At 34.8% G+C, this 72,089-nt stretch overlaps 2 protein-coding genes across 2 annotated transcripts; both read left to right on the top strand.

Annotated features, from left to right (window-relative positions):
* Positions 1-5,988: 5,988 nt before the first annotated feature.
* LOC100925879 (olfactory receptor 10K1-like) lies at positions 5,989-6,933 on the top strand. The gene has a single exon (XM_012548026.1). The coding sequence runs from the start codon at positions 5,989-5,991 to the stop codon at positions 6,931-6,933; it is 945 nt and encodes a 314-aa protein (XP_012403480.1).
* Positions 6,934-41,092: 34,159 nt separating this feature from the next.
* Positions 41,093-43,232, top strand: LOC100927938 (olfactory receptor 10T2). Its single transcript, XM_003767906.3, has one exon. It carries the CDS (start codon positions 41,209-41,211, stop codon positions 42,154-42,156), a length of 948 nt encoding a protein of 315 aa, XP_003767954.1. The 5' UTR covers positions 41,093-41,208; the 3' UTR covers positions 42,157-43,232.
* The last annotated feature ends 28,857 nt before the right edge of the window (positions 43,233-72,089 follow it).

The following is a 72,089-nucleotide window of genomic DNA, read 5'->3' as shown; positions in this document are numbered from 1 at the left end:
AGCAATTGAGGGGCATATGATCCCAGTTCCTCTGAAAGAATGTAGAAGGGAGAAATTTTCTTTTTTCTGTCATCCAACTAACTATGATATACAAAAGTAGAGCTACTTTCCCAGACGAACTACATCCAGCAGGAAGTAGTTTATTAAATCAAACAGTTTAAGGCAGGAAGCAGAAACATACTATCCAGAAAAAATGGTTACAGAAAAATGAGATTTAAGGCAGAAAGTGGATTCAAGGAATGAGACCCCTAGCAGCAGAAAAGAGAGCTGACTATAACTTCAAGAAAGATCTAATCCAAGCAGTAGAATATATACCTGGGAAAGGAGCATTAAAAACTAAAGAAGTTTATACTGCATCCTAGAATAGAGAGCTTCTGGAATTCACTGAATAGAAGAATTACATGGTCCAATATCTGTATGCACTTCAGGAAAATCACTTTGGCAGACATATATAGAATGGATTGTAGTGGGGAAAGATTTGGCAACTAATTAAGAGACTGTTACAATAGTCCTGATGAGAGGTGATGAGGGCCTGCACTAGGCAGATGGCTGAATGATTAGAGAGGACAGAATAGATGCAAAAGCTTAAAACAGCTTCCCAAAACAAATAGAAATATATTTTTTCCTAGATTACCTAATCTATTTCAGTTTCCCTTTTGCCCACCCATCATCATAGATAATTGAACATTGCACAGCCCTAGACAAATTGATTTTGTTATGTCATTCTAGGAACTATTTTCAGTCTCCTGCTCCCTAGACCTAATGTTTGATGACTTTCCTCTATTTTCCATAACAAACTTGTCTGTTAATTATACCCAGTGTGTCATCTCCATGGCAAATGCTGCCATGGGAGACCAATGAAAGTGCTACCAGCTACAGATCAATAATAATAAAAGCTTAGGCCCCAACGGTCATTGTCAGCCCCAAGGCTTGGTGGGGGTCTTTGGCCAGAGGGAATGAGGTGCCAGATGGAGGGAGGAGACTGGGTAAACTAATGCCCAGGTTATTGCCTTATTTCTCCCTGTGGGCCAATGCTGGTTCCCTCTGCCCCACCCTTGATGTTCACAATCATTTTATTAACTTGAATTCCATTCTTTTGCTACTCTCAGCAAAGATCTCTGTAGCCCATCACTTTGGTGAAACAAGGAAGGGGAAAATGGCCCAGAAACCAACTCAGGCAGTGAAGAAATCAGCCCTAAACAGGACATCTACAAAATCCAAAGTATGAATGATGGACATTAGCTTAAGGTGGTATCATTCAGCCTACGGAGGAACCAGTCTTTTCAACTCTAAGTAAAGTAAGAGGTAAGCTTGAAGGAGCTAACATACATAATTGTGAAGTGCTAAGAAAGGGGTAATTATACCAGTCAAGCTCTCAGTTCTCAGGATCTAACTAGTCTGTATCCAAATAAATTCAAAAGTGTGGGGGATTTTGCCCAGATTACACAAATAAATTCTTTCTATGTCTTAAATCAGCTTAATCATTATCTGCTTCATGTAATTTTGTGTAGACACATCCTATGTCTAGGTTAATCCACTGCAACTTTTTCCCTGATAAGATTCAACTAGTCCCTCAATACTACCATTATTATGAATAAATAAATAAATAAAACTCCACAATTAAGCACATATCTTCACAAAGAGATTTATTAATTGGACTCTCATTTTAGTTACACTTGACACTTGCCTGGATTTTTTGTACATGCTCAGAACTGCTAGCCAGTTAACTGATTACATGGACATGATCCCTGACCTTTATAAGATCCCAGTCTTAAGTGACACATGGAGAGACATAGACATATAGGAGGAAAACAGGATCAAAACAAGAACATAGACAACAAGTCCACAGACAAAGTGTTATATAATATTGATACCATACATTTGTTAAAACTGTTGTCATAACTTCTTCCAAATGACTAGTAATACAGAGAGTGATATGAAAGTTCATCTGCATGTGGAAAGGACAAACAGCACTCCTTGTCAAGGGAAAAAGGAGAATTTCTCCTCCTGTCTTCATGGATTTTCTATAAATCACTTTCCTTCTCTGAGACTCAATTTCTTCATCTAAAAAGTTTCTATTTCTATTGACTCAAAATTTTATATTATATGTAAATGTGTAAAAGATCCTTGATTTGTGAGCTTAGGACCTCCCTCCAAATTTCAATCTTTCTAGTGGCTTCACTAAGTTTTAAGAAGTTGCCTTAAACTTCTTAGTTTAGGCAGTTAGGCTTAGATGATTAGATGGTTAGATGGTTAGATGACTTAACCAGGGTCACACAATTAGTGATTATTAGGGGCAACACTTGAATCTAGATTTTTTTTTGGACTCCATATACAGCAATCAAAGCTTTTGCTAAATTTGCTTTCTATATACTATTAATAATCATACTAATAACTTCACTTCTTATTATAAGTGAAAATGGCAAAGAGCTCTGTCTATATAATCCCTAAGCTGTTTTTCACTTTCAGTATTCAATGATTCTGTTAAACCCTTCATGTAGGAGGGAAAAAATCGAGAATTATGTATAGCTATTAGCTTTATCAATAATAGTTTCAATCTAGTCCCATTTTAGAAGTATAAATTGGGGCTAATCTTCCCTCTGGTTTATCCATGTTGAAAGCAATGATTCTCTACTGCTCTGGCAGTCCATTCACCCACATGGAGAGCTAAGTTCAGGAAGAGACCTCAGAAAAATTCTCCATTCCTACCCGCTAGCTGATACAAAAGTATTTTCCAAAAGTTACTTGTTTTTCGAGGAAAATTCATTGACAGAAAAAAATGTGAGATTTCCTCTTTCATGCTGCACTAGGATACAGACATATGATACACTGATGAATGAAAATTCAATTTCTTTAAGAAAGTGATTGAGTTTTAGAGTTTATGACCAAAAAAAAAAATGATTCCATGCATGTGTAGAGCAGTTTAGAGTCTGCAAGATGAATTCAAAGAAAGATAATTTGCTCCTCATAGTCCTGAGGTAGCCAAGGACAGAGAAAAAAAGTTACAAAGGGGGAAAAATTAGTGAGTAAAATTTGGTTATGCATTAGTAAGTGTATGAGTGTACATGTTTATGCATGCTTTTTTATATTTGTTACTTCTATAGGTACACAAGAACAATAGAACAATTCTCTTATGTTAGGTCGATATGATGTAAGATAGTGAAAAAAGAGGCCTGGAATTAAGAGACTTGGCTTTAAGTTGAGCTCTGAGCTCTCTTCTCTATTGTCTTAAGTGTATTTATTTGTTTGTTTGTTTATAAGATCTTTGATGGCAGGAATTGTTTTTGCTTTTTCTCTGCTTTCCTAGTGCTTAGCCTAGGGTCTATCACATCGTAAACCCTTAATAAATATATGTTAATTGACTGACTGATTAAACATTTGTCTAATTTGAATAAAAGACAAGCGGATCATACTAGGTTGCCCTAGAAACAGTGCCTAGTAGCTTGGCATTTTTTCCCAGAACAATTTAGGGAGGTTACCCAGTCTGGCAAAGAACAAAAACATAAGAGGAAAATTCAAGTAGTTACAATATCAAACATGCAAATATACAGCTGGGAAAGGAAATTCTCAGCAGGCTCATAGAACTACCATTATTCCCATTATCCAATTATCCATTGTCCAAACACTCCAAATTACCCATTATTTTCAATTTCCAGATGCCTGACTATGAATGGGACTTCAATTTCAAAAAACTGTTTAGGAATCATGTTATCAGATCCAAGTTTCATTTGGGGAGTCTCACAGAAATTGATTTGAAATTAGGCCTGTGATGTCTATTCCCTGTTAATACACAGATTCACAGCTTCTCAAGCATCAGCAAAGCTCCTAGGATAGACAGAGACAAATTGAATCATGGCAATACTACAAAGGAATTTCCAGATGAGCACATGCACACAAACACACACACACACACACACACACACACACACACACTGAGGAAGTAGCTTGTTATCTTCAGCCAAAGATTATAGGGTATCTTGGCATCTTGGTGATCAGAATGAAATGACCACAATTAATCCCAGGAAAAATTTTCCTAGATGGTGAATGGAACTATGAATGGAATCATATAACTATGATTATACTCATGAAAAAAATTTGATTGGATTTTTTAAAACTAGATCTTCTTTTCTACCTATGCCCAGGACTGATGAAAACGGTGCAATAGCACAGATTGATATTTTCTTCCTTTGAGGAGTGAATTCCAGACAATTAACCAAGCAATCAACCAACAAGTATCTATTAAGTACTTATTATGTGCCAAGCACTAAGCCAGGCTTTAGGGATACAAAAAAGGCAAAAGTAATCCTTGTCTTTGAGAAGGCAAAATCTGTTGAAAGTTTATATTTATATTTACATATAAATATGTGTGTGTACATATAATATGGAATCCTTGTAGTGGACGCTTTTATGGACAGTTTGATACATTTTGTCCTTTAAAAAGTGTGGGCTGCTTAGTAAGTTCTGACAATATTTGGTTTAATATTCAACAGCACGATTCTCCAATGAGGATAAACTTTGATGTCACCAAACCCAAACTGTGGAAATCGTTTATATATGTATATTCCATATACATATATATGTGTGTGTGTAACATATGCAAAGGACAATATACAAACACGATAAGTATAGGAAAAATTGGAGGTAATTTCAGTGGGAAGACATTAAGGGGAAGTCCAGGAAAGGCTTATTGCACTAGAGATTTTAGTTAAGACTTGAAGGAGTTTACATTGTATCAAGAGAGACAATACATGTGTATATTTATAAATATCTTGTATCTACACATCAATATATCATATATATAACATACATATATGTACACACATACACACACACAAGATACTTACAAAACAAATACTGATCAGTAAAAGAGAATCTATTAAGATTGTAAAGGTAGGAAGGACTTTAAAAGCCCACCAAATTTGTATGTGATCCTAGATCTTAACCTGAAATCTGTGAATTTAAGCTTGGTCTTAGAGGAAAAGTCTTAAATTCCAAAACTGGAAAGTATTGCCACCAGAGGTGATGGATCTTCTTCCTTGGAAGTCTCTCAGAGGCTGGACAACCAATTGTCAGTTGTGTTTAGGAAGACTGGACTAAATGAAGAGAAAGCCTTTGAGCTGTATCCCAAAGGAGGATTAAGAGGAAAGGCTTTATAACCTGGAGAAATAGCATGGGCAAAGGATCAACAAGAGGAGGGAGAAAGATGTCTGTAGGTGACCCACAAAGATTGTCCAGTTTAGAGTCCAATTAGGATAGTAGGGAGATTAAATTTGGAAGAAATAGCAGAAGCATTATGGCATAGAAGGAGAAACGTTGGATTTGGAGACAGAACAACTGGATTTATCATTTATGCAACTTAGTACTTGTATGACCTTAGTCACTTCCCATCTGTGTGTCTCAGTTTCCTTATAAGCAAAATAAAGGGTCATATTTAAAGAGCTAGAGACTTCATAAATGCTTGTCATATTTCCCCTTTAAGGTTCTTTTCAGCTCTCTAGCTATGAACCTAAGAGTACTAAAACCTCATAAAATTGAAATTAGGGATTTGTAAATTTTTTAGCATGGAAGTTACATACTGAAATTGGTGTTTAAATTTATTCTGGTAGCAGTGTCATGATAGCTTGCAAAGTAATGGAAGTTCATGATTCCTGGACTGAGAGAGTAAAATGCTAAGTCAGATTCAGACAGCATCATCTTGGATGATTGGATAGGATAAATACTAAAGAGGAAACAAGGTTTTGGGACTAAGTGTCTGGTAGCACCTGACTTCTTCAGACTCATCCCTTATTCTGCTGAAGGAAATTCTGTTTAATCCAGTTCAACAAAATTTTATTTCTAACTTTGCTTCCCAAGCACTTGGCACTATGCCTTTCACATAGCAGGTGCTTAATAAATGTTTGTGGAAATTCCACTAATCTCTTTCCATGGCTTTTCATTGCAGGTTGTTTCTTGTTCTTTTCCTGACCCTTGCAGACAGATCTTTCCTCTATGGAGAGGATCAATGAGACAGCTGTGACTGAGTTTGTCTTTCTTGGTTTCTCATCTCTATTTGAGCTACAACAGCTTCTGTTTGTGGTGTTCTTGCTTCTCTACCTATTCACCCTGGGCACCAATGCTGTGATCCTGTTCACCATTCTTCTGGATCGAGCCCTCCACACTCCTATGTACTTTTTCCTTGCTGTTCTCTCCTGTTCTGAGACCTGCTACACCTTTGTCATTGTGCCTAAGATGCTGGTGGATCTCCTGTCCCAGAAGAAGACCATCTCCTTTGTGGGCTGTGCCATCCAGATGTTCACCTTCCTCTTTCTCGGCTGTTCTCACTCCTTCCTGCTGGCAGCCATGGGTTATGACCGCTATGTTGCCATTTGCAATCCTCTTCGTTACACAACGCTGATGAGCCCTGGGGTGTGTCTATGTCTGGTAGCCATGGCTTGTGCCTGTGGCTTCACTATTTCCATCATCATCACCTCTCTTGTGTTCCATCTGCCCTTTCACTCTTCCAACAAGCTGCTCCATTTCTTTTGTGATATCTCCCCTGTCCTCAAGGTGGCCTCCTACCACACCCATCTCAGTCAAATGGTCATCTTTATGCTCTGTGCATTGGTCCTAGTCATTCCACTGCTATTAATCCTGATCTCCTACATCCATATCATCTTTGCCATCCTCCAATTTTCTTCTTCTGTAGGCAGATACAAGGCCTTCTCCACCTGTGCTTCCCATCTCATTGTTGTCACTGTCCACTATGGTTGTGCCTCCTTCATATATTTACGGCCTAAGAACAACTATACCTCAAGCCAGGACACCCTGATATCTGTTTCCTACACCATCCTTACCCCATTGTTTAATCCCATGATCTATAGCTTGAGAAACAAAGAATTCAAATCAGCACTTAGAAGAATCTTAGGGAGAACATTTTTTTCCATACAACAATGATATTAAACCTTCTGTCCAACCCCATAAAGACTGAAGAGGGAATGAGGGTGAAATAATTTCCCCATTGCAGGTTGGTCAATTTTCCAGAATGTTTGATTGTCTGAAAGAATTTCTAAGACTCTAAGCTATTTCTCCTTTCTCCCCTAGTGAGAAAATATGGGAACTGCAATGTCTCATACTCATCACATTCCCATTGAAAGTGTCTCATTCTTACGTGTATTTTATTTCTTCCTTCCACAATATAAAACAGTAAGAATTCAAGTTTTCCTCTGCCTCTCAAACTTTCTCATCAAATGGAGATTACACTGCTAAGAACAAAGAATTACTCAGCCTGATATGATCACTTCTGAACATCTAATAAGGACAGATATTCTTCCATTCCCCCTGCTACTTCTAATATAGTTTCCTTCAACCAATATTGGAAATTTCTTCTTTCAGACTAGTCAATTCCCCTTCTGGATTTTTCCCCATATTCTTTTTTCTTAATTTTTTGTGAAAATAAACTGTTAAGTTATCAATGTTACCCTTGTAATCACCTGTGTTCGATATAAAAAGAGAAATATTCACCCTTAACCTACTTTTTCTTGGGGCTAAATGCCTATTATCTTTCTTTTCCTATTTCCCCTACCTTTAGGTATTTCAACGCTTTTGCTCTCATCTCTCGGTATCCCCTTGCTCTTGTGCAAAGACAAAAATTCTGTCCTCCAAAAACCTAAGGATGATCAATAGCCTAAAAGTTAATAAGCTGATATATCTGTCTCTCTTCATCAAAAATCAGTTCACTTAAATGGGATTTCTGGGACTGAGGTCAGAATTTTTCTCTGTTCCTATCCCTATGTCATGTGTAAAAATCTACATGATGTTCTGTCGATCTAGCCACATCTTTGCCTTGTGCTGTCCATATACACACTACTCAAACCCTCCTTTTCCCTAGGCCAAGCGCTGTCCAAAATAATATAGCACTATCACTAACTCTACTGAATCCAGATGTGTAAAAAGCTGTGGAATTCTCCTATTCAAAGCAGCTTCAATCCAGTGTGAATTTAAACTAATGTCACCACCCATTTTTCTCCAAACTTGGTTTCAGAAGTGTTTTTATATAGATGTCTGTAGGGCTTTCATCCAAAAGGTGAGCTTCCTCCAAAGGAACTTAAAGGACAAGCACAGAAAAGAAGTGATTTCTACATTACCTCCAGGGAGAAAGAAGTGGAAGAGTTTAGTCACAGACTTCCGTTTATTCTGAATAGCTAAGGATAGATGCTATTCCTTTCAAATCTATAGCCAAGTATCCCTCTCCCATCGTGTCTGGTCTTGTCCTCCTTGCTGATGGCAGGTTTTAGAGTTCAAAAATAGAAGGACACACAGTCTATACTGTTGTGAGAGCTTCATCCCAGATGAAGGAACCAGGACATTTTGTTATTTTTTAAGTTGTGTCTGACTCTATATGACCCCATTCAGAATTATCTTGACAAACATAAAATATTGAAATGGTTTACCATTTCCTTCTTCATCTCATTTTATGGATAAGGAAACTGAGGAAAACAGGGTTAAGTGGCTTGCCCAGGGTCCCACAACTAAGAAGTATCTGAGGACAGATTTGAACTCTGATCTTCCTGACTTCAAGATTGGTGTTCTATCCACTGCTCCACCTAGCTGCATGAATATGCACAAAACATATTAATGTTAAATTGATGGTGGGGAGAACAGCTACCAAGCTCAGTAGATAGAACATCAACTCTAGAATCTGGAGGAATTCCATTCAATTCAGCCTCAAACACTTAATACTTACAAATTGTGTGATCCTGGGCAAGTAACTTAACCCCAATTGACATGTACATGGGCATGTGCATACACACATACACACACACACACACACACACACAATTGATTTGGAGAAATTGGGGAGGAAAAGAGCAATGGGATCATGCTAGGAAAGCTTCCTAAAAACAAATTAAAGTTGATTATGAAGCACGACTTGGAGAATAGAAATGAATCTTAATGGAATAAAGCATCATAGGATTTAGAACTATAAGAATCAGTTGACTAGCACTTATTAAGGCATCTTTATGTGCCAAGTACCGTGACAAGCTCTATAGTTACAAAGAAAGGTTTAAAAAATGTCTCTTCCCTCAAGAAGCTCACAGTCTAATGGGAGGGAGAGGGAAACAACATGCAAACAACTATGTGCAAAAGAGATTTGTACAAGAGTGGGAAGTCTCAGAGGGAAGGCACTAAGATTAAGGAGAACTAGGAAAAGCACCTTTTTAAAAGGTAGGATTTTATCTGAGACTTGAAAGAAGCCAGGGAAGGTAAAAGGTAAAAATAAGGAAGAAGAGTTCCAGGCATGGGACACAGCCAGTGAAAATACTTGGAGTCTGTTGATGGATTATCATGTGTGAAGAATAACAAGGATACCCATGTCACTGGATCACAGAATATGAAAAAATATCTATGTCTTTTGTAGATTTCCAAAGGTGATTAAATCAAACTAGATCATTTTCCTTTTGAGAAGAAGACTGGAAAGGTAAGATGGAGCCAGATAATGAAGAACTTTAAATGCCAAACAAAAGATTTTGTACTTAATGCTAGAGGCAATAGGGAGCCACTGGGAGTTATTAGATGGAGAAAGGGGGTAATCTTAAAGATCCAAACATCCTGAGGCAGAGCTAAGATAGTAGACAGTAAACAGTCTGAGCTCTTCCTGGCTTCCCTCAGATCAACACCAAGACCAAGCCTCTGAATCGATTTTAGAGTGACAGAACCACAAATAATTGGAGGGTAACAAATTTCCAGCAGAAGATATTTTGGAAGAACTTCAGGAAAGGTCTATCTCAATCAGTCAGGGGTTGGGGTGGGGGTGGGATTATAGCCCAGAACAGGTACAAGGAGACTAAAGGTAAAGGAGGCTTCCATAGACTGGGGTAATCTAATGGGTGGCTTATAGCTAAAATGCAGTAGTCTTTGCTATTTTTTCCTAGTTCAGAAGTCAGTGGATCAGCAGACTAACTGTGATACCTCCAACACAACTACAGAAGGCAAATAATGAGCCCCTGAAGCCCAGAATAACAAGTGGGATTTGGCCACACCCACCCAGCACAAGAAGAAAGCTGGCAGCACTGACTCCAGGCGTGAAGCCGCTGTCACTTGTAGAAAAAGTTGGAGACAATCTTCCCTTTGCCCTTTAAAAATAAACAAAACTCAACATTTAAAAATTAGCAAAATAGCAAAAAGAGCTCTGACCATAGGCAGCTTTTATGGAGACAGGGAAAAACAAATCTTAAAATCCTGAGGACCCTAAAGGCAAAACATTTCCAGATGAAGCCTTAAAGGTTGATATAAGTTGATCTCCATCTCACAAGGCTCTCTTGGAAGAACTAAAAAAATATCCAAACAGCTAACCATCTGAATCCTCCAATTAAACCATCTAAAGGGTACACAAAGAAAACATATATTCCCTCAAATCCAAAACTTGTTGGGGAGAAAAAATAGGGTATATTGTGTAAAGGTAAAAAGAAAAAAAGTAAAAGTAAAAACCCAGAATAATAAATTATTTGACCATGGTTACATAGGTGTTAAATGATAAAGCTAGGATTTTAACCCAGATTGTCTGACTCTAAATCTACAGTAGCTCTATCCACTATCCCATACTTCCTGAACAGTCTACATGAAGCCGAGAGACAGAGTAAAGAAAGTCAGGAAGATGTACTTGTCAAACTGTAGCAGAATCAAAACTGAAAATCCAGAAGGATAAACATTAGTCACTGATGGAGGAGGAAAAAGGAAATGAGTTTTAGTGAAAACCTCTATGTCAGAGGTTTCTTGCTGACTTGAAAAAGACTTTAGGGCAAGAGGGAATAAATGAGAGAGATAGCTATTACAAATTTCTCAGTCTAGTCAGACCTCACCCAGATAAAACAAGAACCTCAATGTATGGCATCCTTCAAAATAGTAGCCACCAACGGCCTTATAAGCACTCAGGATCATAAAACATAATACAAGTATTCCCAAAATCTATTATATTTACCAATTTTTTTAAACTTTTATCAATTAAATTTCCAAGTATCTACCTATTACATACTATACTTACCAATAGGAGATATTTACAAATAGCTATTATATGCCAGGCATTATGATAGGTACTGGTGATACAAAGAACACAGGGAAGACATCTATCTGACATTATAGAATGTCTTGACTCTTTCCAATAGTACTCCTCCCCACAGTTTCCTCAACCCAGAAAGACATATAGAATCCCTGGCACTCATAGTATTGCCCTAAGTAAGGTCTCCATTGAGGTGGGAGCTCCATTAAGGAAAAAAATTGTTATTCCCCATTACTCAATACTGTATGTACTTGGTCCAGCCTCTAAGGTTTGGCTATATCCACAATAGAAAGGTAGTTCAATAGATAGAGTGCTAGGCTTAAGTTTGAATATTGTCTTGAACACTTATCAGCTGTGTGATCTCTAAAATGAAAATAATAGCATCTACCTCCATGGGTTGTTGATGAGAATCAAATGAGATAATTCATTTTACAAACCATAAAGTGTTATATAAATATTGGTTATTGTAATTCTTTAGGTTTTATGTTATTTCATTGAAGCTGTTATTCATTCCTAACATTGTAATTCTTCCCAATGATTTTTCAAAAAAAAATGGATCCATTTCAATATTGCTCACTAAAAGTCATCAATCATCAATGTTTATTAGGCACCTACTATGTGCCAGATACTGTGCTAAACACTGAGGAGAAAAATAAGACCAAAAACCCTTGCCCTTAAGGAACTTACAATGTAATGAAGGAGATAATATACAAATATATACAAAGCAAATTGTATACAGGATATATAGGAAATAATTAATAGAGGGAAGACACTAGAATTGAAAAATAGGGGAAGGTGGGATTTTATTTGGGACTTGAAGTCAGGGAATTCAGTTTCAGAGTAAAGGACGGAACAAGGGAAAATGCCAATGTTTGAGAGATGGAGCATTTTGTTTGTGGAACAGCCTGGAAGCCAGTGTAACTGAATCGAAGAGGACATGGTGGGGAATAAGGTGCAAGAAGACTAAAAAGATAGGAGGGGATATTCATGAAGGATTTTGAATGCCAGACGAAGTACTTTGTATTTTAATCTGGATGCAATAGGGAGCCAGTGGAGTTTATAGAATAAGGGAGAGTGACATGATCGGATCTTAAAATATATTTTTTTTAATTACTTTAGTCACCACACTTTAGCAATAACACTGACAGTGAAGCCTTTGGTTTGCACACTTGCCTCACCTGTTCCCACATGACTCATGGCTTCTTTCCAGTATTCTCCCTTCCCAACAGCCTTTACAACCTCTCCCACCACAAAGTTCAAGTGAACCCAACTCTAATCACACCTTCTAGTTTTAGTTTCTGTACAAAGAGGGCAAGGTAGAGCTAATGGGAATCTCCTCTACAATGAAAACATTGAGCCTGTCTTAAACCATACAAATCAAAATCACTTAAAAAACCGAGTACTAAAAGCTCAAGACAGAAGTGGTGAAAGCATCCTCATCTGGGGAGTCCAGAAACCTGCTTGTTCTCCTTCTATGATCTTGGGGGCCTTTTTCAGTTATAAATCCAAAAATCCCCTTCTCTATGATTCTCTCCCTATGCTCTGTGTGACCTTAAATTAAAGTATACTCTCCATGAGATTTCAGTTTCCTCTTCTGTAAAATTTAGGGAACTGGTAAGTTCTTTCCAGTTTTGGCATTCTATAATCCTAGACCTTGGGTATTATTACATTTCCATTACATGAAGAATTGTAAAGAGAGTTGCTTCAGCATTGCCTTCCACTTTCTCAGGAGTCCTGTCAGTCAGCCCCTAGTGAAGGTCCCCCATAAGAATGATTATAGGATGAATGGTAACATGGTTACTCTGCACCAAGACTGTCAAACTGAAAGGAGAATACACATAGAAACAACCATGAAAGTCAGTAGAATGGATAGAAAGAGCATCAGAACCAGAAATTGTGGATTCTACTTAAGGAAATGTGGTAGCCAGACAAACCAACTCAGGAGAGCTGATTGTTAAATTTTCAGCAAGAACATCTGTACCTTCGAAATAGACAAATACTATAAATTGGGGTTTAATTTATTGCTTTGTTGATTATCTGGATTTACGGAGGTGATGGAGAAAATAATTATGTTAATACTACAGATTAAACTTAAAAAACATATTATATAGGAGGCAGCTAGATGGTACAGTGAATAGAGCACTGGCTCTGGAATCTAGAGGACCTGAATTCCAATCTGGCTTCAAACAGTTAACACTTATGAGTTGTGTGACCCTAGGCAAGTCATTAAATATATCAATTGCCTCCAAAAAAAAGTGTATTGTATACATATCATTTTCATCTTCCCTTTTGTCCTGCCACTAAACTTAGTTGACTCTGGAAGAGAGAGTGAAGTTAATGACTTTGCAAAATTCTGCCATACTTAAATACAATTCATACACAAGTCAAGATATCACAGATGATGTCATTGATCCTCTTCAGAAATGAAGCATGAACATTAATATTTTTTCAGAGATACAGTTGATAAATACTAGCACACCTCAAGCTCTACTATTTACTAGGTGGGTGATGTTAAGCAAATCACTTCAATTTACTGAGTCTCAGTTCCTTCATCTTCAGAATAGGCTATTGATTAGATTGGCCTCTAAAGTCAGTTCTAAAGTTGAATGAGGTTATTGTAGATCTCCTCCGTATTCTTTGGGCCGAACCTAAAAAGAGATGAATAGAGCAGAACGAGATCCAAAGGAAATTAAACACAGAATAGAGACTAAAGCCTGGAATTCAGAGAACAGACTTGGTTCCCTGGGGTTTAAAAATGGGAATTGGCACATATCTCAGAAACCACATACTCCTCAACCTCAGAGAGCGGTCCTGTGGGCAATCAGTGGCCTTGTAGGTTGAAGATGTGGAGATTGAGGACCATGTGACCCTAGGATAGGAAAAAGCTACATAGTAAGAGATAGTGTTAGTCAAGAGTAAGCAATAAAATGATGAAACATTCTTAATCCAGAACCTTTGAAAAAGACAAAGATATTGGAGCAGTGGTAGAACCTTGAAGAGAAGAACAAACATGGTCCTGAACATAAGAAAACTGAGCAAAAGTGGAGAGAGCAAACCCAGCCCTTCTCTACTAGCACAAGTTACTAGAATCATGCATGTCTAATGGAGAGAAGATTGCTTTTCTGAAAACCTGAAATGATAAATATAGAAGGAAGGAAATAAAAAAGCATTAAAGTAGTAACTATATGCCAAGCACTGTGCTAAGCTCTTCATGATAATATCTCATTTGATCCTCACAACAACTCTGAGAGGTAGAGAAAATGTGACAGATGGAGGTGAAATGAACCTGTTTTAGGTCACACAGTAAATGTCTGAGGTCAAATTTGAACTCAATGCAGTAACATCAACATTGTTAGATGCTTAATTGTGATTGACTTAGCTCTTCTCAGCAATGCAATAATCCAACACAATTCCAAAAGATTCAAAGTAGACAATGCTATCCATATGCAGAAAAAAAACACTATGGAGTCTGAATGAAGACTGAAATATACTATTTTCATTTTTTGTTATTGTTTTTCTTTATGGTTTTCCCTTTCTGTTCTGTTTCTTCTTTTACAACATGACTAATGTGAAAATATGTTTAACATGATTGCACATATGTGCAATTGCTTGCCAGCTTAAGGAAGGGATAGTGGAGGGAAGGGAAAAAAATTAGAACTCAAAATCTTATAAAAAACAAATGTTGAAAATTACCCTTAAATGTAATTGGAAAAAATAAAATTCTAATTTTAGAAAGGATAGAATAGGCTTTTGAGACAGACCCCTGCAGATAAGAAGTGTAGAGAAACTGGTTGTTATGGATTTCTGAGAGAAGTTCTGAATAGTCATTTTCTTCCTGTTCTGGGATGGACTGAAACTGTTACAATCTCTGAAGTAGGTTTGACTGCAGGATAAGGGATGAGATGGACTACTGCTGCTTCTGGAAGTCTTTGAACAGACCCTATAGCAAAGGGAGGAGCAACTCCTTGTGATAGCAGATGTGGAACTATGTAAATTGAGCAAAGAAGGAAATAAAATGGCATCTGAGTGAGATGCTAGACAAGGAAGCCAAACATAAGGGCACAGCAAGTTATTGAGGGCACTACCCTCAGATGCTACCGTAGTCTCATGTCTCAGTGGCCAGAGTGAGGTTATTGCTGCTGACTTTCAAATTGGGGGATTGGGTGCCTGAGTAGGGAAGAAGCCAGTCCTAAGGTTTATACTGTTCTGAAAAGTCATCTTCCTCACAACTTTGAAATACTTAAGCACTCTGATCACTGCAATGCCCAACCATAATTCCAGAGGAACAGTGATAAAGCAAGCCACCAACCCCCTCACCAAAAGAGGATAGACTCAATGTATAAAATTCAACCTACATTTTCAGACACGGATAATGTCATAATTTGATCTTTTTGTGCGTATTGTTATAAGGACTTCATTTTTCTTTTTTTTTTTCCAGTGTTGATGGGTGAGAGAAAAAAAGCGGTCAAGAGTAACCTACCTAAGAATAAATAAATAAATAAAAGAAAGAAGTGTCACTGAGACATTTTTAGTGCTTAGAAAGGAACAGAAAGAAGACTAGGAGGAAACATGGACAAACAGAATCACTTTGAAAATAAAATATTGGATATATTATGTACTTAAATGAAAAATTAGGTTCTATGTAAAAGAAATTCACAAAATTATGTAAATTTTTTGCCCTACTCTGCATACAAAATATTCTTTTTACTTCATTTTTATTAAATTTTCAAAATTTTAAATAATTACTTTTTTAATTTCTGCTGAAACATTCTTAATTTATTTTGCTGGCTAAAATAAATCTTATCAATCTATCTGCTATCGATCTATGTATTGAATTATTTGTAAACTAGATGATGTGGGGAATAGTTAGATATTATTATATAGAAATACAAAAAGGAGCAGGATTTGAGCTAGAAATAAACAGTGTTAGGACTTATTTCAATTTCTCCTGCTTGGGTATTGAGCTAACTTAAAATAGAGAATCATATGGTTTTAATTTAGTTATTGTTTTACTCTCTCAGAAGACAGAATTAACCCCAATCTGTGGATGTCCTAAATTAGAAATTAGTCAAAGTATTATTTTTGTTGTCTTAGACAATGCTGGACTGTCAAGACATATAATCTTATTTATTCCTTTTATTATTCCCATCCCCCAAGAATGAAAGAAAAAGTCTCTCTAAAGGGGTAGAATTAAGGGCAATGACTAGTAAAGTTTTCATTCCAAAGATGAAATCAGAGAAGAAAGCAGTACTTTTCCCCTTCCAATCCACTTTTCTTTCAAGTCTATATCCAGATTAGCACAGATACATAAGTATCAGGAGAGGCTGTACCTAAGCTATACTTTGAAGCATGAAAACGATTTCAAAAGATAACACTACAAAATCACACAATTAGTGTGTGATTTCCATTGAAGAACCTGAGCAACACTTTCACAGTTCTGTTTGGTTCTGCTAAAAAGAAGACAAAAAGTCTTGTTAGCAGTGTCCATTGAATGTCTGTTGAATAACTGGAACAGCCACATTCCGCAGAGTATTTAAAATAGGTAATTTACATGAACTCAGGAAGACCTGAATTCAAATCCAGCTCCAGATGCATACTAACCATCCAATCCTAGAGAATCATTTAACTCTATTTGCCTCCATTTCCTCATCTCTAAAATGAACGAGGAGAATGGAGAAATGGCAGAGCACTTCAGCATCTTTGCCAAGAGAACCCCAAATGAGGTCACAAAGAGTCAGACATGACTGAACAATAATTACAATAATGTAAGAAAAAGTAACATTAGAAAATGAACTGGAGAATGAAAAAATACACATTCTCTCTTTCCCTTAAGAGATAGGGGTCTTTAGAAGTGACATACTGAAAATTCTGGCAGATAAAATTATGATGTGGTTTAATTTTGCTTCAATTTTTCTTTGTTTATTTGTTATAACCCAGTGTTGTAACCCAAGATTCAACCTTGAATATTTGCATAAGTATCTCCTTATTGGTGGAAAGAATGTTTACTTGACACTGTGTGCTTGCATAAGGAGCAGAGTTGGGAAGAGTTTGGGAGGAGAAAGGAATAACCATCTAAACCTTTTCCCTTGGATTGTAGGTATCTTTCCATTGAGCAGTCAGAGCATCAGAAAAAATTTGGACAACTCTGAAAAGAATTTAGGCTCAGTGGATCTTCCTATCTCATTCCCTGACACTTAAAATCTGACTATGACTGGCCATAGTCCTGCAAAAGGGCTTTCGGGATTATTGCAAGGAAAATATATTAAGTTTTATAGATTGGAAGGGCATGATTAGCAATGAGTCTACTAAGTTGAAAATCTCAGTTGTAAGAAGCCTTATCAGATTATCATTTTTATTCTTTATTTTAACATATATAAAATGCTTTCCTTCCAATATATATTGTGAGATAGAAAAAGTAGGATAGAAAACTCCTTTTTTTCAGATAAGTAAACTGAGGCTTGGAATGGTTAAGTGACCTACCCAAACTCATACATCAGGTAGGTATTACAGGCAAAATGTTAATCTAAGTTTTCTGATTCCCAGTATAGGACTCTTTATATACTACCTCTGCCTAAGCACTTGAACTAGTAGTTCATCCATGAACTACAGAATCTCAGATTTGGAAAGGATCTCATAGATCCTTTAGTCCAACTTGAGCAAGAATTCTCTTTAATAGCTTCTCTGGCAAGTGATCATCTAGTTTCTGCTTGAAACACTCTGGTAGGTCAGAAATTTTCCTCCATGGTCCACTCACTAGGATTTTGTTTAATTTGAAATTGCTTCATGTGCTCTTGATCTCTTATGAGGTTTGATTTTTTTCCCATTCTCCATCTTAATTTGACCTCCTTTTGCTCTGGGGAAACTTCTTAGGGAAAGATTCTTAATTGCTTTTTTATATCTCACATTTTAGGCTAGAAAGTTTTTCTTTGTCCCCCAAGAATCCTAATTAGTGGTTGTGAGAAGGTTATTTGTCAAAACATACTGCCATAATCACTCTCTGGGGACATGGTTAACACAATTATTGGCAAAGATTCTGGGGTTGCAATGAGTAACAGAAACCAGAAAAAACTTCCCTTGGTTATGAACATCAGGTCAACAGCTCAGAAAAACTTCTAGAGGAGACAGAAAAATAGAGCCCCTATTTTAAAAGTAGAAGCTACCAGATCTAGACAGAAAAGGCAGTGTAATGTCAAAAAATATGAAGAAAGATAAGTGAAAACCACCCACACCCCCCCAGAAGAGCTTAGGAGAGGAGATGGCTACAATCATTCCTTTGAGGAATGAGAGCAGAAATTAGAAGACAGGGTATCTGGGTTTTATTGGAATTCTAGCAATTATGTGCAACTGCGTTTTAATCAGTTTCAATTTTTTCTCTGCCAAGAATAAAGTCTCCACACCTACTTGTGCTTCTTCCTGCATGTTCCTCTAAATCTGTTGTGTCTTCCCTATCTTGACCAAAAAGTTTCCCCAACTGCACTCCATATGCATTATCATTTTTGCCATCTGTGCCCCCAGATGTTCTTCCTTGACATCATCATATCCAAATGTTCACTGATGGGTTATGAATGCTCTCACCATCTGCCAACCGCTCTGTGAATGGCATCGTTTTCTTTCATGCTGATGAGCATGTGAATAGCTGGAAGCTGCATAAGGATAGCCTCAACTAAGGAGAAAGGGAATTTATTCCAAAGATGATTGTGATTTCCTAAAGTGGAGATAATTTTAGTCTTGGCTGCTTCTTACTCTTTCTTGCCCCTAAAATTAATAAAACTCCAGCAGAAGAAAGACAAATATATGGAGGAAAACAGATTTTTTTTCTGGGTTAATACACATAGGTTTTTCAAATAGTAAAGAAACCATGAATTTGCCATATAAATACAAAGATGGCTATTTTGTCCATATCTTAGAAAACCACATATTAAAAGATAATAATACTGATAACTCCATCCAATATAGCATATTCCAGAGGTAAAGGTACTGGACACCTCAACTCTGGGCTATCATAGAATCTGAGCAGACCAAAATTGGAGGAGAGTTTAGAATATCTAGTCCAACCAGCAGGATGATTTCAGAAAGGACTGGAGAGACTTACATGAACTGATGATGAGTGAAATGAGCAGGTATCATTATATACTTCGACAACAGTACTATATGATGATCAATTCTGATGGATGTGGCCATCTACAACAATGAGATGAACCAAATCACTTCCAATAGAGCAGTAATGAATTGAACCAGCTACACCCAGCGAAAGAACTCTGGGAGATGACTATGAACCACTACATACAATTCCCAATCCCTCTTTTTGTCCACCTGCATTTTTGATTTCCTTCACAAGCTAATTGTACAATATTTCAAAGTCCAATTCTTTTTGTACAGCAAAATAACTGTTTGGACATGTATACTTATATTGTATTTAATTTATACTTTAACATATTTAACATGTATTGGTCAACCTGCCATCTGGGGGAAGGGGTGGGGGTAAAGAGGGGAAAAATTGGAACAAAAGGTTTTGCAATTGTCAATGCTAAAAAATTACCCATGCATATATCTTGTAAATAAAAAGCTATATAAAAAAAGAATATCTAGTCCAACACCAACCTGAACAGTAATAGCCTCTGGGACACTCCCAATGATGTTTATCCGGGCTATGTTAAAAGACCAGCTATAATAGAACACTCATTAGCTACAGAGGATGTTTTATTAGAAAGTTTTCCTTTAAAACAATTCAATACCTACCTTCCTCCATTATACTTCCTTCTGCCCTGTGAGTCAACATAAAAGAACTTTAATATTTTTTCCACATGATTGTACTTTTAATACTTAATAACAACTATAACAATAATAATAATTAATAATAATAATACATAATAGTTATCTACTACCTACCAGGCACTATGCTAAGTCCTTTAGAAATATTATTCATATGATCTTTAAATAATACTGAGATAGGTACTATTATTACCTTCATTTATAGATGACAAAACTGAGGCAAACAGAGATAAAGTGATGGTCAAGGCCATGCAACTAGCAAGTATCCAAGGTAAGGTCTTCCTGACTCTAAGTCCATGACTCCATCCAAGTACAACATAGCCATCACTAGAAGGATAAAGTTTCTCTTAAGGCGTTTCTATTTCAAGGATAATTTTCTTCAGTTAATGCTCACAATATCTTTTTCAGTCTTCTCACTATGCTTTAAATGCATTCTAGTTTATTTTTTTAATATGGTGGCCAGAGCAGAATTCAGTTCTTGAGAGGTAGTCTGATCATGGTAAAATACAGTGGGGTTATTATCTCCTTCTCTCTGCATCCTACACTTCTATAAATGCACTTAAAATCTTAGGTTCCTCAGACACTTAACACTTCCTAGCTGTGTGAGCCTGGGCAAGTCACTTAACCCTAATTGCCTCAGCAATATATATATATATATATATATATAATCTTAGGTTCTACCAGTTAATGAACTATGTCTGCTACCCCTTGAATCTTTTTTTACATACACTGTCATCTAACAATGCCTGAATTGATTGCTCATTCAAAAAAATCCTAAAACCCTTAACTAAGCATAATATTTGTGTACAAAAGTCAAGAATATCCATATTGCTTGTTCAGCTTAGCAGAGCAACCACAAACATCTCTTTAGGGTAGCAAGCACAAGAAGATATAACGGGATAATAGTGGATGGAAAGCCAGCCTTAGATCCTGGAAAACCCAGTTTCAAATTCTGCCTATGATATTATCTCCATAATAATCATTCTAATTTTAAAGTGCCCTATATGAGTGGTTCTCAAAGTATGGTCCAGAGAATCCTGGAGTTCCTGAAATCCTTTCAGAGCACCTACAAATTCAAAATGACTTTTTTTTCTAATATGATAATTATCTATAAATATAATCCACATAAACAAAAACTCAATAATGGACAGATCCTCAATAGTTTTTAATACTAAAGAGATACTAAGAACAAATTTGAGAACCACTCTCTTACACAACCATTCAATACTATATCTTATGTACAAGCTATCAGTCTGTATTAGGAAAGAGTTTCCTCCTCCAGGACCTCCACCTACCAATAAAATCACAGGTTCAATCCTTATCTTCTAATGCAGTGTAATAGATAGATGAGTTAATTAGGCTTCTATGGGCAGCCAGTTCAAACATAAGTAAGCCTGGAAAAGCGAATGCTTAGAAGGAGACATTATATTTGCAGGAAACATTATCTCCAGGAAACTCGTTTCTTAATATTTTGATAAATAGATTTCAATGTAATTGGTTTATTTGTTCATCTGCATTTTATTTTATAGATTTCACCAGACACCAGATGTTCTTCTGTTGAACAATGCCAGATGCTGCTCTGGTTTCCATCATCTGATGCTCTAACGAACACTGCTTCACTGCTTGACTTTAGGTAATATTGCCTTTACTTATACCTCATCTGAAAGTCCCAATGGCTTTTGTCTTCCATGAGGAGCTAGGCAGAACCAAGTAAGCATAAGGTCTTATTTCTCCTAAGAGTAGAACACACCAGGTAATCTCTCTCTAGAAGAACCAGAGCATAATACTTTTGAATTCAGGAATTCTTGAACTGGGAATTTCCCATATGGCAACTCTCAATGTTGATGCTGATCCAATAATTTAATCTTTCTCAACCAAAAGTCTAGATTTAGGGATCATACTATTCAGGGAATAAAGATGAGGGGGGGGGAGAGAGAGAGAGAGACTGAAATTCAAAGAAAAATATCTTTGAATGACTTAAGGTGCCATGAAAGCAGATCTTCTATAATTACTTGTTTCTGCTGCAAGGCTCCATTGTAGATGAGGAAAGGGAGGAGAGAGAAATTCTCTTCTCCTACAACCTCTAAGAAGAACAGGAGAAAGAATAAAAAGTAAACTCTTTCCTCAGAACTGCCTCTTACTTTCTAAGACCATGAGAGAGATCCTTCAGCCAATCAATCCTCTCAATTGTCTGTATACAGTGACCAATACCCTATAATTTCATCATATTAACTGAGGAGTTTCTTGAATTTCATCAGTGAATACCTGTGATGCCTAACAGTCTAATATATATAAGAGGCACTGCCTGCAATGTATTCACACCACAGCTGGGCCTTTGGGATAATTCTTTTATAATCTCTTATTAGATTGTTTAGTAAAACGCCTAAATACCTTCTTTGCATATGTTGGTTATGAAGGGCTTTAGGGTTATGTTCAGTCACTCAGACAAATATTACCATCAAAATAAGCTTCTACTGATGATTTATTTGAGGAGATATCTATTTGTACAGCCCAGTAAATCCTGAAAGCATAGTCCTACAACTTCTTGCAAAAGTAGAAAAGGGTAATGAAAGGGAAAGGGAACTAATAGAGAATTGTATCTCTTACATATGTCCCAAACACACACACACACACACACACACACACACACACACACATCTCAATACCACCAGGATACAAGTATTAAAATTAGACCAGAGTTACTCCCTTTTGAAAAATCTGATTCATCTTGAATCCCTTACTTAAGAATATCTCTAATCAGATTACCTAATTCCATTCCCACATTTAAATTTCTTCCCTGACCATGATCCCACTATTTGGAATGCTAGCTCGTCCAGATTCTCATATTTCTAGTAAGGTTTCAGTATCTCAGCTCCATTCTTCATCAACTTTATGATAGTCATTTACAACATCATTGGTTTCCTGATTTCCCTGAAAATTATGAATTGGTCTTTAGACTCTCTAACAAGAAACAGAGTAGCATAGTAGAAAGGGCAATGGTCTTGGAAATAGAAAAAAATCTAGCTTTAAATCCCACTTTGAACCTTTATTAGCTGTGTAAAAGTAGATAAATTTCCCCAGTTTCTGTGCCTCAGTTCCTCCATATATAAAATAAGGAACTTAGGCTTAATAGCTTCCCTTCCAGCTCTAAATCTGTGATCCTATGATAACTGTGAACTATGCAAATCAATCAACCTCTCTAAACATCAGTTTCTTCATCTGAAAAACTGAGGTAATTGTTACAATCCATCATAGCCTGATTCCTAACAGCCTGTTAGATTGTCACCATTTTCATAAGGTAGATTCAGTCATTCACAATGAAAAATAAATTTTAAAAATAAAAAAAGAGGAAAGAAGTGGGCAAAGAATAGCAGGGAGTAAAAAACTAGGTCAATAGAAAAAGAAGAGGAGAACCACAGAAAGGACAAATTGGGAATTATTCTATACTGTAAGGGTTTGGATTCATGCTAAAAATTCAGAGTTGTTACATTATTAATGAAACTATGTATCATATGTTATATTAATAAAAACTGCAATAAAATACATGATTATATCAATAAATGTAGGAATGGCTTTTGAAAAAGTACAACTCCCATTTTTCTTTACTTGTTTTTCAAAAGAACATAAAAGACCTATGGTGTTGAGATTGCAAGGGAGGAATTTATGATGGAGGCAAAATAGCAGAGAATAATTGGGAACATGAAGAGAAGCAAAAAGTCAACAAAGGGCATCAGAGAGCATCCATGATGGACAAAAGTGGGAGAGGAGCAGAGAAGGGTACAGAACAGTTGATGGCAGCAAGAAGCAACACAAATGAAGTGCCCTCAGTACTACAGGAAAGAAAAACTATGAAAACCAAGTAGGAAGGTTTCAGGAGGCAGCCTAAGACAATTACACCAGTCTAGTCTATGCAGAAAGATTTGGTATTGGAAAGTAGACAAAAATTACATGTTCTACTCCACCCCTGCCAGTCTTGGTAAGTGAAAAATCCTTCCAAAGTTCCCTAACAGGGTCATTATGGGAGTTGAAAGGAATTTACTCATCACAGAAAAAATACCAGTCAGGACTTAAGGGAAACAACATTGAAGGGGAAACAAAAAGTGAAAAACAACTTTAGTCCAAGTGCCTAGATAATAATAGTCCAGTGACTAATAATAATGCATTGAAATCTCACACTGCCCATAAAGATTAGTTCAACTTCTCAGTGAGCAAGAAAATAAAAAATATGGGGAGAGTTGGCCCAGTAAGTTCTCAAGTGGACCCAACAGTTGTTCAAAATCAATTAAACTACAAATTAACTACAATAAATTAATTACTATGAAACTATGTAACTAATAAGTAATGATTGCCTTTAGTTCCTCTTATGTTATTCATCCTTTGTTCTCAAAGAGAACTAATGACATCTGGAAGGTGATGTTTTAGCAAATTGAATTTAAGCGAGTCAGAGCTGTTTAAAGTCATCTGGTACACTCTCTCCTCCAGTCATCTGAGTTGAGTGACAAGACATAAAACAAAATGACTGGCATTGGCCAAGGATACAATGGGATCCTTAGCCTTTTTAAGCTAACGTCTTTTCCCAGGTCTCAATTTGTCTGAGGCAACAGCTATTTAGTAGTTAAAGGATAGATAAAAATTGAGCCCCCACCCCAGAAAAGAATTGACCTAATTTGCCTTCACAAAAGAATCAATCAAAAGAGGAAAACCTTCTGGTTTTTGGCAAAACAGAAATAATTGCTATTTATACTAATTCTGAACTATCAAACCCCAAACAATGACCAAGAGAGGCTTGGGCTGGGAACTATTTTTGGCCAGTCAGTCAGAGCCAGTATGTACTAGGAGTCAAACCTACCTTTGCTAGATACTCTATAAATAACAAAATAAAACAGTCCCTCCCCTCTAGGAACTTACACTATATTAGTGAAGATAATGCATATATATTTAAGAACAAGAAAAAGGTACAAAATAAAATAAGATAATAGCAAATTTTATGTTAGATAGTATGGAGAATATCAGAATCATGATTTGTGTTAAGAAAAAATTCAGAGGCTTCACGCTGCCTGACTAGTATACCAGCTATGGAGATCCTTGGGAAACTGATAACATACATAAAAACTGGCAATAAAAGTAGTCCAGTCTGATTTAGGAGTTATGCTCAAGTTCAGAAGAGGAGGATAAGGTGTCTAAAAACACCAAATGAAGAGAATGAACAAGAGAGAGGCAAGGAAGGAGGAAAGGAAAGAAAGAAGAAAGGAAGGAAAGAAGGAAGGAAGGAAGGAAGGAAGGAAGGAAGGAAGGAAGGAAGGGAAGGAAGGAAGGAAGGAAGGAAGGAAGGAGGGAGGGAGGGAGGGAGGGAGGAAAGGAAGGAAGGAAGGAAGGAAGGGAGGGAGGAAAGGAAGGAAGGAAGGAAGGAAGGAAGGAAGGAAGGAAGGAGGAAAGGAAAGAAAGAAGAAAGGAAGGAAAGAAGGAAGGAAGGAAGGAAGGAAGGAAGGAAGGAAGGAAGGAAGGGAAGGAAGGAAGGAAGGAAGGAAGGAAGGAGGGAAAAGATGGAAACACAACAAAAAAAAATAAAAATGTCACTAAGTTAGTCCATAGTCAGAATTTAGTTTTTAATAATATCTTTTTATCTTCAAAATATATACAAAGATAGCTTTCAACATTTACTCTTGCAAAATCTTATGTTCCACATTTTTCTCCCTCCTTTCCCCCACCCTCTTTCCTAGACAACAAGTAATGCAATATATGTTAATGTTCAATTGTTCTGTACTTATTTCCACATTTATCCTGCTGCACAGGAAAAGTCAGATCAAAAAATAAAAAATAATCAGAAAGAAAAATAAAGCAAGCAAACAACAAAAAAGGTGAAAATACTATGTTATGATCCATAATCAGTCCCCACAGTCCTCTTTATGGATGCAGATGGCTCTCTCCATCACAAGTCTATTGGCCTGAATCATTTCCTTGTTGAAAACAGCCAAGTCCATTATAGTTGATCATCACATAATCATGTTGTTGCTATATTACAATGTTCTTTTGGTTTTCCTCACTTCAGTTAGCATCAATTCATATAAGTCTATCCAGGAGTTTCTGAAATCACCCTGCTGATCATTTCTTATAGAACAATAGTATTCCATAACATTCATATACCATAACTTATTTGGTCATCCCCCAACTGATGGGCATCCACTCAGTTTCCAGTCCCTTGCCACCACAAAATGGGTTGCCACAAACATTTTTGCACATGGTGTTCTCTTTTTTTGTATAATATGATCCTTGGTTCCAAGAGCTCTTGCAGCTTGTCTGCCAGCTTAAGCCTCCAGCTCTCTCTGAATCTTGGTTCTACTCTTCCCAACTGACTCCAGGAGCTCCTTATATATGATCTCTTAAAGGTGTGAACCCAAAGGTTGACTCCTCCTCCGAGAGTGGGATTGTGGGTTTCTGACTTGTGAATCTCCCAAACTTGTGAACTCTAATGTGTGAGCTAATGTGTGAACTCTCAAAGGTGTAAACTTAAGCATTGTTTATATCAATTCCAGCGAGTTATCACCTTGTTTCAAGTTCTGGCCCATAACACATGTGAGTCCCTTTCTCTTTGTTATGATGTCTTTAGGTTATAGACCCAGTAGAGACACTACTAGATCAAAGTTTTCACAATTTGATTGTCTGTGGGGTTCTAAATTCCTTTCCAGAATGGTTGGATCAGTTCACAACTCCACCAACAATGTATTAATGCCCCAGTTTTCCCACATCCTCTCCAACATTTATCATTATCTTTTCCTATCATCTTAACCAATATGAAAGGTGTGTAGTGGTACCTTAGAGTTGTCTTAATTTGCATTTCTCTGTCAATAGTGATTTAGATTTTAATTTATTATTCTGAAAATTGTCTCTTCATATCCTTTGACCATTTATCAATTGAAGAATGGCTTGTATTCTTATAAATTTCAGTGAATTCTTTATATATTTTATAAATGAGACCATTATCAGAACCCTTGGATAAAAAAAATTTTCCAACTTTTCCTTTTCCCTTCTAATCTTGTCTGCATTGGTTTTGTTTATACAAATTTTTTTAATTAAATATAATCAAAATTGTCAATTTTGCATTTCATAATGTTCTCTAGTTCTTCTTTGACATGACAAATTTATAACTTACCTCTAAAGTCTCTGAAGACTCAGTCCCCAGTCTTTAAAACATGTCATATAGGTGCAATAAATAAATTAATATCACAAAGTTCAGTAATTTACATATATCAAGGTGTCTTGCATCTGTGAATTTCGCTTTGTTCTTTCATTCACAAAAAAATAATTTTCCTATCCTTTTTAGAAACCAAACTGTTCAAATGTGATAGAAACTACATTTTATCCTCTCTCTATCAATGAACTTTTAAAATTCTCTGAAAACTGAAAATTTAAAATAGGAGGGGATGTCAAAATATCATGTAAACTCTAAAATGTCAAATATTTTACATAAATAAAATTTTATTTTAGATCCATATGAAAATAAGATTTTTTCATTCAAGATCATCAATAGTCAAAAGTAAACATTGTCATTCATGATGATCATCATCATAGTTACAAAACACATAAGCAATCAAATGTATAATTCACTTCTAAAATCTTGTACATGTAAATATTAATGAGGATACACATTACCAAGAAATATTGAAGACTATACATGATAACATACATAGAAATATTTTATAAACACTAAATTGTATAAAACACAAATCAAGGTACAATTGTATACAAACACATATTACAAATTTATCACTAAAACTTTTTGTTATTGAATAAATGATTTATCTCTCTGGCTTTATCTGGAGCATCATTTGTGAGTCTAACCATTGGTTCAATCATTTTAATACTATTACTATTATTTTCTAAATCTCTCAGTGTTTGATTCTCTATATCATACAAGGGTACCTGAACTCAGATATGGTTCATGTAGCTTATCAGAATTCCTAATTGGTACCCTCTGTTTTCTTTCAATAATTATTCTATTACAATAAAAGTGAATTTCTTTGGATTTCAATTCTACCTTACTCGTTGAGTTTTTATTCACCTTTGCTTATATCCTCATGGTTGAACCAACTGGAATCTTGAAGTAATCTTGCTAAGTGAAGATACAAGGTAATGTGTCTGGTCCTAGTTAAATTGCCAGAGATTTCATGGTATGAAAGGAATTTGATTATCACAATTCAAATATCAAGTTGGTCTGAAGTTGGTATCAAGGAAAAAAGAGTTCAAAATTACTTTTATCTGAAGGACTTGGCTAAGCTGACTGGATTCTATTAATTTTCCTTGAAGCTATGAACTATATTCACAAAAAGAAGTAATATTCCTCTATGGAAAAATGGCAGTGTGGTATTTGCAAATCATTTGAGGACCAGAAGAGAGATAGCAGAGTAGCACCAAAAGCAGCCAAGCATTGACTTCATTTGCTCACATATCATATGAAAAGGCAGCTCAACAGGTAATATCAAAGACTTTATTTTATTTATTTAATATTTTATTTTTCATTGTGTATACATAATTATACATAATTTACAATTATACATAAAATTATACATAATTATACATAAAAACAATTAACTTTTTTTTAATTTGAGTTTTAAATTTTTTTACCTCTTTCCCTTATTTATTCATTGAGGTACAGTTAGTATAACTTACACAAGTATAATTATGCAAAATCTCCTGAAGGATTATACTCAGTTTTGCTGGGTAGGTGATTCTTGATTATAACTCTAGTTCCTTTGACCTCTGAAATATCATATCCCTAGTCCTCTGATTCTTTGATGTAGAAACTGCTAAATCTTGTGTTATCCTGACTGTGGCTCCACTATATTTGAACTGTTTCTTTATAGATGCTTGCAGTGTTTCCTGGATCTGGGAGTTCCAGAATGTGGCTATAATATTCTTGGGAGCTTTCCTTTTGGGATCTCTTTCAAGAGGTGATTGGTGGATTCTTTCAATGAGTGTATTACCCTCTACTTCTAGAATACCAGGAAAGTTGTCCTTGATAATTTTTTGAAAGATAATATATAATTTTGTTTTGTCTTTTATCATGGAGTTCAGATTATCCAATAAATCTTAAATTAGCTCTCCTCTATCTATTTTTCCCTATTTCTTCATTCCTTTGATTTTGTTTTATTGTTTCTTGATGTCATATGGAGTCATTGGCTTATTCATGAATAACTCTAATTTTTAAGGTATTATTTTCTTCATGAACTTTTTTTTCAGTGAACTTTTTTTTTCAGTGAACATCTTTTCCATTTTGCCAATTCTACTTTTTAAAAAATTCTTTTTTTCAGTGAATTTTTATATTCTCCTTTCCATTTGGCCTGTTCTGATTTTTAAGGAATTCTTCTCTTCAGTGGATTTTTGTGTCTCCTTTGACATGTGACCTATTCTGTTTTATAAGGTATTTTCTTCAGTATTTTTGGCCTCCTTTACCAAGCTGTTGACCTTTTTCATTATTTTCTTCTTTCATTCTCATTTCTTTTCCCTTTTTTCCTCTCTGTCTCTCTTATTTGAGTTTCAAAATTTTTGTTGAGCACTTCCAGGAATTCTTTTGGGGACTGAAATCAATTCACATTTTTCTTTGAGGCTTTAAATATAGCTGCTTAGACTTTGTTTCCTTCTTCTGAATATGTGTTTTGATTTTCCCTGTCACCATAGCAACTTTCTATGATCATATTCTTTTGTTGTTTTCTCATTTTTCTTAACTTTGAACTTTATGTTAAAGTTGTACTTTACTCACAGAGTGAAGAAAGCACGGTTCCAAGCTTTAGAGTTTTGGGGCTGTTCTTTTCAGACCTAGTTCTGGGGTTTATATATTTTCAATTCTTCCAAAGCAGCATTATCTGAAGAGATATGTGATCACTGCTTTCCTAGACTGTTCTGTGCTCTGTGAATAATCAAAATTAATGTTTTCCATTTTGAAACTGTGATCAGGATTCCCATTCCCCTGTAGCCATAAGGTCTAATGTGCTAGCAATCATCCTCACCATGGGATTAAGCCCTAGGACTACAACCCAGATCTGAATTTGGCAATGCAACAGAGTCCTGCACTCAGTGCCAGCAAAGGGACCCCTGTCATCTCCTTGTGGCCAGTTGTCCAATCCCTTTATCATTTATGGGATGAGAGCTCCAGAAGTTATCATTAATTCAGTCACCCCTAAACCTTGTTGATGGTTTGCTGGGCTGCAGCCTGCATTGGACTGTGTACCACTTTCAACCTGATGTGACTTTCCTATTGCCCTTCTTGAGAGGGAAAAGTGTGTCACTCTGTCATTATGTGGGTTCTTCCACTCCAGAATTCACTTTGAGATGTTATTTAAAGTTGCTTGGAGGAGAATTTGAAATAGTTTAGGTGAGTTGTTGCCTTTTCTCTACTACCATGTTCCCAGCGATTTTCCAATAATATCAAGCTCTACAGAATAGCAGAAATGGGAAAGAAATTTTAGAGGGAAAAAGCATGCTCTAGCTTGGTTACAGATAAACCTAATCAAATAAATTTCAAGGATATATGTGATGCATGTTTAAGCTATATTGGATTATTTGCTGTCTAGGGAAGGGAACTGTGGGAAGGGAGGGAGAAAATTTTGGAACACAAGGTTTTGCAAAGATGAATGTTGAAAACTATATTTGCAGGCATTTTGAAAAATAAAAAGCTGATTTAGATTTAGATTTTTCAGATTTAAATTTTTTAGATTTACATTTACATTTACATTTTTTAAAAGGACATGTGTAATCTTTCCCCCATCAATAATGTGGGAATTTGTGAAATAATATGGACTTTACATGAGAGGGATATGGATACAGTAAAAAAAAATTTCCCTGTCATTAATCTTGCTCTTTTATTTAGCTAAATGCATTTGTTTTATGTTAATGTGCTAGATTTTTTTGAGGAGAAGGAAGGAAAGAAGGAGAAAGAGAAGAAGAAAGAGAAGCAGATAAGAAAAAGGAAATTAAAGGGGGAAGTGTCAATATTGGATAAAAATTCATAAGCTTTAGAATTGAATAGATGGTGATCAAAATTATGTCATCATTCCTTGAAGCTTGGAAAAGCTTTCAGGGGTCCATGTTTGTGGGGGAGAATCAAAATACACTTCTGAGTAACTTTAGGACTATGGGAGGTAATAGTGTGGGGCATAATTAAATTGTCACCAAAAAATGCAAAAAGTTTTAATACTAACAATTCCGTAATTATATATGTGTGCATTTGTATATGCATATATACATATATGTGTATATTGTATATATATGTGTATATATATTTATCTATATTGTATATGTATATGTGTGTATATATTCACATTTATATATACACATACCCATACATACTTCAGGCTCAGTACTTGCAAATGTACCAAATTGTCTTAATGGGAGAAATCCCCACCCCTACCCCCCCAAAAAAAATCAGAAGGAAAAGATAGAAAGAAACAGGAAACACAACTTTTTCATGGTACATTTTCTTGACCGACTCTTAAGATTTGAGTTTCCATCAGCCTTTTTTCTGCCAACATAGCATTCATTATTCAGGGATCTCGGAGCATAGAAATTTAGCTGGGGGTTGTAGAAAGGGAAATATCTATTAATGGGTTGCTTCCCCTAACCATATTTCCATACAGTAATTTTCCCATTGTCTTTAGAAGAGTAGGAGTGATCAAGCCCAAAAAGCTCTACAGATATCATTTGGGCAACTCCTCTTGTAGCCAAGGATGACTGCCTAATATGCTTTTATATCCACTCACTTTCCCTTGCCTCAAAATACCTCTTTTAAAAGATCTCTAGAAAATTTTTAAAAGGAATGTACTGACTATTTCAAAGTTCGATTCTTCTTGTGCAGCAAAATAACTGTATGGACATGTATACATATATTGTCTTTAACATATTTAACATGTATTGGTCAACCTGCCATCTGGGGGAGAGGGTGAGGGGAAGGAGGGGAAAAATTGGAACAAAAGGTTTTGCAACCGTCAATGCTGAAAAATTACCCATGCATATATCTTATAAATAAAAAGCTATTTAAAAAAACCTACCATGTTACTGGTGATTCTCAATTAATCAGAAAGGGAAAAGTCATTAAGTCAACATGTCATGCACATCAAAAAAAAAAAAGGAATGTACTGTCAGCATTAATTAAAAAAAAACAATAACTTTGAATATAACCAAAGAAATTTTTCCTTAAGAAAAATCCCTAACTCACTGAATTCCATAAATGTGATTTTTCTTTTTCTGGTTATTACTCTGACCAATAACCATAGTGTGAAATCTTAGAATCAAGAGACCTGAGTTTGAATTCTAACTCTGAACATTTACTGAGCTTCCCTACAAGAATGTATACTCCTTGAGAAATGAAGTTACTTCATTTCTGCATTTGTACCTTCACTGTCTATCACAGTTTCTGAAGTGTTGTTGGATTGTTTAGTTATGTCCAATTCTTTCTGACCTCATAGACTACTGAACACCAATATCGTCCATTGGGTTTTCTTGGCATAGAGACAAGAATAGTTCATCATTTTCTATTCCATTGAATTGAGGAAAAATACAGGTTAAGTGACTTGCCTAGGGTCACACAGCTAATAAGTATCTAAGGTCAGAATTCAGCTAAGATTTTCCTGCCTCCAGGCCCAGTGCTCTATCCATTGAGCAACCTAGCTGGCCCATTCTTCAATAGTAAGTATGTAAGAAATGTTATTTTCTTGAATGAATGAATGAGTGACCATAGATAAGTCCCTTAATTCCTCTGAGATCATGTATAAAATGGGGATAAAAAAAATAGTTTATGCTAAAATCCTCACAGGACATTTCTGAGGAAAACATTTTATAAAACCTTATGTTGTGGTATTATAAAACTAGAAATGATTTTAGAAATCACAACTTTATTTTATAGATGAAGAAACAAATCTAGAGAGAGATGATAGTTTGCCCAAGATCAAGCAAGTGATAAATAGCATAACCAAGACTGGAATGTTCTTGGGTATGCTGTTTCTACTACACTGTAATTTATCCTATATTATTACTTTTATGAAGTATTCTTTCTCACCCTGGACTGGCCTTTCTGTCTTCTGGCATTAAATAGGTCAAACAATTCTCCCAATTTTAATCATTTATTTTTCCCTAAGTTCCCCAGAGCAGCAGTCCCTGGAACCCCAGAAGGCCATAAGTATACTACAGCCTAATTACACAATTTAATACTTCTCTATAAGCTGGACTGCTTTAACCCTCTTATGTAAGAAAAAATAGTTCTAAAATTTCCAAGTCCAAATAATTCCCATTCTGTCTGTACAACAATATTTTAGTTGGACATAGAGTGCTTCTAAAGCAGATGTCCCAGCTTTTCCAATTCATCATCCCCAAAGACCCTTTTTTAAAAGCTCTACATGCCTAGGTGACGCAGGACCAAAGATCAAAGCACAGCTTTCTTAGACCTACTGGAGAGAACAGGTAAGTTGTTTTCTCTGCTAGTGACTTTCTGAAAATCTAAAAAAAACATTTGTTTAGAAATAGATAAGACCTTTGAGCTCAAGTAATCTAATCCCCTACTTTTACAAATGAAAAAACTGAGGCTAGGAGAAGCTGAATGACTTTCCAGGGTTATCACACTGTAAGTAACAGAGTTGAGATATGAACTCAGATTCTCTGATTCCAAAACTTGTTTTCATTTGATAGTACTATGCTCTCTCAAGAAATAATAAACTTATTTTTATATAGCACTTGATTGATTACAAAGCATCCTCCTCACCACAACCCCATGGGGACAATTATTATTATGCCCTTTTTAAAGATAAGGAAACTAAGGCTCTGTTTATCCTTCCTTATGATGGTCCATTAGAAGCTGTGTAAGAGGGCATTCTGCCCAGCCTTCCTGGGTGTTTTGAATCATGTCTTGGATCATTCCTTCCTCCAGTTACCCAATCCTCTTGCTACCACTGACTGATGCCCAATTTTGTCTGTCTATATAATGATAAAATAGCAAAATACTTGGAAACATTCAGGGCTTAGATGTTTTCAATTGAATAATTGACTCATTTTCCCCAAGTTTCTTTCTTTATTTAGAATAGAATATTAAATGTGGAAAGGATCTTTAGTGCCTATCAAGCTCCATTCTCTTATTTTGCAGATGAGGAAATCAAGACCCAAAGAAATTAAAGTCATTCTGATAGCAAATCCAGAAAACAAGATCAGGAACCTGAAATCCTGACATTAATCCTAGTTCCACCAATTATTAGCAATGTGATCCTAGGGAGTTCATAGACCTATAAGCTGCTCTATATATTTGTAACGTGAAAATCATAGAGGGACTTTCAAGTTCAGTTAGTCCAACTGCTACATTTTAGAGGTAAGAAAGCCAAAATCCAGATTAGGGATTGAAAGTGGGGGAGGAAAGTGACTTGCCCAAAGTCACACAGCTGGTATATGGTCAGAGCTGCTATTCAATTAGAAATCTCTGTATCCCAGTCAGATTTCTATAATTTAGCACCTATGAATAACTTTCCAGAACTGCTAGGTGGCACTAGGAATAGAACCAGGAGGACCTCAGTTCAAATCCAACCTCAGAAACTTTTTAGCTACGTGACCCCATTTAACCCTGTTTGCTTTAATTTCCTAATCTGTAAAATGATCTGGAGAAGGAAATGGCAAACCATTCCAATATCTTTGCCAAAAACACGCAAACTTAAAAGGGTCACAAAGAGTGGAACATGATTGAAAAATGATTAAATATAATATAATATATATAATATATAAATATAAATTGCCTTTTCTGATCATAGGCTACTGTCTGTGAATGTCCAGTCTCTTTCCCTTCTTTAAAGGCTCCTTGAGGCCAAGAGCCATGTCCTTTATATCTCTCAATATTCTCCACTGGACCTAGAAAAAATGGGAATTCAATAAATAATGCTTGTTTGTTTAAAAAAAAACTAAGTGGACTTTCCTGTTTTCAAGGCTTCCCACAGATTGTATGATCTACCTAGGATGATAGAACATCTTTGTCAGTCCCCATTTCTCCATTCTTTCCAAACAACTTCAAACCCCTTCTTTTCAGGAAGTCATCCCTGACTCATGTCATCTATTCTCCCTCCACCTAGAGATCATATGCTTTATTCAATATCTTTTTATAAGATATACTACTTTATAATTTTTGGAAGGTGTGTGTGTGTGTGTGTGTGTGTGTGTGTGTGTGGTAAATTAGAAAAGTAGCTCCTCATTTGAAAAGGCAATTTCACTTCAGGAATGGAATGTCACAGAATCTTCAAGTTAGAAAGGACGTTGGTGATTGTCTGGTCCATCCCATGTCCAAGCAAGGATTCCCCCTATAATATCATAAGTGGTCATCCATCCTCTATGAGAAAACACCAGTGAAGAGGAATCTACAACTATCAGAGATAGCCCATTTTGCTTTTAAGCATCTCTACTAGTTAGGAAGCTTTTCTTTATCTCTAGGAAACTACCAAGCATTTCTCCTAATGATCTTTGCTTCCCAGTCCAAGAATAATGAGTTATCCATAATATAGTCAATCATATGGTTATTCTCCATATCTTTTCATATTTAGATTAAAATATTCAGTTCTCCTAACCTCTTCCCTTACAGGCAGACTTCATGCCAAAAGCCATACCATCCACAACCTTCTGCTCAAGAATTTCTGCTTTAGAACCAGGAAAGTGGGCTTGGTATTCCCAATTAAGGACTATAAGGTCACTATCAAAATAACACTTGAGCAAACCAGTCTTCAAGTATATCTTTTTCTTTAGCTTGGAGTTTTTTTGGCAAGGCAATCAAAGTTGTGACTTGCCTAGAGTCACAGAGCTATTACATGTCAAGTGTCTGAGGATGGATTTGAATTCAAGTCTTAACTGACTTTAAGACTTGTGCTCTATCCACTGCACCACCTAGCTGCCTTGACTATATGTTGATAAAGGAATTTAAAAGCATTTGAATTCTAAAATAATCCTTTTTTTTAGAAATTAACTTGAGTGCTTTTTAGAACATCTAAAATAAATGAATAATAGGAATAAAATGAAATAAAATTGTTGAATATTTAGAAAGATTGAGATGAAAACTATGGTACCAGATAACAAATCTCAGGTAATAGCACCATCATCATCACAAATAACATCTCTAGGGCATTTTACAAAATATTAATCCTTTAGCTATAGAAGAGTTATTTGTAACCACAAGGAGGCAATTTCCATGTAAATTCATTATATAACACTTGGTGGATTATATTTCATTGAATCTTCCTCTTTATTTTAAAGACAAGAAAATAGATGCAGAAAGGTGAAGTAATGCACTCAGGGTCACAAAGCTAATGTGCTAGTGTAAAATTCAAAACCAAATCCCTTCACTTTGAATTGAGTCCTTTAAAAAAAATTCTGACAACGCAAATAAAAAAGCAAAACTTTAACATTGTTGCTCTACTTGCTTCAGTCTTTTAGGGATAAGCATTTTCACAAGTCTGGATGTTGTCATTTTACCTTAGAGTAGAAAGCTTTTAGGATTGCTATAGCTAATCCAATTCCACAAATGAAAATGAAGACAGACAGATTCTAGTTTACATAGCTAGACTTAGCACTTCTAATTGGAAAATGAATAAAAGAGATATAGTTCTTAATTTCTTTTTAAAAAATAGTTTACCACATGCTTAGTAACCATAGAATCAGTGATATCATTCAGGAAAACCACAAGACCAGCAGAGATGTCCAACAGTAACCATTATACCAGTGGAGAGACAAGTAGTATAGCATAGCATGATAATGACAACAGAGGAAAACCCCATTATACAGAAAGGTAAGTTGTCTTGGTAATAACAAATAATAATAATGATAACTAATAATTACATAGCACTTAAAGCTTTGCAAAATACTTTCCTGTTGCTTTTCTGAGTCATTTAACTGCCTCCAAATAGAAACTTACCATAATCTCAAATCCAGGGTAACTCTTTGGGTTTCTCATAGGAGAAGGGATAATTCAGCTTCTAAATAAATAGTCCCTGAATAATTCACAGATTTGCTTAGAAAATGAGAATTTAATAACTTTTTCTCCTTGGAACTTTCTGATCATTCTGACAGTGCCTAGAATCCTATCTCGTATAGAAAGTTATCTCAGTTGATGAAAGAGAAACTTTTTTCCTCATCACATCCTGTACTATATACCATGCTTTGGAATTCCCACAACTAGACCCCATCCTGCTCTTACCTCTACTATCACCCCACCATGCATCCATCTGCTACATTTATTTGGTCAGTTGTGTAAAATGTGTTGATTTGATCTTAAATGGATAATAAGCAAGAGTATATTGGTAAATGTTTAACTAGCTCTTCAAATGTAGATGTGTCATATGTGTATGTCTATATATGTATGTATGCATACATTTAAATATATACATCTATTTCACACTTCAAATTTAATTTGCATTATTAATACTTTCCCCATCACTTTAAGTCTAAATGATCAAGAAAAAATTAAATGAAGCTTTGATTTATAGCATGAGCTGATTTCCAAGGAATAAATGTTCCCACTGAAAATAAGTTCTCTCCAGTTTCTGCTGGCTACAGCATAGCTCTGCTTAAGTATACTATACTTTAACTGATTTCTTTATAACCCTATAAAGCAGGCAATTCAAATGTTATAATCTCCATTTCGCAAGAAAAAAAATGGAAGGAGCTGTGTTAGAAGAATCCTAGATTTGGATTCAAAAGATCTGACTTAGCTTGTAGACTTTATCACATATAAGACCCTTCTTAAGCTAAAGTCTCTCTAAGACTAATTTCATTGAAAAATAAGGTCATAATTGCACCATTACAGACCTACTCCATAGGTATGTAGGGTAACTACAATGAAGTATAATCCATCAAGTGCTATACAACAAGAGTTCACATATCAATTGCTTCCTCGTGGTCACAAATAACTCTCCTGATAAGAATTCTAAAATTTGGATCATGAAAGTATTTTTATATCCATTTAATAGGAGATGAAGGTAAAACTTAGGCTGATGAACATGTTTAATTATTTTTGTAAAAGTTTTATATAGATGAGAAAACAAGGCACATGGATTTCTAGTCCTCAATGTTTTCTAGAAATAAGGATTTATTTTCCCCCTGAACTGTTGGTATGTTATTTTATTTCAGATACTTTGAGAATTAATTCAGCAAATCACTGAAAACTAAGCCACCTCTATTATAGACTTTAATCAATTAATGTTTGGTCTAATTCAACTATTTTCCTCATTTTTGTCTTCTTCACTACCATTTCCACTTTCTCTGGAAACACATATGAGGTTGTTAAGGGATGTGATACAGTAGAAATATTCTCCTTGATGGTAAAAATGAGTTTATAATTTAAAAGTTCCAGCAGATTTTTTCCATCTATCTCTTGTCCTCCCAATTTCATCCTTAAATGTACTCATGATGATCTGGCCTGTTTTGGTAACTGCAATAGTACGTTTTTTCACTGTAATTCATATAATAATATGTGCCAGGCACTGTGCAAAGTACTTTACAATTATGGTCTAATTTGACCCTTATAGCAGCCCTGAAAGATAGAGTCTGTTACTATCCCTGTTTTCGAGAGGAGGAAACTAATAAAAGGAGAGATGATTAAGTGATTTGTTCAGAATCACACTAGCAAGTGTCTAAGGCTGGATTTGAACTATACTAACTCCAAACTCAGTGAACTATTCACTGAACCACCTAACTGCCCCAAATAGTTGACAATATATGAATAGTACATGTAACAGCTGCCTCATCAAATAGTCTTCAAAGAATTAAAGCCAAAAGCTACCCAAAAAGCAAATGAAGCAGGACATGGTAGGTAAAACATTTTACCGACAAGAATTACAAAAAATATACATATGCATTGAGTATACGACTATAAAGGATGACATTCAAAAAATGTATAATCAAAATAGAAAATGGACTAATATGATGAGAATGGAGAAAGTGGTGAATGAACAGCCCATATGATCCCATGGCAATCTTGCACATTTAAGAGAAAAAAAAAAAAAACAAAGGTCTTTAGAATATTGGATGGGTCCCTTATGGAAAAGTGATGGGAGAATATTAACGAGTCCTATTGTTAATAGCAAACATTGATTGGATGAAATCTGTATTACTAGTGGTATTACCAACATTGATGAAATCATGGAGATGAATTTGTGTAACAAAGTATAGAGTTTGAAACCAAAAGTAATTTCTATTTCATTTTGGATTGTGTTATACCATTTGGGGAGACAAGTTATTGACTATCAATATATTTAATTCATGGTAATATTAAAGCACTTGAATACTGTTCATATGAACCACATGTTAGTGAGGGAAATGCCCAGAATAATTTAAAGGAAAAATTGGGATTTCAGTCTTGGTTTTGCAGCTCACAAGATGTATAATATTAGATGATGTGTTATAAGAAAGGAAATAATGGGCTGGTACTTATATTTATTGCCAATATCTGCCAAATTCATGAATTATAGTCTTTAACACTTCAGAAGTCTCCTCACTGATGTGCACAGTCCTTTCCATAATGTAGATCATAGTCCATTGATCCTATCTATTCCTTCTTACCCAATATAACTTTTGTCTATGTCCTTATATAAATCTCCCTCCCTTCCCAGGAGTCTACCCTGTGAAGTCCTACTTAGCTCCCTGTTGACCTCAGGATCAGCCAGAGTCAGGGTAAGCAAAAGTCTTTGGTCTTTAGGGAAGAAGTGAAGGGGATCACTCATGCTCTCCAATGAGTCTTCCCTTCTCCTTGTCCACCGCCAAAGTGACTCTGGCTTGTCTTACTCCACCCCCTAATCCCTCTTACGATTATCTTCATACACCAAAAGATCGAGACAGCACAGAATAATGAGAAGAGCTATTTTCCAAGCATATGCTAATTGAGTATTATCCAATAGGTAATTAACCTTACGTGCTCGGTTGTCTGATTCCAGTGCACCTATTCAGAGTTTCAGCCCTTTACACACCCAGTGTGTTACAGTTGGGGACAGTAGAGTTGATATTGTATGGATACTTCTGGATCACACAGGTTGTCCATCTGGTTTACCTCATTCACATGACATGTCTGGACTTCTTTTTTCAGGCTTATATCTCCCTGATGGCATTCTATGTCTTTTATATAATTTTGCATTAGCAATATGTTGCAGCCTTCTCATGCCCACCATATGGCTATCCACTATACCTTGGGTGTCCTTCAACTTTAACTTTTCAAAAGATATGTTTGTCCCATTCTGGTTCATCAAGAATTGCACAATGTACATATGTACATTGTACATAGATTATTGTCATAATAACTTTCTAGAAATGAGACTATGGGCCTAGGGATAAATACTCATTGATGCTTTCTCCAAAAAAAAATTTTATAATACTAAAGTTCATGATTTCTTCCAAGCATTTAGTATCAAACAATCATCCTAGCCTCTTTAAGATATTAAACCCAGTTTGATATGACTTTTTCTTAACCAACCAATGGTGAATACTAGTGATTCCCTTTTTATTTCTACATGCTCATTTTCACCTTGGCTCAACTCATCATCATTCAAAACATCCCTCGCTGGTCACCACTCTTTTATAAATATTGTTTTCTCCTACTAGAATATAAGAAGGCAAAGACTATCTGTCTTTTTTGTATTTGTATCCCTCATGCTAAGACCATGGTAACATTGAATATTGATATTTTTATTTTTTATTTAACATAACCATATGTTATCAAAAGTTGGCCATAATTCTTGGTGTACTATGACTTAGGTTTATAATAAAAGCTTAGGAAGAAGAGTTGATGTAGTGCAATGGATAGAATACTAAATTAGGGGGCAAAGGAGACCTTCCTGGGTTTGAATCCAGCTTTTCCACTAACTAATTATATAAGTATACATTCTTTGAAGTAGGGTACATTGGGACCCTTTTACAGGGCTCTATAAATTATAAGCATTATTGTACCCATTTTATAGATGAGAACATTAATGTTGTGAGGTAACATTTCTTGTCGAACATCACACAACTTATAAATGATAGAGCAAAAATCTGATTATTTTTGGTGTGCTCCAAGTCCTTCACTACCCTGAATTTCAGGTTTTCCTTCTTGGGCTTATATTTTTTTAAAAAATGTTATTTTGTTTATATTTATATGTATATGCATATATGTTGTTGTTTATATTATATATAAATGTACATATGTATATATTTAAGTAGTTTTAATGTGTTATAATGTTTCCTGTATTATAAAAAAACACCACTCTAGGGTGCTTTATATTTACATACTCTGTGTAAGTCAATTCCCAAAACTGAACTTGAAAATCTGTAAGGCTCTTTAGAATTCAAAAATGTATAATGGTGATAATGATAATAATGACATAGCAAAACCCATTGATTTAATTTATTCCTAGGAAAAAGTTGCTAAGATGCAAAGAATCAACCAAACCATTAGAGTCACCAAGTTTATCCTTGTGGGTTTCTCCAGCCTGGGTGAGTTACAGATGCTCCTTTTTGTGATCTTCCTATTTCTCTACATGACAATCCTGTTGGCCAATGCCACAATCATGACTGTGATCCGCTGCAGCCGGTCCCTCCACACCCCTATGTATGGCTTCCTTTTCATCCTCTCTTTTTCTGAAACCTGTTATACCTTTGTCATCATCCCCCAGCTCCTGGACCATTTGCTCTCGGATACTAAGACCATCTCTTTTGTGGCCTGTGCCACCCAACTCTTCTTCTTTCTGGGCTTTGCATGTACCAACTGCTTCCTCATCGCTGTGATGGGCTACGACCGTTATGTGGCCATCTGCTTCCCCCTGAGGTACATGGTTATCATGAACAAGAGACTGGGGCTTGGACTTATATCTGTGTCTGCTGCTACAGGATTCTTCATTGCCCTGGTAGCCACCAATCTGATCTGTGACATGCCCTTCTGCGGCCCCAACAGGGTCAATCACTACTTCTGTGATATGGCACCTGTGATCAAGCTGGCCTGTACAGACACCCATGTGAAGGAATTAGTTCTATTCAGCCTCAGTATCCTTGTCATTATGGTTCCCTTTGTGCTCATCCTAATCTCCTATGGCTTCATTGTCAACACCATCCTTAAGATCCCATCAGCTGATGGGAAGCGTAAGGCATTTGCCACTTGTGTCTCTCATCTCACTGTAGTCATTGTCCACTATGGATGTGCCTCCATCATCTACCTTCGGCCCAAATCCAAGTCTGCATCAGATAAGGATCAGCTTGTAGCAGTGACATATACTGTAGTGACTCCCTTGCTCAATCCCCTTGTCTACAGCCTGAGGAATCAGGAGGTGAAGGCAGCACTGAAAAGAGTCTTCTGGAGGCCAGCACCTTCCAAGTTAGTCTGAAGGAGGGGTTTTAGTTTGTAAAGAATGGGGAAAAGCTGCCCAAGGCATGTCTCCATCATGCCACAAGGATAGTTATTCAAAGGCTGGGGGCACTTAGTCCTTTTCATCCTGTAAAAGAGCAAACAAATATAATAGAACATCATAAACATGCCTCATGGCAAAACATTGCCTCATGGCTATGATTTAATCCTCAGTATAGCTTAGTGGGGGGGAAAGAGCTGAATTTGGAGTCAGTGGTCCTGAATTCAAGTACTAACTATACTTATAACCTATGTGATCATGGCCAAATCTTTCAATGTCTGTGTGTCTATTTTCTATCAAAAAATAAGGCATGGGTGGGAGGAGCCAATATGGCAAAGAAAAGATAGTCATTCATCTGAGCTCTTCCAAATCCCCTTCAAACACCTTTAAATGATGGCATTAAACAATTCTTGGAGCAGAAGAAGCTACAAAAGGATAGAGTGAAATAATCTTCCATCTCAAGACAGCTTAGGTCAGCAAGAAAGATCATACCTCCTTGATGGTGGAGGACAGGACATTCTAGTATAGCCCTTGCCCCAGCAAACTATAAGCAGGCATTGGAAGCCCCTGAATCAGCAGCAGCAACAGTGGCAACTTCTGGAATTCTCAGTCCATGGATGATAAGGGAATCAGACAAGTAACTGATCAGAAGACAATTATAGTCTCTCTTTATTGGCACTGGGGGCAGGACTCTGTCCATTCTCAGATCTGGTTCACAGTCCTAGGACAAAGAGGAGGACTAACACACCAAATCTTGCAGCCCTAGTGGAGCAGGGACCCTTCCCACAGTTGCAGGGCAGAAATGAGTGCTTGTGGTCATTCAAAACCCAGAATACAGCCCAGGAGAGTAGTAAATACCTCTCCTTAGATCATACTATCTTGGAAGAACTGAAAATTTACAGAAGCACCTTTGAAAACAGCGGCACAGAACTTTTGAATCTTGGGATAGTGCATCCTACATCTTGAAAGCAGAGCCCCACTTTAACAAAGAAAAGTCAAGAAACAAACTGGAAAATAAGCAAACAGGCAAAAAATATTCTCACCATAGAAAGTTACTATGGTGACAAGGAAAATCAAAACTCACAATTAGAAGATGACAAAATTAAAGTTCCAACATCCAAAGACTCCAAGAAAAATATGAATTGCTCTCAAGCCATAGAGGAGCCCAAAATAGATTTTGAAAATTAAGTAAGAAAGGTAGAAAAAATTGGGAAGAGAAATGAGAGTGATACAAGAAAATCATGAAAAATAAATTAATAGTTTGGTAAAGAATGCGTGAGCACACGTGCGTACACACACACACACACACACACACACACACACACAACCTAAAGAAAATAAAACCTTAAAAAACAGAATAGGTCAAATGGTAAAAGAAGTACAAAAAGTCATTGAGGAAGAGAATACCCCAAAAAGCAGAAGTGGACAAATGAAAAAAAGAGCCACAAAAATTCACTGAAAGAAAAAACTTCTTATAAAATAGAATTGTATAGAATTGGCAAAGTAGAAAAAGAGGTATAAAAGCTCATTATAAATAATAATTCCTTAAAAATTAGAATTGAGCAAATTAAAACTGTTAAATTTATGAGAAATCAAGAAACAATAAAACAAAATCAAAGGAAAGAAAAATAGAAGACAATGTGAACTATCTCATTAGAAAAACAACTGACCTAGAAAATAAATTCAGTAGAGCATTTAAAAATTATTGGATAGCTAAAAGGCACAATCAAAAAAAAAGATTATAGACAAAGAAAACTTTACCAGTCAGTAAAAATAAAAATTGAAAGAATTTGCCAATAATTTCCTGAAAGAGATCCCAAAATGAAAATTCCCAGGAATGTCATAGTCAAGTTCTATAGCTTCCAGATCAAGGAAAAAATATTGCAATCAACCAGAAAGAAATAATTACAGTATGGTGGAACTACTATAGTCAGGATAATACAAGATTTAACACTTTCAACATTAACGGTTTGAAGGGCCAGGAATATAATATTCCAGAGGGCAAAGGAGCTAGGATTTTAACTGACAATCACTTACCCAGCAAAACTGAGTATAATCCTTGAGGAGGAGAGGAAGGAGGTGGAAGGGAGAATGGATATTCAGTAAAATAGGACTTTGAAGTATTCTTGATGAAAAGACCAGAGATGAATAGAAAATTTGACTTTCAAATACAAGACTCAAAAAATCTTAAAAAGAAAAACTAGAAAGAGAAGTCATAAGGAATACAATAAAGTTAAACTGTTTACATTCCTACATGGGAAAGTAATATTTGTAACTGATAAAATATTTCTCATTTTTATGACAATTAGAAGAATTATACAAAGACAAGAGGGCATGGATATGAGTTGAATGTGAAGGGATGACATCTTTAAAAAACAAAATTAAGGGATAAGAAGAAGGAATCCACTGGGAGAAAGGGAAGGGAGAGATACAATGGAATAAATTATCTCACATGAAAGAGGCAAGAAAAAGCTTTTACAATGGAAGGGAACATGGAGGAAGTGGGAGAGGGTGGTTAGTAAACCTTACTCTCATCAGAACTGGCTCAAAGAGAGAATAACATACACCCTCAGTTAGGTATAGAAATATATCTTATCCTACAGAAAAGTAGGAGGGGAAGGGAATAAAAGGGGGTAGTGATAAAAAAAAAAAAGAGGGCAGATTGGGGGTGGTAGTAGTCAGAAGCAAAACACTTTTGAAGAGGGGCAGGATGAAGGAAGAAAATATAGAAAAATGGGGGAAATGATTTGGGTGGGGGGAAATGCATTTAGCAATCATAACTATAAGAAAAATTGGAAGCAAGTTTCTCTGATAAAAACTTCATTTCTCAAATGAGAACCAAGTCAAATTTATAAAGTAATCCCAATTTATAAATCATCAAAAGATATGAAGTTTTAATATGAAGTAATCAAAGCTGTCTATAGCCATATTAAAAAAAACTGTTCTAAATCACTATTGACTGTAGAAATGCAAATTAAAAACAATTCTGAGATACTACCTCATAGCTATTAGATTGGCTAATAGGATAGAAAAGGAAATTGACCAAATTTTGAGGGCATGGGGAGAAAATGAGACATTAATGCACTGTTAGGAATTGTGAACTCATTCAACCATTCTTTAAAACTATTTGGAACTACCCCCAAAGGGTTATAAAACCATGCATATCTTTTGGTCTAGCAATACCACTACTAGGTCTATATCCCAAAAGTGATTTAAAAAAAAAAAAAAGAAAAGGACCTATACATACAAAAATATTTATAGCAGCTCTTTTCTGGTGGCAAAGAATTGGAAATTGAGAAGATGCTCAATTGGAAATTGAGAAGATGCTCATTAATTGGAGAATAGATAAACAAATTATATTATGGGATTGTAATGGAATTCTAAATGATGAGCAACATCTCAGAAAAACCTGGAAAGACTTTAATGAGCTGATACAAAATGAAATGTATTGTGTATAAGGTAACAATACTGTAAGATGATGAGCTGTGAATGAGTAAGCTATTCTCAGCAATACAATGATCTCAGACAACTCTGAAGACTTATAATTAAAAAGGCTACCCATCCCCACAGAAAGAACTGATAGTATATGAATACAGATTGAAGCATATTTTTTAAATTTATTTTCCTTGAGGGTGTTTTTTTTGTCTATGTTTTCCTTCTTAATATGACTAATATGGAAATATGTTTTCCATGACTTCACATGCACAGCCTATCGTAAGTTGCTTGATTTCTCTATGAAAGAATTGGGAAGGGAGGAAGGGGAATAATTTGGAACTCCAAGTTTTAAAAATGAATGTCAGAAAATTGTTTTTATGTAATTAGAGAAAAATAAAATACCAAATAAATGTTTTTAAAGAATCCATTAAATAGCTAAATAAATAAATAAAATAAATATGAGACCCAGCTAGATTTTCTCTAATGTTGTAAATATTTTATTCTATAAATGTGGAAATGTTTAGAAGAATTATACATGTTTGACATATATTGGATTACTTGCTCTCTAGGGGATGGAAGAGATGGGGAAGGAGGGAGAAAAATTTGGAACACAAGGTTTTACAAGGGTGAATATTGAAAACTATTCTTGAATATATTTTGAAAAACAGAAAGCTATTGTTATTTTTAAAAAGAAGAAAAATAAACAAACAAATAAATAAGTGACTATATAACTAAATAAATATATTATCATAAAATTAACCTCACTTTGTCTTATTCACCACCCAAAATACTTGAATACTTCCAGTATTGTTCAAAACAAAATTTGTGAGAAGTTTTGACAAACACAAGGTCTATGGAAATTTCTGCAAATGAATAATAGATATATAGAAATATATAATGGAAAGAGAACTTGGGTTTTAGGTCAGAGAACTTAGGTTCAAATGCTGCTTCTGTTATTTAGCTATCATTTGTACAATGAAAGGATTGGATCAGATGATCTTTAAGATCTCTTCTGACATCAAATCTCTGCTTCTGTAACTTTGGAAGGTTAAGTATTAAAGTAAAGAAGCTCTAAGTTAGAAATCAGGAGAAATAGATTTGAGTGTTGGCTATGCCACCAGTAAGCTATATAAGCCTCCTAGATATATCATAAATTGCTTTTAAAGATTATCTAATACCAGGACATATCTCACATTGGCTAAGATGACAGGAAAAGATAATGATGAATGTTGGAGGGGATGTGGGAAAACTGGGACACTGAAACATTGTAGATGGAACTGTGAACAGATCCAACCATTCTGGGGAGCAATTTAGAACTATACTCAAATAGTTTCTATTGGGATTACATCCCAAAGAGATCTTAAAGAAGGGAAATGGACCTACGTGTCCCAATAATGTTTGTGGCAGCCCTGTTTGTAGTGGCTAGAAACTGAAAACTGAGTGGATGCCCATCAATTGGAGAATGACTGAATAAATTGTGGTATATGAATGTTATGGAATATTATTGTTCTATAAGAAATGACCAGCAGGATGAATACAGAGAGGTTTGGAGAGACTTACATGAACTGATGCTAAGTGAAATGAGCAGGACCAGAAGATCATTATACAAGGAAACAAGACTGTACGATGATCCAACTCTGATGGATGTGGCTCTCTTCAACAATGAGATTCCAATTGTTCAGTAATGAAGAGAGTCACCTACACCCAGAGAGAGGACTATGGGAAATGAGTGTAGACCACAACATAGCATTTTCACTCTTTCTGTTATTGTTTATTTGCATTTTTGTTTTACTTCTCATGTTTTTTCTTTTCTTTCTAGATTCGATTTTTCTTGTGCAGCAAGATAACTGTATAAATATGTATACAAATATTGGATTTAACATATATTTTAACATATTTAACATGTTTTAGACTACCTGCCAGCTAGGGAGGGGATGGGAGGAAGGAGAGGAAATTTTGGAACAAAAGGTTTTGCAAGGGTCAAGGTTGAAAAATTACCCATACATATGTTTTGTAAATAAAAAGCTACAATAATAAAAAAAATTTAATCCTTTAAAAAAAGATTATCTAAAGTTAGCATTCTGTTAGTTCAAGTTCAATGTTGCACTAGTGAATGAATCCACTAGTACATCATTGAAAAATTAATAAAAGGTTTACTTAGACTTAATAGCAATGATATGAAATAAGAGTACAGATGCAATAGTACATCATTGAAAAATTAATAAAAGGTTTACTTAGACTTAATAGCAATGATATGAAATAAGAGTACAGATGCAATTAGCTTCTATACATCTAAGTAGCCTACCTTCCATTTTATCTCCATATAGAGCAGAGAATGTTGGGATGACTCCAGTGTGCTTCAGACATCTGAAGAGCTTCAACTACATAGATGGAGCTTTTATAAGCCCCTACAAGACTAGGAAGCTAATCCATACAAACAAAAAACACTAGGAATCTACATCAATGAAAGCACAGGTTGGGTATCATCATCTCCAGATCAATCAAGTCTTGTCCTTGTAGAGGGAAGAGAAGAGAAAGAAAGGAAAAGAGAAAGAAGTACAACTATGCCATGGTCAGCTACTGCATGTCCTAAAGTGATAAAACAGGAGGGAAATATAGAAATAGAAAAAAAGTTCACTTATCACCACCTCAAAGAGATTCTTTCTGGAAAACACATACGAATATTATTGCCAAATTTTGGAACTCCCAGATCAAAGAAAATTTTGCAAGAAATATGAAAACAAGATTCAAATATGCTAGAGCCACAATTAGACTTGCACAGGATTTATTAGTAGCCACAATAAAAAAAGCAGGTCCTGGATTCATATATACTGGCAATCAAAAGAATTAGGCTTATTGCTAACAATATTATATTCAGCAAAATTATCCATAATATTTAATGAAAAAATGCATATTTAATAAACTTGAAGATTTTCAGGACTTTGTCTCAACTAAACCCAAACTTGATAGAAAATTTAAGACATAAGAACTAATATCAAAGATTAATTCCAAGGAACTTAATATGAACAAATTGTTTATGCTTTTACATGGAAATATATACCATATGTTTATCATTGACATTAGTAATTGAATAGCTTATAAGAAAGATTGAGGCAGAGGAGTATGAACTGATTCTAAAAAGCAAAACTGTCAAGGAAAAGGTAAAAACAGCAATTATGTTGTACAAATTAGGTGCAGAGGAAGAATAGACACAGAGGCTTTAAAAGGGGGAGGAAAATTCATCATCCTGAAAATCTACTCATATTGGAAATGGGTTAAATAGGCAACACTGCATATATACCATAAAGGCTATAATACTCTTCAACATCTATAAAGAAATAAGGCAATATGGTAACTGAGAAGAAATAGGATAATTAATGGAAATGGGATGAAGAGGGAAGTAAAGAGTTGGGAGGAGAAGATACAGAAAGGATCCAGGGCAGGAGAGGTTAAATAATAGCAAGGCAAGTTAGGGAGCAGAATTAAAGTTTCTAGGAAATGAAATATAGACAAACGCTACAACAAAGATCCAGAGTAAAATTTATTAGAAAAAAAATCTTAGATTGATCTTAGACAAAGCCAAATTTAAAGATTCAATTTAAGAGAGAAATCTACATTGTATGTCAGCCATGTTAATATTGTTTTAGATGCATGTTTATACATGAGTAAATGTGTGTATATATGTGTTGGTGAGTATATGTGGGTATGTATGTGTGTATATATATGTAGATATATGTATATGTATGGGTATGTGGGTGGATATGAATAAATATATAAATATATCTGTGCTTAATTATAGCCTACTTGGGAGAGATGGAGGAGTGAAAGGGGGATAAAAGTAAAGTGAAAAGCGCACAGCAGAGATTAAAAGAATAACACACAATAACACAAAGAAAGATGGATACTCATGATTATAATTTCTTCTATTATTATATATGCTTTCTTTAAATGGAAATCTATTATTATATATTTTGCATCCTCCCTGATGTTATGCTGGGCACATGACAATGTTTTCTTTTGTTTTTATTTTCCTTTTCTGTCTTTCCTTTTCTATTTTGTTTTTTTTTTCTTATCTTGTATTCAGTTCAATTTGAAAAAGAAAAAAAATGAAATTTCATCCCTGACTTTGCAGCTTCCTGTAGGGGATCCAGGTGCAATGAAAATTTATCTTTATGGAACCAGGTGTGAATAACATCTATTTTAATCATCAAAAAAGGGACAACAGGTGTTCCACATCTGGAAGCTCTAATAATTTAGCTAACTGAAGCAATAACCTTTTCCAGAACTCCCTAACCCTATGAAACTCAGTTGCAGAGAGATTCTCAGCATGGACTCTATTTGACTATAACCTGGAAGTCATTTCTCCAGTAATTCACCTGTTTTCTATTTGAATTTCTCATTTGACCTTCCCATTCCTTAGTAATAAAAGTCCATCTATCCTCACCTTTCTGTAAAGATAATTTCTAACATCTTTCCTAGCTCTAATATTTAATACATTCAGGAATCTGTTCATTCATAGCTTTATTGAAAGCTATTCCAAATTCAAGATATTTTGTAAGTCATCATCATCCTCACCTTCCACATTAAAATCTTAGTTCATAAGCCCCAATTGGTATGTTTTCTTTAACTGGCCAGAGGATACGTTAGTTCAAAGCAAAAAATCTAACCACATGAAGTATATACCAAAATAAGTAACAAAAATGACCATCTTATGTACACATGTATATATTTCCCTCACTTGGGAGATATACACAAGTAACATGTATGAGCATGGAATACATATGAAAGGCTATACACATAGTAAACACAGATGATCAAGGAACATGCATAGAAAGAAAGTCCACACCTTTGATGCCACAGATCAGAAGTTAGCAAAATATGACCAAATCTGGTCTGTCACTTGTTTTGGTATGACCAAGCTATCTTCCTTCCCAATCTCACCAAATTCCAGGAAAGCAAGACCCCAGTCCCCTTCATCTCATATGTCTTAGGAATCCAAGATTCTGACTTTGAGTCATCTGATTTAGAGCTGCACAAGCTTATAGAGCTTATCTAATTTAGAGCCATATAAAAAGCTTATTTATTGGATGATGGTATCAAAGGATCTAGAGATGATGGGAAGCTGAGGAGGTTCACATACCAGGTAATCACTTTCATTCCCCCAGAAGAAAGATAATACTTTCAGTTATAAAGTTCTTAAAAGCAAACATATTCTTGTGAGAAGGATAATCAAAACCACAAATCAAACACCACAAAATAAGCACTTTAGTCATAGATTAGCATACTCGGTACCACCTGCATGTTTCACTTCTTACTGTTTCCTTTCATAGTTCCGTTGACATAGTCCTATAGGTTCTCTTATTATTGCCATTTTACTCCATCTCCAAAGCTATATTCAGTCACATCATTAAAGCTATTGTGGGCCGCTATAGTTTCTTCTTATAGAAGAAAAGACCAAAAAGTACTATTACTCTTTTATAATACTATGCTAGTCACACTCAAAGACTAGTCAATACTTTTTTCAGATTGTTGTTTTTGTTGTTTCCTTAGAAAGGGTTCATCAGCAACAAACTGGGAAAACATTTTTACATTTAAGGGTTCTGATAAAGGCCTCATTTCTAAAATATATAGATAATTGACTCACATTTATAAGAATTCAAACCATTCTCCAATTGATAAATGGTCAAAGGATATGAAGTGACAATTTTCAGATGAAGAAACTGAAACTATTTCTAGTCATATGAAAAGGTGCTCCAAGTCACTATTGATCAGAGAAGTACAAATTAAGACAACTCTGAGATATCACTACACACCTCTCAGATTGGCTAAGGTGATAAGACAAGATAATGGAAAAGATAATGACAAAAGTTGGAGAAGATATGGGAAAACTAGGACATTAATACATTGTTGGTGGTACTATGAATGAATCCAACCATTCTGGAAAACAACATAGAACTATGCTCAAAAAGTTATCCAACTGAGCATACCCTTTGACCCAGCAATGTTTCTACTGGGATTATATCCCAAAGAGATAGATCTTAAGGGAGGGAAAGGGATCTACCATGTGCAAAAATGTTTGTGGCAATGAATGGATGCCCATCAGAGAAGGCTGAATAAGTTATGGTATATGAATGTTATTGGATATTATTGTTCTGTAATATAAGCAGGATGATTTCAAAGAGGCCTGGAGAGACTTAACATGAACTGATGCTAAGTGAAATGAACAGAACCAGGAGACAATTATACATAGCAACAGCAATATTATATGATGATCAATTCTAATGAATGTGACTATTTCGAACAATAAGATGATTGAGACCAGTTCCAGTGATTTTTGATAAAAAGAGCCATCTACACCCAGAGAGAGGACTATGGGAACTGAGTATGGTTCACAATAAAGTATTTTCACTCTTTTTGTTGTTTCCTTGCATTTTTATTTTCTTTCTCATTTTTTCTGGTATGATATGAATTTTCTTGTGCAGCAAGATTATTGTATAAATATGTATGCATATATTGGATTTAACATATATTTCTATCATATTTAACATCTATTGGACTACTTGCCATATAGGAGAAGGAATGAGGAAAGGGAGGAAAATTGGAACACAAGGTTTTACAAGGGTTAATGTTGAAGAATTATCCATGCATATGTTTTGGGGATTTTTTGGTTTTGGTTTTTTGTTGCTGAAGCAATTGGAGTTAAGTGACTTGCCCAGGATCACACAGCTAGGAAGTGTTAAGTATCTGAGACCAGATTTGAACTTAGATCCTCCTGACATCAGGGCTGGTGCTCTATCCACTGCACCACCTAGCTGCTCCCATGCATGTTTTGAAAAATAAAAAACTTTAATAAAGAAAAAAAGAAAGACTTCATCACACTATAACTGATACAAATTATCATCTCAAGTGGCTATCAAGAACTTTTCTTCTCAATTTCTTCCTTTTCCTTTAATGGCAAGTCTCTCAATTCTTGCTTCTAGCTGAGATGAGAAAGAAAATTCCTTTCCCTTCCATCATCAACCAATAGTTGATGATGAAGGTAAGCACACTGTGCCAGTTACCTTTAGTCTTTGAAAGATCTCAAAAAGATATTAGCTACACTGAAGGGGAATGATCAGAACTTTCTGTCTTTGTTTTGCATTTCTGTAATTACAATAATCTTCCCTTACCCCCAGTAATTTATAAATACCAGGGCAGGAGTCAAACTGCTAATCAATTATGTCTCACTCCCACCATCTGGCTAATTATGTTCTTTTTTACTTATATAGTATAAGAGAAAAATATGCAAAACCCTGAATTTTAGCCAACCCATCAAACATACATTTGTATTAATGTATAAAGCAGACTTTCAATGACAAATGGAAGCCTCCAGCTGAAAATAGGTCCTTTAGGAGATTTTTCCCTCTTCACCAGACAATTATCTTACCTAACTATTTCTAAATCACATTTTATGTTAATTTGAAACAAAAAAATAGAGATTCCTGAGCAATGTAAAACAGTTTTCTAGCTTAAATTTAAGAATTTTTTTTAAATTTACTACATAGTTAAATGGTAGTGTTAATATTCATATATCTTTGGAGGAAGGTCTATCTTCCCAGAAAACTAAGGTATTTTCCTTCCTCAGGAAAAAAAAATAAAAGGGGCACTTCTTGTTGGTCTTTAATCCCTGATAAATCAAGGAAGCATCCTCTCCTCTTGGATATAGATATATTTCAACTTCTTCCAGTATACTATAACATTCCACAAAGTCTTGCTCTGAGATTTCATGATGATGTGGAGATGACCTAGAATTCCCTGAGAACAGATGAAAATAGCAAAGATTCCAGCAAATCTACCATATGAAAAAGCTTTTAGTATGGTCTCAGCAAAAGAGTCTGTTTTCTGAGTCCAAACTAGTTAAATATATAGAAGAACATAATATTTTTCTTCCTCCTCCTTTTATTCTTTGTTCTGTTCCTCTTCCTCCTCTTCCTCTTATTTCTATTCTACTTCCCATCCTCCTTTTTCTCCTTCTCTTTCTCAACTTCCTTTTCCTCTTTTGTTCTTTGACTACATAACCCACTCTCACTGCTAATATTTTGGGAAGAAAACAAGTCATTCGGCATAGCAGCTTCCACTTGGGTTCATCTTAGAAAACTACTTCTCTGAAACATTTACAATCCCTACTGCCACTTGGCTCAACCCCATTCTGTGTCCCAGCATAGAAAGCTTAAGACACACAGAAGTTTATTCATATTTCTCCCTCGTCTTACCTCCTCCTCTCTTCAATAAGTAATTATTGAATACCTATGAACTGGATTATAGAAAAAAAACTGCAGGATGAAATTTTCTGAGTTTGAGGGGTTTGTAATTCACAAATCTTCACTCTACCTAATGTAATTCCACCCAGCTGGATTTGAAGGTCCCCTGGACAGCATAATCTTGGGTAGGCGTAAGGAGAGTTGATCCTTGATTGGCTAAAATATTTGGAAGAGAAGGGGAAAGAGAAAGAAATAGGGGGAGGAAAAGAAAGATCAGACTTTCAGTGACAAATGGAAGCTTCCTTGGAATCATATAGAAAAAGAAGTCAGGACCCAAAAAAACCCTTAATTCCCAGTCTCTGCACTCCCAGAAACTGCTAAAGATGAATTTCTCAGGTGAAATTGTTTTCCCTTTCCTTGAGATGAGATTTTATTTCCCTTCAGTTAAGAGAATTTTATCTCTACTCTTGTGTATTTTGCCACCTAAACTAATCTGCATAGCTTTTTCTTTTCTGTTTTACTTATTTATATCTATAAAAATATTTGATCAGTATCTCTGATTATCTTTTGTGTAATAAGTGTATGGTGAAGAGATGAAGTTGAACTCATAGTTTAAGGTAAATGTTATCCTTTAGGGTCTGAAGCAAAATAACTCCCCCTACTACTAATGATCAGGCAAAAATGACTTTTATCCTGATGCCGAATTTCAAATAATCATACTTCTAGAAAGCCAATATCTGGTGCATAATAGGTATAAATTTAATGTTAATACTACTTTTGAAGATAGAAGAGTAAAGGAGAGATCACCCAACCATCATCATCTTTCTGCTCATCACAAGGTACAACTCCATTTTTCTTGAATGAATAATTCAAGATCTACAAATACCTGTTTATATAATACATTTGTTATACTTGGACTACCTACTTTGTTATAGTAATATATATTGAATGCTCTGCTAACCACAAAGCAAAAAGGCATTGTCTCTGCTCTCGTGATATTTACAATATAATAAAAATTTTATTACAAAGCACTTTGTATTCATTATTTTATTTGATTACAGTCTTTTCAGAGACATAAATCTTATCCATGTGAAATTAAAAAACAGTATGAGGCAATATTTAATAAGTATTCTGAATAAGATAATTGGGAAAAGAGGTCAGGAGGGGAAGGGAGAAAAATCAATTTTATCTGAAAATACTTCATAGAGAAGGGAGAAAACAGCATGTATTTGGAATGTGAATTATTTTTTTTTTAAGTTTTATTTTCTCTATTCAAGGAAATGTAGGCATAGGCCTACTCAGAGCCATCAACAAAGTAGCCAAGACCACATAAGATTTTAAAGCCAATACTCAAATCCAGATCAACTGACTGATCGTATTTTTAAAAGGACATTAGGAAAATAATGTCTAAAGAAGTAAGCCAAGATGGTAAAGGACATCAAGTTGATGTCACATAAATTTTGTTAAAGGAAGTGGAGATAACCACTAGTGAAGAAGAAAAGCCTCAAGAGGGACATAATGGCTGCCTTCAAGTATTTGAAATGCTATCATATACAAAGATTAATTTTATCCTGTTGGTTCCAAATGGCAGAATTTAGAGCAATGAGTAGAAGCTGAAAAGCCATCAAGTTAGGATTGAGGTAAGAAAAAATTCTCTAATAAAGATCTCCAAAAAGTAAAACTTCATGGAAGTTTTTTGGCAAAAGCTAGATGGCCACTTATTAGACATGTAAATATAAATATGTTTTAAGGTAAGTTACATGAGATGAATTCTGAGAACTTGAAAATTCTGTGAAGTATACAACAAAAAATAATTAGCAAGAAATTAAAAGCCAAAATAAGTGAGAAGAGAATAAGATAATACCTAACTACTCTCAATGAATTAAAGTTATTGGGATTAGATAAGCTACATACCACAATAGGAAAAGATCAAGCAGATTCCTTAAATAATATTGGTAATCTTTGAAAAATTATGGATAATTGTAAAGATATTACAAAATGAACAAATATTCCAATTTTCAAAAAGGAAAGGATAGATTCTTTAAAGTAAAACTCATGGATTTTACATTCACTCTAGATAAAATTCTACCATTTTATATTACTGTACTATTAATAGAACGACTTCTGAACCAGATGAGAAATGAAAAGTGAAACATGAAAACAAGGGAACATGAAAATAAGAAGTCATAGTCAAAAATTTTGTAACATGGGTTATTAATATGGTTCTCCACACATTGAATCATAGGTATATCACTATATAAGTTTGAATAATGCAAACTTTAAGAATTATAAAATATCAGCTTATGTTTGATACAAACCAAAATTCAATTAATAGAATTTATGTGAATTACTCAAATTAGAATGGTGTTGATTTTAAAAAAAAAAAAGAACCCTTATCAAAATGGAAAAAAGGAAGAGTATTTAAAATGTAAACATTGTCAGAACCAAAAAGAAGAAGCTTATTATGTAAGAACAAAACTTTGGTGTAATTAACAAGGATAAACATAGTCTTAGTAGCTCTAATATAGGACAAAATGTCAGGATACCTGAAAATATAGCATAGAATATTATAAAAGCACACAAGCAAAAGAAAAAGGCAAAGTTACATTAGCTTCTTTTTTTGCAAAAAAAAAAAAAAAAATACAAGGAATAAAAATGTTACAATGATAGAAAGTGTATATCTTTTTACCATATTGAATAAAGGTCAAAAAATTCTTAAAAATTTGTTTGGGAGGACAGAGCCAAAATAGCAGATTAGAGGCAACATGCTGTGCTTTCCCAAGATTCTCCTTCAAATAACTTTAAATTAATGTTTAGAGCAGCAGAGCCAACAAATGGTTGAGGTGAAAAATTTTAGAACCAAGAAAAATTAGGAGGTTGACAAGAAAAGTTTGTGACACAAGAATGAAGACCCATTGGAAGTCTATACATATGGTAGCAGCAATAGCTGTGCAGAAGCAGTAGTTTGGGGAACTCTCAGTCCAAAGACTGTGAAGAGGTTGGATAACGGATCAGAAAGAGATTACAGGGGATCCTTTGGTGACACTGGGTATAGACTGATTGGCAATTCTATTGCATTTTCGTAGTTCTAGGTCTTAGTTTCAGACTGAAATGGAATACTAGGGGTTAGTCTCAAAGGAGCAAAGATCCTGATTGCAGTTTCAAAGCCAAGTGGAGAGCTAATATTTGTGGCTGCAGGAAATCATGGGTAAAGCCAAGAACAGAAATTAGGATACTGGTGATCTTATTTCTCCTCACAATCTAGCACCCAAAACTTGCAGACCACTTCCCCTCACCCCGAACTAACTCTGAAAAACAAAACAAGCTCTAAGAAAAAAAAAATTAATTAATTAAATAAAAAATAAAAAAGCTTACAGTGCTTTCTTACTTCAAGGTGAACTCAGTCCATTGTTAATAAAAAATAATAAAAAAAAAAACCCTCAAAATCAAGAAGACTAAGAAACATGAAGAAACAACAACAAATAAGAAGAACTTGGATATAAAAAGCCATTCTGGTTGTAGGGAAAATCAAGACATAAACTCAAAAGAACCCAACAACATGAAAGACTCAAAGAAAAATACTATTTTCACCCAAACTCAGTGAGAATTCCTGGAGAAGTTAATGAAAGAGATGAGTGGTAGAGAAAAAAATGAAGGAAGAAATGAGTGTAATACAAGAAAATTATGAAAATAGAATTAACATCTTGGTACAAGAAACATAAATAATCATTGAAAAAAAGAATTTCTTAAAAAGCACAACAGAACAAGTGGAAAAAGAGGTAAAATTCGCTGAAGAAAAGAACTCCTTAAAAAATAGAATTGGCTGAATGAAAAACAAGATATAAAACTCAGTGGAGAAAATAATTCCTTAAAAATTAGACTGGAGATGTCAGCTAGGTGGTGCAGTGGATAGAGCACCAGTCCTGAATTTAGAAGGACTTGAGTTCAAATCTAACCTCAGATACTTAATACTTCCTAGCTGTGTGACCCTGGGCAAGTCATTTAATCCCAATTGCCTCAGAAAAAAAAATAGAATTGTACAAAGTAGAAACTAATGACTCAATGAGACATGAAGAAACAATAAAACAAAATGGAAAAAATGTTAAATATGTCATCGGAAAATCAACTGATCTGGAAAATAAATCAAAGAGAGATAATTTAATAATTCTTGATTATCTAAAAGCCACAATAAAAAAAGAACTTAGACATTATATGTCAATAAATTATCAAGTTAAACTGCTTTGATATCTTAGATCCAGAGAGTAAAATTAAAATTGAAAGAATATACCAATTATCTCCTGAAAGAGATCCCATAAATGAAAACTCCCAGAAATATTATATTCAAATTCCAGAGCTAACAGATTAAAGTCATAAAAAAACAATTCAAGATCACACAAAAATTAGCAGTTTCTATGTTAAAGAAGCAGAAGATTTGGAATATGATGTTCTAAAAAGCAAAGGAGCTAGTATTACAAGAATAGAGACAACAAAAGCATACCTAGCAAAGATGAGTATAATCCTTCAGGGCAAAATTGGATATTTATTGAAGGAGAGGACTTTCCAGCATTCCTGATTCTAAGACCAAAGCTAAATAGAAAATTTAATATTCAGAAATAAGATTCAAGAGGAGCATAAAAAGGTAAACATGGAACAGTATTCATAAGCCTTAAAGTTAAACTGTTTACATTCCTATATGGATAGATGATACATATAACTTCCAAATTTTATCCTCATTTTGATGTTCAATTGTTTCAACTCTTCATAGTCTCATTTGGGGTTTTCTTGGCAGAACAGCTAAATCAATCATACCTGATCATCACACAATGTTTCTACTGCTGTGTACAATGTTCTCCTGGTTCTGCTCATTTCATTCAGTTCAAGTAAATGGAAGTTTTTCCAGGTTTTTCTGAAATCCATCTGCTCATCATTTGCTAAATCACAATAGTATTCTACTACATTCATACATGACAACTTGTTTAGCCATTCCCTAACTAATGGGCATTCTCTCAATTTCCAATTATTTACCATGACAAAGAGCTTCTATAAATATTTTTGTACATGTAGGTCCTTCTCCCTTTTTTATGATCTCTTTGGGATATAGATCTACTAGTAATATTATTGGATCAAATATGTACAGTGTTATTGTCTTTTGGGCACAATTCCAAATTGCTCTCCAGAATGGTTGGATTAATTCATAATTCCATCAATAATGCATTAATATTGCAATTTTCCCATATTTTCTCCAACATTTATTGTTTTCTTTTTCCCAGTTTCTATTATCGTTTCTATTATCCAGTCACACAGGTGTGAGATAATATCTCAGAGTTCTGTTAATTTGTTTTTTTTTCTAATCAGTAATGATTTAGAGCATTGTTTTATATGATTATAGCTTTAATTTCTTCATCTGAAAACTGCCTGTTCATATCCTTTAACCATATATCAATTGAGGAAAGATTTGTATTCTTATAAATTTGAATCAGTTCTTTAGGTATTTGAAAAATAAGGCCTTTATTAGAAACACTGACTGTACAAATAATTTCCCGTCTTTCTGCTTTCCTTCTAATATTGTTTGCATTGGTTTTGTTTGTGCAAAAACTTTTGAATTTATTATATTCAAAATTATCCATTTTGTATTTCATAATGTTCACTTTCTACTATTTGGTTATGAATTCTTTCCCTTTCCATAGATCTGACAGATAAAGTATTCCCTGCTCTCCTACTTTAATCGTGGAATCACTTTTTAGTGTCTAAATCATGTATATAATTTAACCTTATTTTGGTAAGTGTGAGATGCTGGCCTATACCTACTTTCTACCCCTTTCTACCTTTCCCAGCAGGTTTGTCAAGTAGTGAGTTTTTATCCCAGAAGCTGGAATCATTGGATTTATCAGATAGTAGATTGCTATAATCATTTATTACTGTCTTATATATTTAATCTATTTCATTGATCTACTACTCTCTTAACCAGTACCAAATAGTTTTTATGACTGCCACTTAAGAGTTTTAGATCTGATACATCTAGGCTACCTTCCTTTGAATATTTTTCAATCAATTCCTTTGATATTCTTGACTTTTTGTTCTTCCAGATTAATTTTTTTTATTTTTTCTATCTCTATAAAATGATTTCTTATAGTTTAATTGGTATGGCACTAAATAAATAAATTAATTTAGGTGGAATTGTCATTTTTATTATATTTTTCCAATTGTTTAGATCTGACTTTATTTTGTGTGAAAAATGTTTTGAAATTGTAGTCATATAATTTTAGGTTTGTCTTAGCAAAGAAACTCCTAAATATTTAATATCGTCTTCATTTATTTTGAATGGAATTTCTTCTTCTGTCTCGTCTTGCTGAGCTTTATTCATAATAAGTAATATGTAGACATATTGATTATTTATGTGTATTTTATATTCTTTAAATTTGCTAAAGCTATTAAATATTTGAAATAGTTTTCTAGTTGATTCTGTAAGTACACCATCATATCATCATCTACAAAAAATGAATTTTGTTTCCTCATTGCCCAGTCTGATTCCTTCAATTTCTTTTTCTTCTCTTATTGCTAAAGCTTTCCTAGTACAATAGCAAATAGTCAAGACATTTTTAGTATAATATTGAATAATAGTACTAGTAATGTGCATCCTTGTTTCATTGTTGATCTTACTGAAAATGTGGCTTATCCTTATTATGAATAATGCTTACTGATGATTTTAGCTATATTTTTATTTTAAGGAAAGTTCTGTGTATTACTATATTCTCTAGTGTTTTTAATAAGAATGGGTACTGTATTTTGTCAAAAGGTTTTTCTCCATCTATTGAGATAATCATATGATTTCTATTAGTTTTATTATTGATGTAATTAATTATGCTAATAGTTTTCCTAATATTGAAACAGTCCTGCATTCCTGCATCCTACCTGGTCATGGTGCATTATCCTTATGATTAATTCCAATGATCATTTTTGTTTTTTATTTAAAATTTTGCATCAATATTCATTAGTGAAATCTGTCTATAATTTTCTTTTTCTGTTTTGGCTCTTCCTGGTTTAGGTATCAACACCATATTTGTGTCATAAAAGGAATTTGGTGAAACTTCTTCTTTGCCTATTTTTCCAAATAGTTTATATAATATTGAAATTAATTGTTCTTTAAATGTTTAGTATTGTAGTGGGCTGAAAACTCTTGAATCGATTCAAGCACTTAGGGCTAATTACCGATTGGACAATACTCTATGGGCATGGGCTTGGGGGATGGCTCTTCCCACTATCCTGTGCTGGCTCAATAATTGATGTATACAGACAATTGTAGGAGGGACTAGGGGGTAGACTAAGACTAGCCAGGGTCACTTTGGTGATAGATGAGGAAGAAGAAGGTTGCAGAGATCTTGTTTCCATCCCTTTCACTTCTACCCCTAAAGACCAAGAATAAAGACTAAGGACTTTTGCTTATCCTGACTCCAGTTGATTCTAAGGTATCCTGAGTGCTAATGTCATCATCACATAGTACAATTCATTTGTAAATCTATCAGGACCTGTAGACTGTTTTCTTAGAGAGTTCAATGATGACTTCTTCAATCTCTCTTTCTAAAATAGAATTATCTAAATATTTTATTTCCTCTTCTGTTAATGAGTCATTTATATTTTTGTAAATGTTCATCAGTGTCACTTAGATTGTCAGTTGGACACAATAATTCCTAATTTTGGCTCTAATTTCCTCTTCATTGGTGGTTGAATTGACCATTTTAATTTTTGATACTGCTAATTTAGTTTTCTTCTTTCTTTTTTAATCAAATCAACCAAAGATTTATTTTTCTTAATAAAACAAGCTCTTAGTTTTATTTATTAGTTGAATAGTTTTCTTTCTTTCAATTTTATTAATCTTTCCTTTGATTTTCAAGATTTCTAATTTGGTATTCAATTGGGATTTTTAATTTGTTCTTTTTTTTTTTTAGCTTTTTTAATTGTACTGCCCTTTCTCTATTTTATTCATGTAAGCATTTATAAAATAAAATTTCTCCTAAGTACTTACTTGACATTCATCAATTTTGATATGTTGTCTTTCTCTTTGCAGAAATTATTAATTTATTTCTATGATTTGTTATCCTATCCACTTATTCTTCAATATTAGATTATGTAGTTCCTAATTAATTTTAATATTTCTGTCCATGGCTCTTTATTACATATAATTTTTATATCATGATCTGAAAAAATTTATTTAATATTTCTTACTTTCTGCATTTGATTGTGAGGTTTTTATGCCCTAATACAAGCTCAATTTTTTGCAGGTGCTATATTCCATTGAGAAAAGGTATATTCCTTTGTATCATCATTCAATTTGCTCCAGAGATCTAATATATCTAACTTTTCTAAAATTCATAACCCCCTTCTTGTTTATTTTGTAATTAGATTTATATAATTCTTAGAGAGAGATGTTGAGGTCTCTCACTAGTATAGTTTTGCTGTCTATTTCTTCCTTTTACTCATTTTAGAATTTATATGTTATAACACTTGGTATATATATATATATATGCTTAGTATTGAAATTACTTCAATATTTACACTACATTTTAATAAGGTGTAATTTCCTGTGCTGTCTCATCTCTGGAACCAGCAAAAAAAAATGGGGCAGAAAAGCTGTTAGCTGAGAGCACTTGCAGAGGGGTGGAGCATTTGATTTGGGGTTCCAAGTCAGAGAGGAGAGCGGATGTGAAGCTAAAGGCATCATCTCCTCCCCCATCCAAGGATTAGAGGTTCCTTACATGAAGAGTTATCGTTCTTTAAAAATGAACAGGCAGAAAAGAAAGAATCCAATCATAGAAATTTACTATGGGAATAGGGAAGACTGGGGTTCATCTTCAGAGGAGAACACTAAAGTAAAAAAAGCCTTTTCTACTCCAAAGAATAACATTAAATGTCTACCTGCTCAGAAAAAAAAATTATAGAACTCAATAAAGACTTTAAAAATCAAATGAGACTGAAGAAAAACTTTTTAAAAATGAAAACCATACAAGAAAAACAAAATTATAAAAAAGGTAACTAAATAGAAAAGGAGATACAGAGTCTTAAAGAAGAAAATTGTTCTTTGAAAATTAGAACTGCAGGGCATCTAGGTGGTGCAGTGGATAGAGTACCAGCCCTGAAGTCAGGAGGACCTCAGTTCAAATCTGGCTTCAGATACTTAATACTTCCTAGCTGTGTGACCCTGGGCAAGTCACTTAATCCCAATTGCCTCAGTTTAAATAAAAACAAAAGAAAATTAGAAATACACAAGGTAAAGCCAGTGAGCTATGAGACAAAAAAATAACAAAACAAAATATAAATAATAAAAAACAGAATAGAATGTAAAACATTGTATAGGAAAAACAACAAATCTGGAAAACAGATCAAGAAGAAAAAATATAACAATAACTGGACTACATGAAAACTGTAACCAAAAAAAAAAGAACCTTTACACAATGATCTAAGAAATAATCCAAGAAAACTGTCCTGGAGTTATAGTACATGAGGAGAAAGTATAAATAGAAAAAAAAATCTACCAATCATCATCTCAAAAAGATCCTATATGGAAAATACATAGAAATATCATTACCATTTGAAAACCCCAGATCAAAGAGAAAATTTTGCAAGAAAAAAAACTTCTAATGTGCTGGAGCCACAGTTAGAATTGTATAGGATTTATCAGCAGCTACAATAAGATGGCCACAAATCCTGGAATAATATATATTGGCAATGAAAAGAATTAGGCCTATGCCCAAAATGTCATATCCAGCAAAATTGTTCTTAATACTGAACCATCAAAATTATCCTTTAACTAACTTTCAAATTTTCAGGAATTTGTCTCAACCAAACCCACATTTAATAGAAAACTTAATATATAAGAGCCAACATCAAAGATTAATTTCAAGGGATTCAACATATGCAAATTGTGTTTTTAAATGTAAATGTATACTATATGTTTAAGATTGACAACACTAACTGGGTAGCTCAGAAGAAACATTGGGGAAAAGTTGAATATGATCTGGCTCTAAAAAGCAAAACTTTCTAAGAAAAGGAAAAAATAATAATTAGGTTATATGAATGAGGTGCAGAGGAAGGACCAACACAGAAGCATTGGAAGGGGGAAGAGGGATGGTAGTTCTAAAAACCTATTCACATTGGGGTCTCCTAGAGTCATTAGCTTCCACTTGCCTATTCCAAATTTTTCTTCAGTTAACATTTTTTGTACCTCCTTTTCCATTTGACCAATTCTGTTTTGAAATGAGTTGTTTTTTTCAGTAGATTTCCTTTTTTCCAAATTGACTAATTCTATTTTCAAGGAGTTGTTTTCTTCATCAAACTTTTGAGCTTCCTTTTCCAAGCTGTTGAGTCTTTTTTTCATAGTTCTCTTACATAACACTCATTTATTTCTTCAGTTTTTCTTCTACCTCTCTTACTTGATATTTCAAAACTTTTTGTAGCTTTTCCAAGAGCATTTTTTGGCTTTGAGTCTCATTCCCCTTTGAGACTGCTCATGTAAAATTTCTGATACTGTTGTTCTCTTCTGAGTTTGTGTTTTAGTTTTCCCTATCTCCATACTAGTTTTCTATGGCCAAGGGTCTTTTCTTGTTTTCTTTGGTTTTTGCTCATTTTTCAAAGTTGAGCTCTGCTCCTATGGTACAGGGGACACTATCCTAAGCTTCTTGCATTTGAAGTCAGGGGCCTAGTCACTAGCTTTCTGTGCCAAATCCTCTGGGGCTAGTGCAAGCCTACTGCACTAGGGTAGCCCAGCCTAGTCACTTCTGTTCTCTCCCAAATTCTAAAACTGCCAGTTTGCTATTCAAAAATAAAAATAAGATTGGCTTGTCTAGACTCCTTCTGTGCTGGGCTGGGCTGAGTTACCCTTTTACTGAAGTTAAATAGACCTTTCCGAAAGTCCTTCTAAGTTATCTTATACTGGAAAATTGTTTCATTCTGTCATTTTGTGGATTCTGTCATTCCAAAATTCTTTTACAGACTTTTAGAGACTTGAAGGAAACTGGGAAGAGTTTAGGCAACTTTGTGGTTTCTGTCATCTTAGCTGTCCCCACTCTGTAAAATTTAAATGTCTCTATTTTTATTTTTATTTTTGAATAGCACTATTTTTAATAGTACTATTATGTAATAATTGAGTATTAAATAGGTATAGTCTTTTCAAAATCCAAGAAAAGCTCAGATTGCCATCTAGCTATTGTGCCATATTGCTGCTCATATAAGTGAGTATATACTCATTATTATCCAAAATGAAAAGGCTGAAATGAAAATTTTTTCAAAGAAAATCAAATGTCTTGGCAACTATAAGACCAAGGCCACACTCAACTAAGAATAGAGACATCAAGTGAATATCAATATAAATTCAATTGAATATAAAGTCCATTTACTTAATAAGCATAATTAGAGTTTTGGAAGATATGACTTTTGTATCAAATTTCACTCCAATGGCAGATGAATTTTGGAAAGGTTATATAATAATCTATTCTCAAAATAACTGAAGGAAATGTTTAATTTTAGCTAGAGGTTAGGGGAAATAAAGAAATATTTTTCCCATTTATGTTTACATACTTCCTGAAATCTACCCATGGACCTCAAGAAGTCCATGAATCCAAGTTAAAAACCTTTGACTAGCAGGAATAGGGGACATATTTCTTGCTGTGCAATAATTCCCAGCCTGATGGGACCAAAGACATATAACCACAGGTGGGGGGAAGTCTACTTAATAGGCTCTGAAGAAAAAAAGAAAATATATATGTATATATATAATTTCTTGCTCAAGGATACAATTCTTGCTGGGAGAGAGAATATGTAAATAGATAAGTAATACAAGATAACTCAGAGAAATGGAGGAAGAGAACATAAATAACTTTTGGTCCCGATTATGTGTTCTTGGAGAAAGAAGCACCTGAGCAGAACCTGAAGGATGATAAGTATTCAGGGACAGTGAAATGAGAAAGTTTTCCCTAACCCCTCTCCATTCTAGTGTCTTGCCTTTTTCAGTTCCTATTTATTTTGTACATAGTTTGCCTTGTATATTTATCTGTTTGTTGTCGCCACTCTTATATTATTAGGTCCTTGAAAGCAGAGGCTATTTTCTGCCTCTTTTTGTATCTATCCTCAGTCCTTAGCATAGTGCCTGGAACAGGATAAGCATTAATGTTTATTTAATTGAATTGAGGAATTCCAAGCATGGTAAATAGACTATGTGATAAGAGAGATGGAACACTGAATTTGGGGAAGAGGAGGTCTGCTTAGCTATAACATAGAGTTCATGAAAAAGAGTAATTAATGTAAAATAAGTCCATAAAAGGAGAAGTTAGGTGATACAGTAGATAAAGCACTTGGCTTAGAATCAGGAAGAACTCATCTTCATGAGTTCAAATCTGGCTGCAAACACTGTGGACAAGTCATTTCACCCTGTTTGCTTCAGTTCCTCATCTATAAAGTGAGATGGAGAAAGAAATGGCAAATGACTCCAGAATCTTTGCCAAAAAAACAAAAACAAAAACAAAAACAAAAACAGAAACAAAAACATAAACAAAAACAAAAATAAAACAAAACAAACAAACAAAAAAAAAAAAACAAGGAGTAGGACATGACTGAAATGTCAACAAAAAGTCTGTAAAGGTATGAAAAATGCACACCTAACAACATATTAAGAATATGAGAGTTGCAACGTAAGAAAAACATAAAACAGTCATTTAAAAAGCAAGATTATAATTGGCAGTGTGATTCAGTCTGGTTAAATTTATTTCAACAAAGACATAGAGTTTGTTTTGAAGAAATGCCTTGGTAAAAATAACAGACCAATCTTTCTTTGATCTTAATGGGCTCCCTCCCAAGTAGAAGAAGCAAAGGAATATAGTGCAGGGTATTCCAAAAGGATAAAGACCATAGAGGTCTGCCTGAAGGAAACAAAATCATGAGAGAACTTGGGGAAGAGATAAGCTTTTCCACCTTTTCCATCCAATCTCTCAAGGCTAGAAACAACGAAAAGAAAAAAAGTAATAATATAAGAACTACTAAACAGATGATAAGCTGGAAAGGTATGAGAAAACTAGAATTGTAAGTAGGGTTTTTTTCATTTTATCATTTATTCATTTTTTCCCTTTTCTTTTCTCTTCCTGAGTTGTGATAGAGATAGAATATTGGGAAAGATTTTTAGAGATCTCTGCTAAACTGTTCTTGGAACAAAGCCCAAATGTGATCAAGTACCCCTTTAGTTCTGAAATTCTTTTATTATAATTTAATGTAGAAAATTTTATTTTTTTTACTTAATATAGAAGATTTTATCAAGTTCTGCATAGAATTTCTCAATCTCTTCATCTGCTGAAACTGATTTTGAGGTGTAAGTTTTCAAAAATAAAGAAATACATGTTGCACAGTATGAAAAGCAGTGAACTTGAGAGTCTAGAAGCCGTGAGTTAAAATCATGCTTTAGACACTTACTCTCTCTATGACACTGGTAAACCACTTAACCTTCCTGTACCTGACTGTCTTCATGTATAAAATTAGGAAATCTACTTGGTAGCCCTAGATTCCCTCTGGTTCCATGATGATTTTTTTTTTTAATAAATGATCTTTTTACAAATTTTTATCAGAGGGGCAGATAAATGGAGCACTGTCCCTAGAGTCAGGAAGACCCCAGTTCAAAGCTGGCCTCAGATACGTAACACTGTGTGATCCTCGGCAAGTAACTTAAAACCCCAATTGCCTCACCAAAACACACACACACACACACACACACACACACACACACACACACACACACACACATAATCAGAAGCCTACAATACACGATGACCAAACATTCCATGAAATTGTATTCCATTATAAAATTTCTTTATTTGCCTCTGAGATCAAATAATCTCAAGTTTGGGAGAAAGAGAGATATTGCTCACCAAAAATGATAGGGTTTTTAATAGTAACAGTTGGGAAGAGCTCTGAACCTTGATATGGATCATGGATACCAGCCCTGCTCCCCTGTGTGCTGTGCTTCCCACTTCAACTATGAGGGACCCACATTGAGACCATCCCTGCTGGCATCTGTCCTCCTCCTCTTTTGAATAGAAATAAAATTGTTTAAAGATTTTTCTTTGTGGTGCTATTGCCCTTCATTTGAACTCCTCATAACTGCATACATAATTCATTAAGTTATACAAATTCACAGGAAATAGATGAGAAAGAGAGAGACAGAGAAAGAAGTACACATACACAATGGTATATAAACTTCATTACATTCAGGGATATTAATTTTTATGTTATTACATTATTATATTAATTATGTTTCTGTGTATTAATAAGAAACATGTATTGCATATACATATATAAAGAGAGACAACAGATATAGAAACTAATTGTAGAGCAAGGCATGTATACATGTAAGATTTGGAAAATACGTGTGGCCTGAAAGATACATGAGAAAGAACAAGTAGGCTATCACTTCAAAAATATAACAATTCATTGATCACTTCTTAAGCAAGCATGGACACCAAGAAATATTCACATGGCCTGGTACAAGACTTAGTTCTTCTTCTCAACTCCCTGTTCTAATAATCTTCTAATTTTAAAATATGTCACACAGACCACTATAGATGGCCTTGCCAAGGAAAGCCTTCTGTTATCCTTCTAGTGGAACTGCCTTTAGTTTTCTGGATTTATTTATAGTGAATGTCAATATATATATGATTCAATTACTTTATGAATAGGTGCCCTTAATGACCACTGGACAAGGATCTATTTTTTTTTTCCTGAGACAATTGGGGTTAAGTGACTTGCCCAGGGTCACACAGCCAGGACGTGTTAAGTGTCTGAGGCCAGATTTGAACTCAGATCCTTCTGATTTCAGGGCTGGTGCTCTATCCACTGTGCACCATCTAGCTGCCCCAAGGACCTCACATTTAAAGAACCAATATTTAGAGATAGTCTAAAACCAACTTGGCACCTTTCACCACTTTTTCCCACTCCTCCATCTTTACTGTAAAAGTGAATGGGACTGATTGGATGAAGTATTTCTCAGGATTGAGTCACATGATCCCTGTTTTCAGAACTGGGACCTTGGTAGATCATTTGATCTCTGGAGAGATGAACTTTGAATCCTGAGATACAGGAAGTTGCAGAAAGTGACATGACCTGTGGGAGGCAGCCAGCATTGGTGACCATTGGTCAAGGTGGGATACGTCCTTTTAGTCTATCCAATGAGAAGGCTCAAATCTTTTGCTTTTAAACCCTAGACAAGCTGGAAGCTGCCCAGGTTCCAGGACCACATGGTGGGAGTTGAGATGGCTTCCAGGTGTGTGTGTCTGGGCCTCTCTCTGCAGGGATTAAATAAATATTTTCTCTTTGTAGCTAATAACGTCTCTGATTAGTTAATTGGATTGGGAAGGGGTTCTTGCATCCAACCTGTCCCACACAGTTTATGGGGGCTTGTCCGGGATCTGGCTTCCCAGAGAGATGGCTGGTGGGCCCCTGATTCAAGGTAGGTGCCAGCTTGCGTCCTCCACCTGACCTTGAGATCAGACTTTCAGCCTCCCTGTCTGTGAATATTGGGCCTAGGGAGAAGAGACACTCAGATACAAACAGAAGGCACACAATTCTTCAAAGATGAAGCCCGGGTGAGATAAAGCCAGGTCACTTATGCATAGTAATCCTAGAGGCACTGTCTGTTAATGTGCCCTTGAACTATCCTTGTGGCTCCTGGGATCATCAAGCCTTGGGTGATCCAGTTTAAGGGTTCTGTTAACAGCACAGAATAGGGACGTTCTATGGTTGGCTATGACCCCGGTCTGCCACACCACCCTGGGGAGAGTTGGCTGTGCTTTTGCTGGAGGTCAGTGGGGTGAGATTGGATGCTCTGAGAGAGGTCAATCCAACTCAAATCTTTGGAGCAAAAGGGAAAAAAAAGTGCCTTTGGGTATTTCTGTTGTATGTAGGAAAGTGGGGAAAAGATGGTCTCTTCCATGTGATTTTTGTCTGTGTGTCTTTGTGCAAAATGTCTTTGTCATGTTTGTTCTGTGAGCTAGAATTTGTTAGGAAAAAAAAGAGAGACTTTCCTGTAGGCTCCAACTCTGATCAAAGTTGGAGCTTTAGGAAAGTCCATGGAGAATAATGGTTAAGGAATCTGGCAAGTGGTCATTTCAAAATTCCAAAGAAATTCAATTAAACTGGGGAGGATTGTGAAGAGAGAGTGAAGATGGTAGTTTCTTTTTTTTCCTTCCCTTTTTTCCTGACTGCAGCAGGGGCCACGTGGGGCCAGAGGAACAGAAAGAAATTATGCTGTTCAGTGAAATTCATTATTTGAAATATGATAGCAAAAGTGATTTTATATTATTGGGAATTTAAAGCTGTATTTGATTGGGTTTTACGTTAAAATATAGGTCATTAAAACAAAATACCAATAGCTTACTTTGGGAGGTCCTGTTTGTATATCTCTACTTAGATGGTATGTTGCTTTCTAAAAGTATTGGATAATTTGTAAACTATGAGTTATGCCTTAAAAATTTGTCAGCTCGGTTGCATATATGTATAAGTTTTATGAAATTTGGTTCAAAGTTATTTTCGAATCTCAAAGTTTAAAGTTTAAAAAACGTGACTTAAAGATAAGGGACAAGAGAGATTGATTTGCAAAAGCAATTAATAGTTTAAATGGAGCATCAAATCAGAAAGATTATTGGTTTGAGAGTGTTTAAAGTATGTAAGAGAAGGTTTGAGCAAGTAGGCATTGGGAGGAGAAAGACAGAGATGGGACAGGAAGAGATGGTATAAGAGAAAAAGGAAGAGAGAGGAAAATGGCTTTCCAAAAATAGGGAACAAAAAGTCACAAATCCCTAGTCAATTTGCCATTTGCCATTGGAAAGGAAATACCCCCTGAGGTTGGGACCTGTCTTTAGCAGATTGGATCCTGGGGGAAATGGCACCCTAAAAAGGTTAGTTGTGAGATTTGAGGTGGGGAAACATGGTGGAATGGAGGTAGGGCAAGAGACAATCTAATACCCTTCCCCCCATTAAGTACGGTGGCTTTTTTTTTTTTAACAAATTGCAATTCCTTGTTCATTCAAACATTACTTGCTTCTACTGTTTAAAGGAACAGCCTACATTTATATGGTGTTAATAACTGAATGTTTTATTTTTATTTTCAAGTCTAGCTGCTCTAAGAAGTTTGTTGGAACTATAAGTTTTCTGAAAGCAATTTATTTCTACTAAAATATCCCATCTGTCTTCAGCAAATTTTCAAATGTTTAAGTGCATACTAGTCTCCTTTTTTAAGGAATATGATAAAAAAAAAAAAAAAAAACCTAGAGCAGAACTTTAATCTGATCTGATGATTTGATTATTTCCAGAAATTTAAAATTTTTTTTAGAATGAAGAGAGTATTAATGTTAAATCTGAAAGATTATTTTATGTGGAAACAGGATGGAAAATATGCAAGTTAGAATTTTTCTCTGTATTGAGTATTTTAAAAGCAAAATGATCTGTGTAATGTTGAACCTAGAACCATCAATTTAAATATGAAGGATAAACTATATAAGCTGTGAACTTTCTAGGACGAATCTCTTACTGTGATCCTTGAGAACTAGATTCATCTGAAGCTTTGATTAATGATAATTGCTGTAGAAGATAAAGTCTGTTGGGACTGTAATTGATATTTATTTGGAGTTTTAAATTCAGAATTGAATTTGGAGAATTTGTATTGAATTGGAAAATTTGAATTTTGAATATGACTGTCTAGATCAGTGGTTCTCAAAGTATGGTCTAGAGAATCCTGGGGATCTCTGAAACCCTTTTAGAGGGTCTACAAATTAAAAAATAGTTTTTATTTCCAATATGGTAAATGTCTATAAATATAATCCAGATAAACAAAAACTCTTTGGAGAGATCCTCAATAATTTTTAATAGGATAAAGATACTGAAAACAAAAGTTTGAGAACCACTGGTCTAAATAGATCAAGTTGGTGCTCCACTGTCACAAGCTACTCAAGAGGAAGCTATTACAGGTGGAAGGTAACATTTGGGCATGAATTGGAAGGACTATCTTGGTCTTACTGAAGGTAGGATCCTTCTGACTCAATTTCCCAGTGGTCTTCTTTTCAATGAGAACATTATTCCTGAGAGGGATTTAAGGTGGAATGGTTAAAAAATTAGGACAGTTACCTGAAATAAAACTGCCTTAAATAAATCATGTCTCTGATTTTTCCTCTTACAGTAAATGTCTCTAATCAGAGCAAGTGGTCAATG

Source organism: Sarcophilus harrisii, chromosome 4 (assembly GCF_902635505.1).
Source record: "Sarcophilus harrisii chromosome 4, mSarHar1.11, whole genome shotgun sequence".
Classification (NCBI taxonomy): domain Eukaryota; kingdom Metazoa; phylum Chordata; class Mammalia; order Dasyuromorphia; family Dasyuridae; genus Sarcophilus; species Sarcophilus harrisii.
This window is presented reverse-complemented; position numbering and strand designations above follow the sequence as displayed.

Coding starts and splice junctions, on each gene's coding strand:
- LOC100927938 (XM_003767906.3), top strand. CDS start 41,209: ATGCAAAGAATCAACCAAACCATTAGAGTCACCAAGTTTATCCTTGTG.
- LOC100925879 (XM_012548026.1), top strand. CDS start 5,989: ATGGAGAGGATCAATGAGACAGCTGTGACTGAGTTTGTCTTTCTTGGT.